This window comes from Eucyclogobius newberryi, unplaced genomic scaffold (assembly GCF_026437365.1).
Source record: "Eucyclogobius newberryi isolate DKJ021-1_F unplaced genomic scaffold, fEucNew1.0.hap1 SCAF_106, whole genome shotgun sequence".
Classification (NCBI taxonomy): domain Eukaryota; kingdom Metazoa; phylum Chordata; class Actinopteri; order Gobiiformes; family Gobiidae; genus Eucyclogobius; species Eucyclogobius newberryi.
The window spans coordinates 227,553-298,477 of record NW_027315731.1 but is presented as its reverse complement, the minus strand read 5'-3'; the positions used below and the strand labels follow the sequence as shown (position 1 = coordinate 298,477).

Below are 70,925 nucleotides of genomic sequence, written 5' to 3'. Positions count from 1 at the left end.
AATTTAAACCGACATCTCTTATCGTCTCAATTCCTTTAAACTACTTCAACGTGTTATCGGAACTTCGTAAAAGATGAAGAGAAATGCAATAATAATCTGCTAATATTATTTGTACTTCCATTACGGTAGCTTTACAACGGCAAAACACTTTAAAATGAATTCTGTTGGTCTTGAGTTTTGACATGGTCTTCTCAAAATGGCTAATGGCTAATGGCTAATCTGTATCGCAATATAGTCAGTGAATACCCGATGTTCCGGTATCGGCGCGGACGTCAGAGCTGGTATCTGTGCATCCTCAGGCCTAAAGCCAAAACGAGAAAAGAATGATCAGAGTACGCTAATAGGAGTTAGATGACTCATTGGGCCACGAACAAGTCCAGTAAATATGACTGAGATGACGGATAGTGGTGGGCGTGATGCCAACTACTGTTTATCACTGTTTTCTACGAGCTTGATTCGATCACAATTCATGTACTTTTATTATATTTATACTGTCTTCAAGAGGTAAATAAAGTGTGATCTTTCCTTCTTCAGAAAATGGACACTTTATCGTAATAGAAGAGACTTACCGTAGACAACCAGTGTAGTTGGCTCCTTCCTTCCGACGGATGTAAGGCGACTGCAGAAGCGATTATTCACCCTTTGAACTTTAGCTCAGTTGACGGCATTCAATTTTCTTTTGCGATAATAAAAACACGAAAAGGGGGGACAGAACTGCTCGCTGATGGTGCGGTGGGTTAAGGCGTAGTTAGCATCTCGACATTGTGGGTTTCGCTTCCTGCAGGGTCCGGACCGAACTGACGAGGGTGCAAACGAGGTTCAATAGGGCGCAATACGAGGAAGATTATTTACTTTTGAACAAGGTTGAAGTTTGGCCTGTCACAATATTCGCTATATCAACAATATTTTTGGGGGGCTCGGTAGTCATTGTGAGTAAAATATTTGCACAAGTCAGGAATTTAGATATTTTCTTGTTGTACGCCAAGATTTTGACTAAGTAACCCCTACTCACCACAGACACTGATAAAGTACAGAAGGGTTTCATTATATTCATTTATCGCAGCCCATGTTTTTAAATGATATTATGCATTTAGAAAAGGGTTTACTTTACCTTTTATTTTTACCTTTTCTCTCCCCGTTTCAGGCTACATATTTCCAGTCCAAACAAGGCTACTAAAACAATAATAATTGGGACTTTACCAGGACTTGAACAGGAGCAAAACAAGTCTACAATAGGACTTAACTGTATGACCGCACCCTTATTTGACAGTCTTTCAAATTTGAGCTGGCAGTCTGATATGATATCCTATTACACTTTTTTATTTATTTGGTAATTTTGAAATGACTCATCACTTCTGGATGCATGTCTATAAATCGTGTCTGTGTCCTCAAGTCTTACCCATAACCAAGTTTCCACTGGTTCACTTTGGAGCGAATCGTGACTGTCTGAAAGTGTCTCCACTGTCTTAAATGAACCATTCTGGACAGTTTAAGGGGCCCGAGACGGACCCTTGGAGCAGTAGCTTCCAAAGCAGTCTGGCTCACTTTCAAGTGAGATGATTGAGATGATACTGCTAGTACTAGAACACTGACTCCGAATAAAGCAGAAATGAACTGAAAATAATAATTTCTCACTAAACACCGACTTGATATGGTGACAAACCGCCGTGTTAACGCTGATTCTAACGACAAAGCTAGCGCATGTTAGCATCAGCTGTTTCCTTTTTATCGACACACGGTATTCGCTTTGTCAAGACCCAAAATATTAGGTTTCCAGTGCAGAATGAATGTACCTTTATCCAAAACCCAATGCATTACTTAAAGGGCGGCTAAAACCTTCTCTGTGGCGCTTTGCAGGGAAGTGAAATAAATGCAGAAAAAGCTGCAGATAAAGGGAAAGTGGTTTGTTTACTCTAGAGTCCCACAGTGACACAAACTCAGAATTACTAAAGAATAGCTGGACTGGCCTTTTTGAAGAAAAAGTATACCTCAGGTACGATTCAGGTTAGAGAACTGGTCTGGGATCAGTCACGCCCCAAATATAGGGTATGATTGACGTGGTGAAGCCGACCACGCGGTGCCCACACTGCACGGTGGGACCGCCTCTTCCTTCCACCACGCGGTGAAGAGGACACGTTTAAAGCTGAATCTTGAGGAGTGACAGAAGAGAGTATGACCTTGACCCACATGTAAAGACAGAAATAGATCTCATTATCTGGCTCCAAACTCTGCTGTTGGAACGATTTGTCAAGCTGTACATTCAGTGGCTCTTTGTTCATCACTAGGACTTTTAAATCTGATAGTAAACACCTTTAGTCGACTTATTGATGCACTGGGGATGAAGCACATTTAATTTGAATCAAAAAAATATATTTTGTAGAAAACATCCCTAAATACTGCTATTACTAAAACTACTGCTAGTACTAGAACTACTGCTAGTACTAAAACTACTGCTAGTACTAAAACTACTGCTAGTACTAAAACTACTGCTAGTACTAAAACTACTGCTAGTACTAAAACTACTGCTAGAACTAGAACTACTGCTAGTACTAGAACTACTGCTAGTACTAGAACTACTGCTAGTACTAAAACTACTGCTAGAACTAAAACTACTGCTAGAACTAGAACTACTGCCAGTACTAGAACTACTACTACTAGTACTACTTCTACTCCTCAAAAATAAAAATCTAAACAAATATTAAATATCTTCCAATATTAGTTTGGACCAAACAAAAAATAAATTAAAACAATTGGATTTGGATATTGTCTAATTACTTTGTTTAGAGGGAAATTAATTGTAAAAATGTGATCTCTATTGACTTTGTCTTGTGCCCCCTTGTGGCCAAAATTGAGATTAATTTGTGGTGTACAGCACAGCGATCATAAATTCATGGATGGTTTCCTTTTTGGAGGACTGGGTCGGTAGCGACTGTTGCCATGGTAACAGAGCAGAGACTGCTGCTATGGCAACAGTGCAAGGATGGGACATTTGCTCCAACAGTGTGTAGTAGCTTTTGTCCAGGTAATCCATGCATTCTCTGGCACTTACTACAACAGTGCCGCTCCCTCTGGCACGTTTAGCAAAGACAATAAATGCAAATATGATCACAATTGAACCAGCAGTATCTGAATGGATCTGCATTTTCGTTAGTGGTTCAGTCCTTTCTAGCATCTTTGGATTATTTTCAGATTTTTGGAGATTAAGATTCAAATTATATCAACATCAGATTCCCCAGATCTGTGACGTCATATGTATAACCAAAGAGTCAAGTTCATTACAACTGCGCGCTTACATTAGCACGTCATGGGCGCGCTTGCTTTCGTTTTTTTTCCCGTGGTACCGGTAATTCCCTCTGCTGCCAATAGATGGAATTCTAACACCAAATTCCTACGAAAGAATTCCTGACATGTAGAAAGCAGCGCGTTGTTTTTAGTGCAGACGTTATTTTAAGTTGTCAAACATGAAACGCCCAAGTTGAATTTTTTTTTTTGAAAGGACGATAACATTTCATAAGCATCCATCTTAGAAAACTGGATGCTGAAGTAGGCATATCACAAGGGGAGGGAGGGCGGGTCGAGAGAACAGAGTCGAGCGGTGGCTGGGGCGTTAGACTGGTATGAGAGGGCTTCTGGGTAACAAAGATGTGGTCAGAAGACAGGTTGAGGCGTGGCTCTGCTCACGGACCTCAGTCAACACATTAATTCCATTTAATTGATGCAGAATGTGTCCTTTTTAAAGCTCGAGTCCTGGTTGAGGGACAGTCTGGTTTTGGACTCTTTGTTAAGACCTGGTTTCATATATTCTTTGGTGTGAATCTTTGACCATAACCGCTCCTCTTATCGGCGTGCATCTCTAACCTCGTGTGCCGTCTGTTGTCAGGAGCTGCTCGACGCTTACCTCATCAAAAATGCCAGTGCTGCGGAGAGCAAGGTGTTCTACCTCAAAATGAAGGGCGACTACTACAGATACCTGTCCGAGGTGGCGTCAGGGGACAACAAGAAAGGTGGGTGTACCATCGCAGCACTTCTCGCTCGTGTCATGGTCGAACAGCGGCGGATGGACACTTTGCATCCCTGATAGGTGATGAGAGTGTGGATTAGTCTGTTCTGGTGAAATAAAGTAAATGTTTTTCCATCCGACACCAAGGGTTGTGTCTGCAGAGGCTGAAAATGAAAATCACATGATTCAAAGTGAATCCATTAGTCAAAGGTACTTTCTGGTCCCGAAGTGAAATTTATCTCGGGCAAAGTGCTGTCGAGTTCTTGCCATCTCCTCCTGTGTGTTCAATGTGCCAGAGTTCACCTTTGTCCAGCCTTTCATTACCCTCCGCCTCTAAGGTTAGGCCTTTTTTAAATTTGGCCGGCTGGTGCGTTGTGCCAAGTCTGGAATAGTTTTTTCTTCTTAGTTCACTACAGAAATGGGAGATTTGCACAAAAACAGCCGTTGAAACACAAGTAAATGAATAATTGAGATGTTTGGGTCCTGTCATTGCTGCTGTGCAAATTTGGGAGTAAAGTGTGACATTTGCATTTGCACTGGATTGAGACCGGGGGAGTTTTGTCCATGCAAATCCATCTCAACCTTTTTAAAATTGCTAACCATGTTCTCTCACTCAAGCTAATCCCATGTCGTCTTTCTCTACAGCCATCAATCTGCTCTTTGGTCTTCCTCTAGGCTCCTTCTCCTCCTATATTCATTTTCACCCGCCTGTAAGAGCCATGTTTCCACTGGTTCACTTTGGAGCGGATCGGTACGGGCCGAAAGTGACTCTAATGTCTAAAGTGAACCGTACCGGGCCGTCTAAGGGATCCCAAGTGGGCCCCGCGAGGTCTAGCTTCCAAAGTGGCCTGGCTCGCGTAGGCTTTAGCTAAGAAGGAGCTACACGCCAGAGCCAGATGATTGGACAAGAGAGAATGCAGGCGAAAACAAGACTGTAAAAAGCAGATGGAAAAATAAAAAAAATAAGAATTCCTCACCAAACGCTGGCTTGAGCTTATGATAAACCGCTGTATTTCCACTGATGCTAACTTATGTTATGTTGAGTGGGCAAAGCTAGCGTACGTTAGCATCAGCCATTTCCTGTTCATCGACGCACAGCACTCGTGTCAAGACAAAAAATGTTATATTACCAGTGTATAATGTATCTAATATTATTCAAATCCAACGCATTTCATTAAGAGGCGGAGGCGGGCAATGCTGAAAAAGCTAAAGATTAACTACCGTATTTTCCGGACTATAAGTCACACCGGAGTATAAATCGCACCAGTCAAAAAATGCATAAAAGAGAAGAAAAAACATATATAAGTTGCACTGGAGAATGAAATGCGGTTGCAAGTGTGAAAATAACAAATTATATCACATAGAAGTCGCTCCGGAGTATAAGTATAAATATAAGTATAAGTCGTACCCCGGCCAAAACTATAAAATAAAAGGTGCGACTAATAGTCCGGAAAATACGCTAAGTAGTTTTCTGTTTACACTAACTTAAGCCTCGTCTCACTACGCCACAAACTTTAAATGACTGAATGTTCCAAAGTGCTCCAAACCAGACGGGGCCAGTCGAAACGTGGCTGTATATTCACTCTCCCTCGTCCGCACTTGTCCAAACCTACTCCATCCAGACACATTTGAGTCCAAAACATCTGTATATATGTTTTACTTTCCCATTCTTCTTGTAGAATGTATAGTAAGGCTTGTGCTCATTTGTCTGTAGAAACGGTGGATAACTCTCAGAAAGCCTACCAGGAAGCGTTTGACATCAGTAAGAAGGACATGCAGCCCACACACCCCATCCGCCTCGGCCTGGCCCTCAACTTCTCCGTCTTCTACTACGAAATTCTCAACTCTCCGGAGCAGGCCTGCACTCTGGCCAAGCAGGTACACTGCGCCGCCCTCTGGTGGACACGACACACCTGCACAGGCTTCAACATGAAGGCGGAGTCCGGGAAGGACCGGTTTAATAAATATATTTTGAGACGTATTGGTTTGAAATAGTTGTAGAATAGTGCAATATAAACACTTGACTCTGGGTGAACAGGAACATGACAGATGCATTTTTTTATTTTTTTTTGTTCTGAAATGCCACTCTGTCACTTTGAGACACTTTTGAATCAACATAAGCTGGTTTATAAACTGGAAAATACACTTAAAAAGGATGTTTAACAATGTTTAATGATCTGGAAAATACACTTAAAAAAGATGTTTAACAATGTTTAATGATCTGGAAAATGCACTTAAAAAAGATGTTTAACAATGGTTAATGATCTTTTAAAAAAATAAAAAGAAAATTAGGGCTTTTTTATTTATGTATTTATTCATTTTTAATATATGTTTTGGGTTTTAGTTAACCCAAATATGTTTCTGTTATAATTGTTATTGTACCGGGATAGAAAAAAAAAAAATAGAGGGTTAGATTTCTTCCAAATAAATGTTACTTTTGGGGTAAACTTAAATACACTTGACTATTTATTACCTGCACTTCTTTTCACTGCAATCTTTCCATGTATTCCTTTTGGTGTACAGTTTTTAGTTATTCTACCATTACAAAGCAAGAATTTGTTGAATTTTTCCTGTGAACCAACATAGTCGGAACTGGTTCTAAACATACAATCATATTCAGCAGCATTTAGCTCTTTGATGACTGAAGTAAACATGATCGTCGTTGGTTGTATCTGCTCTTGTTTTCACCCGTGTCCGCTCGTCTGCCCAGGCTTTCGACGAGGCCATCGCGGAGCTCGACACCTTGAACGAGGACTCGTACAAAGACAGCACGCTGATCATGCAGCTACTAAGGGACAACCTCACTGTGAGTACTGCGCTGTCGAATCCACCGCATCAAATCCAGCACGCGCACGCTGCAAGCCCAACCGCGTTAGGGCTGAAACAAGTTAACTGAGTAATCAAAACTAACCAATTATTAAAATAATAAGTAAATTAGTCATTGAATAATCGTCATCTGGACTAAACACAGTCCAAAACATGCCATGTGCTGAGAAACACTAAATCCACACATTTCTTGTGTCGTTTAAATGCAATTCCGGTTTTGTCCACCAGGATGGCCTCAGAGGGCAGTTATATAGATTGCAAAAGGCCCAAATGTATGAGATGAATTTGATCCAGATGAAGCTCAACAACTCATCGATTCATCTAAAGAATAAAGGCTGGACTAATTGATTAGTAGAATGATCACTAGTCGCCGCCCTGTCCTTTGACCTGCCTTCTTGGACTTTATTTTGCCCTTTTATTGACTTTTAAACATGCACCGTGGCATTAGGATTTTGTGTCTTTGAACCTAAAATCTAGCTTAATGTTTGGAAAGTCACTTAACTAAAAGCCAGGTCCCATTAGATTTCCATTAGTGCTCCCTCTGCTGACAGCAATGGGTATGAACATGGGGAAAAGGGTGTGATATTCAATAAGAATGTTGGATTGCAATAAAAGAGTTAAAGTTGATTAACTTTGTTTTCAAAATTGTTTAAAGTTTGAATTTTGACTCTGAAAAAATTGACACTGAAAAAAAGTGCGACTTATAGTGCGGAAAATACAGTAGTCAAGATAATTGAGAATAATACATAATTTAGACGCTTTTGCCAAACACCACGCAGTAAACGATGCTGTGATCAACTTTCCCTTCCTAAATACCAAATTCTAAAATAGAAAATTCAAATCTCTCAAACCTGCAAATAATAGTTCTAACATCTTTTTTGCTCGTTGTGTTTGTTCTTGCAGCTGTGGACATCAGAAAACCAGGCAGACGAGACCGAGGGCGGCGACGGCGAGAACTAGACCCTCCCCCCTCCTCCACTCTTTCGACTCCTCCTTCCTTCCTTCCTCCTGCAGTTCCTACTTCCTGCCTCCTACGCCCTACTTCCTGTCTCCTCTTCGTACACTTCGCCATCAGGCCCGCCCCCTCCCCCCTGCTCCCGCCCATCGCACATCTCCCACGATTCCTTCCTTCTGTATAACCTCCGGCATCCATAGCACCATTTTTAAACCCGTCTCGATGTTAATTCACATAAAAATTCCAAACCAAAACGAGTAATTTAATCCCGACATTCCTGTTTAAATCTTTTTAACTATTTTCCCGCTCTACTCGGCTTTTTGACCCTCCTCCCTCGCCATACTTCCTCCTCCTTTTATAGCTAGTGTTGATATTAGCTCCTGTTTTTATTTTATTTTTTCCTAGCGTAACAATTTTTCTTCCACTTACAAATTATTATTAAACTATCCGGTTATTTTCAACAAAAACTGTGAATTTTATTTCCTCCTTTCTGACTGAAGAAAAGGCACAATTTTAATATTTTAATGCACATAGTATTTCAAACATGCTGAGGTTGATACAGAAGGTAATTCAAGGCACATTGTGACACCGGCAAATCAAGAAAACTATATTTAGCTTGATAAACATGAACGGTTACAGAAAATATCAAATGGGACCTAACAAAAATGAAGCAACAATCGTAATAATAAACCGTACTGTTGTGTACTGTAGCTTGGTAATGATGAAATAGCTTCATAATGATGGTACAATTTTATGTCACAGTAAATAAATTGTGTATTTATTCAACAGTTTCAAAATAATTGAATAAAAGCCATACATATATTAACGCTAATGCTAAAACAAATCATTTTAATTTAAAAAAAAAGCCCCTAAAATTTGAAATAAAAGTTTGAACTATGAAATTTGCAAATAAAAAATAGCTTTTGGTCAAAATTCCCACAAGACCTGGAAGTTTTTAAACCTTAGGAAAAACGTGTGTACTTCATGCTAACGCTAATGCTACTAGCTAACTGCGATTAGCCGTGTCACAATCGCCTTTGCCATTGACCATTTACATTCCACTTTAGTTTTAGAGAACTCATGTCTTTCTATGTTTTCTTTCTACAATTTGCTGGGGACATAATAATTCATGCACTATTCAATTTTACAATGGAAAAAAAAAAATTACAAAAAAAAAAATACAATGTTCTCCTAAAAATGTCTTCGAACAAAGCTTTTTTCCCCATGCAGTAGTGAATGTGGCACCTATATGTATATCAGCAATCATTTTGTTTTTACTGACCAGTATTCTGCTTAAAATAACTTAAAAAAAAAACAAACATAAAATGATGAAAAAAAATGCAAAAAAAAAGCTTCATGTGATGGTTTTCTTGCTTAGCGCGCACGTGGTTGTGAACATTTAGACTTTAGCTGACCGACACCCATAGAAAACGAATGAAAAGTTGTTTTAAAAAAATAAAATCCCCCCCAACGCCCTGACACTGTCCTCCTCCTGGATATTGAAGTAGGTCTGTGTGAAAGTGGCTCTAGCTCCACTCCATGTTCCAAACAGGACAAATGTAAGAGACGATTTAAGTGAAATAAAGGTTTTATCAGTTCTGAATCGCCTCTGCTTATTGCTCGATTTGTAAGTTCGTATTAAACTTCCATTTTTAAACATGCATAGTGGCGATATGGTTTTGTTTTTTTTTTCCCCCGAGGCGCCCTTGAAAAATATTGTGACGATCAATTTGAAGCTATAATATGCCACTGATCCAGTCTAAAGCAGAGGTTCCCAAACTTTTGACCCCCTCCAAAATGAGCATGGAACCGATTTAGGGACCCCCACTGTGGAATACAAGTAACGTCGACCTGGGGAAACCTGTTAAATTAGTTTTGTTTAAATAGTTTGTGTGATTGAACCCAATTTCCCCAAAATATACAGTTTAATATTTTAAAAAAAGCTTGAATAGTGTCATAATTATTAAGCCCCATCGGGTCAACAATGTCAACGCGCTACAGCTCAGATTTGATCACGACGCAGCAAAACGTAAAATCTATGCACTTGTAATGATCACTGCAGGTGTAGCTCGGAGTTTGCATGTTCTCCCCGTGTCTGGGTTTATGATACTTAAAATGAAAGCTGCTTAAAACACATGTACTTCTAAAATGTGTGTTAAGACGTTTGCATTCCAAACAGAGGCAAACTTCTTCAAAATAAAGCCAAAACTCACATTTTGTCAAAGGTATTTATTTGCGTTCAATTTAGGCATAACAGTGATACGAACGTGAGGTTTGGAAGTGGTTGAAAGAAAAATGAACAAAGATAAAATGAGGCGGACACTTCAAAACTCAAGATAGTTTGAGGGCTTATGACATGAGACCTTCAAAATAAAAGCACGAAGAATTTAGCTCAACAAATACACATTTTCCTTATGGAGGAGTTCAACACATGCACAAGAAAAAAGCTCAATTCAACCAGAGACTAAATGTTTCCTTAAACTGGGTTAACTTTCACCAAAATGCAAGATCAGTCCAAGATTTTATGTCAACTCTTTTTTTTTTATTATGAGGTTATATTTTTACATGTATATATCAACACTAGTTTAAAATGACCTTTTGCGAAACCACTAATTGCAATACTGTTTATTTAGGTTTCGGACACGTTAACATGCACGGTGTAGTATTTGACTTCTAACGAGATGGTCCCATGTTCGATTCCCAGATAGTGTGTGGAGGATTTTGTCTCCTACATCCAATGAAAGGGTAAAAAAAAAAATACACTTTCCACCATCAAAAACATCAGCCAATCCAAGACTCCTCCCTCTGCCGCTCGATAGCAACAAGAAAGGACGATTTTGCCAAAGTGGTGAAAGTTAAGCCTAAACATTCCAGCGTTTCATAAATACATAACGTATGAAAACATGTAAAACCTTTCCTGGACTGAATGTGGATAATGTTTGGGAGAGGATCACATGATCGGAAGAGCCTCTCTCTGATTGGACGGTTCCCTCGGTCACTTCTTCTGCACGTCTTGGAGCAGCTTGAGCGCCGCCCCGTTTTTGGGTTCGATTTTCAGCAGGCTGTTGAGGTCGTCGATGCAGGATTTGGGATTCTGCCGCGAGAAGAGAATGTTGGTTTTATGGTTGTAAGTACATTTTCACCGCTACAGTAATAAACAGACTTGTCAGTTGCATAATAGATTTTCTGGACTATAATCGCAGCCGAGTATAAGTTGCACCAGCCAAAAAATGCATAAGTGAGAAGAAAAAAAACATAAGTTGCACTAGAGTATGAAATGCGCTTGCAAGTGAAAATAGCAATATCACATATAAGTCACTCCGAAGTATAAGTATAAGTCGCACCCCGGCTAAAACTATGAAAAAATGTGCGACTTATAGTCCGGAAAATACGGTAATAATCAGTTTGAAATAGAGTGACCTTTACCATCCAAATCTTTTAATTGGGTAAACAAAAAGAAAAAAAAAATTGCATAATACGGCCTGGATGAATGGATACTTTATTCATTTTGAGGAAAAGTGCAGCGCACTCTGTTGCTCATATCCAGATCTATAATTGTCAATACATGCCATCACAATTTAGTAAATAAAGTACTCCATTTAGTAAATAAAGTACTACAGGTTAAAGGTGCTGAACCAAACCACTGTCAGTTATTAAGGAGATACAGAATATGTTTTTGATGCTCGGAGGGGAGAGGATTCATCAAACTAGTGTGAATGAAGCTGAATGAGGAACATGGTTCTCACGGTACTGACCTGTAGTTCTCTGTGCGCCCGGGCCCTTCTGTACAGGGCACTGGAGCGGTACTGACCTGTAGTTCTCTGTGCGCCCGGGCCCTTCTGTACAGGGCACTGGAGCGGTACTGACCTGTAGTTCTCTGTGCGCTTAAGCCCTTCTGTACGGGGCACTAGAGCGGTACTGACCTGTAGTTCTCTGTGCGCCTGGGCCCTTCTGTACGGAGCACTGGAGCGGTACTGACCTGCAGTTCTCTGTGCGCCTGGGCCCTTCTGTACAGGGCACTGGAGCGGTACTGACCTGTAGTTCTCTGTGCGCTTAAGCCCTTCTGTACGGGGCACTAGAGCGGTACTGACCTGTAGTTCTCTGTGCGCCTGGGCCCTTCTGTACGGAGCACTGGAGCGGTACTGACCTGCAGTTCTCTGTGCGCCTGGGCCCTTCTGTACGGAGCACTGGAGCGGTACTGACCTGTAGTTCTCTGTGCGCCTGGGCCCTTCTGTACGGAGCACTAGAGCGGTACTGACCTGTAGTTCTCGGTTTACCTGGGCCCTTCTGTACGGGGCACTAGAGCGGTACTGACCTGTAGTTCTCGGTTTACCTGGGCCCTTCTGTACGGAGCACTAGAGCGGTACTGACCTGTAGTTCTCGGTTTACCTGGGCCCTTCTGTACGGGGCACTAGAGCGGTACTGACCTGTAGTTCTCGGTTTACCTGGGCCCTTCTGTACGGGGCACTAGAGCGGTACTGACCTGTAGTTCTCGGTTTACCTGGGCCCTTCTGTACGGGGCACTAGAGCGGTACTGACCTGTAGTTCTCTGTGCGCCTGGGCCCTTCTGTACAGGGCCTTGATGTTTGCGGAGTCCATGTTTATGGCCTGGTCGCAGTCCTTCACTGCCTCTCGGTGCTGCTTCAGTGACAGGAAACACAGGGCCCTACGGAACAGACAAAAGTATGAACAATCACGTTTACAAATAATGCAGAATATGTGTCCGTAACGATACAGTTATTAGCCTTTTTAAACCTTGGAAAAATACACAACGTTTTACCAGTAAGGCTTCCCTCATCAGGATTAGTGTTAGTAGGGAGGGGCCATATCGATTTTTTGAGCTGATAACAATCTGCAGTATTTGGTTTGCTGCTGCAGCCGATATTTATAATAGCAATACCATAGCATGGCCCGCACAGCTTTCTTAAGTTGAATTGTAGCTCACAAATTAGCTTTTATTTTAGTAAAAGTAAAAGCTTGATTGTGTAAAACATAGACATATTTTAAGTCTAATTTATCATCTGTTTTCCATCTTTACTCATCAATGTTCCAAAAAGACAAATCTGATACACTGAGGACAAACTGTTAGTGACACATGAGACACAGACTGGGGCGCAGCCAAAGACAAAAATATCAGCGCCAAATATACGCCAATTTGTTCAATATCGGTTGGTACAGATACTGGAACCGATAAATCACCATTCCCCACGTGTTAGCGCGCCATCTACTGGCAGCAGAGGGAATTACCATGGGAAATTCACAGACGCTAGCTTACCCAGACATGCTAATAATGCAAGTTGTGATGAACGTGATTTTAGTCAGAAAAGCTCAGAACGAGACTGGTGAGGATTTATGCTCAGTCAGAAAGCTAACTAGAGTTTTCTGAGGCTTGGCGCTGACAAACTCGTAAACAGGAATAATGAAACAAGCGTGAATGAAGCCAAATACAACTCCAGGAATGTTTTGATGAAGGAAACAACGTTATGACCTGATTAAAAGTAGCACATCACTGTCAGCCAAATGAGTAGTCTGATTTCTCTAGTCTACGCCCTGATAAGATTGGGAAGCCCTGCTCTAGTATAGACTTAACATGAGAAATTAGAGAGTGTGACAACTTTGCTCTAAAGGTGACGGGGTTTTTCAGTGTTTGTGTCGTTTATAAATGGGGTGGTAATATCATAGCGCCACCTGTTGGTATATGTGGTGATTTCATTGGGGTTGAGTTGGATGCTCTGGCTGTACTTGTCGATGGCCTTCCTGTACTCTCCCTTCTTCACCAGAGCGTTCCCTTCATCCTTCAGAGTCAGCGCCTTCTTTCTGTCTTTCTCACTGGGACCGGGACCTACACACAAAACACAAACCAAGATTATTGTCTCTATGGAGAATGGTCTTGTGATGATTTTTTATTTTGCCGCCGATCTGCAAGCAATGTAGGTTAAGTTACGTATGACATCTGAAGTGCAAATAATGTAATATTAATTAGATCATCGTTTGAGGGATTTCAGTCTCGTCCCATTTCTAAGCAAAACTGTGCAAATGCCAATGAGATAAGCCGGGTTATTATATTTTGAGTGCAAATTAAAACATACTGAAGTTAAGGCGGGGCACGACGGCAGTGGACGGAAACCCTTTTGGCTTCAGGTGCCATTTTAGATGTAATTTTGGCGCTATATTTTGCTGAGATAAAAAAAACATATATTTTTCTTTCAGTCATTTAAAGAGGATAAGTATATTTTTGACATGTTAGTTTAGTTTTAATATCATCAGAGGAGTCGTCTTCTGAGCCCAGCGCTTTAGCTCCTCCTTCTCATGTCAATGTCTTTAATGCTCTGACCTTTTCAAAGCAATAACACCGGTCCAGCAGCCACAATTCGGGCAATTATTGATTTTGTGAGGCCCCGATCAAGTGTTTGGCTGCTGTAGACAGTAAATTGACGACGCGCGGCGCTATAACGCTCTTTTAAACAAAATAAAGTTATAACCACGCGGCTCACGATAAGGACATGTCAACAAACTCTGCTCTGAGCTGCACAGTCTGACGTATTGCACAAGCCTGATTTATTAACTGCCAAAAATTAGGCAAAATTTGAATCTTTACATCAAATTTCAGTGAGTACATTACAGAAAACATCCAAAATCGTCAACACACACAAAATTACGCAACAAATTTAACCCTGGCTCTGTCCCAAATATGTGCCATTTATAACATTTACCGCAATCGCACCTTTTTACAGAGTTTTGGCCGGGGTGAGACTTATACTCAAGAGCGACTTATATGTGATATTCTTCGTTATTTTCACACTGGCAACTGCATTTCACATGTTGATTATTTTCACACTGACAACCACAAGAGGGCGCTCTAGGCTCTAAGCGACGCAGATGAAGAATCTGCACTTCCTCTTCCTCAGGAGTTTGTGGAGTTGTTTAGAAGTGACACAGGAAGAATTATTCAATGGATTTAGTGATTTGGGGTAAAACTGATGCTTTGGTAAACTTGTTAGCATGTTCTTTATGCTATAGTTATCTGAATAACTGTTAATATGTTACGTTAACATACCAGACACTTACCACAGTTCTGTCTGTGCGTCATGTAGCTGAAGGTGTTACGTTAGCATACGTACACCTATTCACCATGTTCTCTAACCTGTTATCATTTCGCATTTCAAGATGAAATGTCTGTTCTTGGTCTTGGATTTTATCAAATAAATTTCCCCAAAAAATGCGGCTTATACTCCAGTGCCACTTATATATGTTTTTTTCCTTCTCTGTTGTGCATTTTTTGGCTGGTGCGAATTATACGGTATTACTATTATAAATATTATTATCACATGAATCTCTCTCTTCACCTTAACACATGAGTAAGTGAATACCCAATGTCCTTTTGTATTTTGTGGCAGATAAGTATTGCATTACAACAGTGCTCATGTGTTGACCAGTGTGTTGGCGTGGTACCAGGGGTGTTGGTCTTGTTGTTGCTCAGTTGTGGCGAGGCCGGCTGCTGGTTCAGTCGCTCCCGCACAGACATGGGCACGGTGGGGATCGGAGGCAGCTTCTCTCTCCATGAAGGACCATCTATTTCTGTCAGCGCTTTGGTCATCCTGAGGGACAGAGGGAAACGTCGTTATTTATAGTCTCGAATTAAGGTACATTTTGTTGAGGACAAACATACAACATTATTTGTATTATTATTTACCTAAACGTGCTCTGGTAACTTGACTTTGGCATCCCGTGTTTTAGAACTTAAAATCATGTGGGAAACGTGTGACTCTAAGAGAATGTCATGTGGCCTTTTAGACTTCTAGCTCCGTCTACTGGCTGCAGACGGAATTACATAGGCGAGATTTGAAAAAAACTAGCTCGCCACGACGTGCTAATGTAAGCGCCATAGACCACCGTATAAATGAGTGGATGTAGCTAGCCCGGCATCTTCCGTGCTCCAAATAGGAAGTGAACACGGCTGTGGATTGGCTCCTTCAGCTCTGGCTTCCCTTCACTTTCTATTGAAACATTTGCGACTCTTTCTCATCATCATGCCACTATTTATTTTATATCCCAGAAAAGAATATTTGTGTTATTATTTATTTATAAATAATAGTGGAAATTAGATAAAAAATTGGGCAGTTTTTCACATGTGCCAAATACATTTATATGCTAGATAAATTAATTATGTTATTATTAGCGTTATTTTTTTGTGTCTGTGAACTTGCTTACTTCAACTTAAAATGTATTTGTGGGGGTTGCTATGGATTTGAACATTTGAACATCTACAAATCAGTATCGGCAAATATCGATTATCGGTTATTACCCAGTGACGTCACAAATCTGGGTAATTCTGAATAAAGTGTTTTTCTGAGGCTCGGATGGCGAGGACTCACTAAACAGGATTCATCAAACAAGCGTGAATTAAGCTAAATACAACCCCAGGTGTGTCATTGACAACGGAACAATGTTTGAACATGATCGAAAGCTCAAGAAAAGCTGTCCCTCTCTCCCGCTCAAGGCCCGGGAGTCTAAGGCCCCATCCAAGCCCCAATTCTGCAAGTCATTTAGGTTTCACTTCACTAGCCGTTCCTGCATCCGGGTCCTGGGGTTGTGGTCCTTGCTAGTGAAATGTTTAAGTGTCCTGTGGTCTCATTCATAAAAATGTATGTGGAATTGTTACTAAAAATGTGTGTCCGGACATCTTTTACCTCATTTATGAAACCATCATTGTGCAAATTAGAATTTTTGGACCATTTGTGGCTCATTTCTAGGTCGGGTTTTCCTTTTATAGATCACAAAGTTGGCATGAAAAGTCACGTCCGCATGCTTGACCGCTGACCTGTTGGTGCCGTCGTGTGCCGCTGCGATGTTACAGTCCACCTGCAGGGCGGTCTTGTAGTCCACGTAGGCCAGTCTGTACCTCTCCAGGCCCTCGTAGGCTGAAGCGCGACGCAGCAGGGACTTCACGTTGAAAGGGTACAGCTCCAGGGACCTGCCGGGTACAAAGCAGGAGGAACATCATTTAGAAGAACGAGAAAACGTCTTAAAGCTTTTTTCTTTCTGGAACTTTATATTCAACTACAGCTTAAGTAGGTCAACATTTTCCATTTTGTTCATTGTTAAATATAATGTTGGTCTGAAATGGCTTTGTATGACAAGCAAGTTGTATGCATTTTTATTTTTGAAGAATGATTTCTACATGTGTCAACCAAGGTCTTACTCTTTTTTTTTTTTTTTTGAAATAATCACAACGAAATACAGGGGTGTGGGTGGGGATGGGGGGGGAAGGTGAAAACTGTTATTTTCTGAACACTTGAGCCTCAGTTGCAGGACAATTCAAGATTACTCAAACATGCAAGTAAGTAGCATCAGCATGTACACGTCGATTTTGCATAATATGTCCCTTAAAGGTTGAATAGAAGATTTTTCGCTGATTTGAGAACTCAGCGACTGTTAGTCCGTTTTTTTTAATGCATATGCGCACACTCACCTCCCCACCCTCCTGTTCTTTCCGAGAGGCCGCCTACCATCAAACCTAATCCATAAGCACGCTACACGTGCGTTTGTTTATTAGCGCGACCGGTTTGCATCTCTTGTCTCCGCAGATTGACGTCTCTTCTGAGCTCTAACAGTCTTTCTCTGTCGTCCCTCAGCCATTTTGGTACTTCGCGGTCTTAAGCGTGGAGCTACTCTGAAGGAACTTGCTGCTCGCTTTGCTAAACACACACCGTCATATTACTGTCGTGATTCATGTGCAATTACTGTGAAATTCATGTGCAATCCATGTGCCGTCGTGATACATATTCATGTGCAATTACTGTCATGACCACATGCAATGGTATTTATTTATTTTTATCTTTATTATTTTTCCCCTCCATTCCTTGTTGGGAAATGGGAGGTTTTCAATTTCAATCAAGATCTTCTACTGAAAGTGTTTTTCAAACTTCCTATAAGTGATCTGTTCTTCTGTATCTACCTCTGTATCTACCTGCGTTGCATCAATGAAATTTCCCCATGTGGGACAATAAAGGAATATCTTATCTTATATCGATCACGCATGCGCAGCCAGGGAAACGTGCTGATGTCCTGGGGACGAGCCAGAACGAGGCTGCAGGTGTGCAGTAGCAAGCAGGGAATGATTGACATGTGGGAGAACTAGTCTGCTGTCTACGCCACGAGGAAATAAGACTGATTGGTCGATCCACTATTCAACCTTTAAATATATCGAGAAGGTTTGAGAGTGAAAGCATGTCTTACGTGGTGCAGTCTTTAACACACTCAGAGCAGTTGCCGTCTTTCAGATAACTGGCTGCGCGGTTTGAATACAGAATCCCCAAATCTTCTGGATTTTTCTGAGCTGGAGGCAAAAGGAAAATACATAATAGACATTGATAAGATATGCAATAATGTACATAAAGAAACAAACCTAGGCTACTGTTACTTTAAAATAATACATAAGTACCAAATTGTTATTGTAATAAAAAAAATCTGACTAAGCAAATTCTCTACCATTATATGTATATGAAATATGTATATATATGCAATTGTTTATGTATTTTCTTAAAAACATGTGAAGTATGTGAGGATGTGGTAGTGTCTCACCAGCCTTCTCGAGCTCTTTGATGGCTTGGCTGTAGAAGATAGTGGCCTCTCCGTACTGCCCCGTCTTAAAGCAGTCGTTTCCAGACTGCTTCAGAGCTGACCATGACTGAGACTTACTTTTAGGAGCCATTTTTAAAACTACCTACAAAGAGAAAAGACAAAGAGGGGATCATATGCAATTAATTTTAGACAAACAAAAACACAGAGCAAAGAACATGTTTTACTTTTTGAATAATGAAAAAAATGTAAGAAAGAAGAATAAATATAACCGTTGAAAAAGTTTCTTTATGAGCTATACATTACCCTAAACAAATGTATTTATTATTCATTTTAAAATAGACAAAAGTTTCCTAGTCTAGTACTTCCTACTCTCGACTACCCTGTTTTGGAGCATTTTCTCTAGCCTTTCTTAATAGATGCCAGGTACTTTTACCTGGTATTTTCCAGATACTTTGGCCTAATGGGAAGAACCTAAGCCAAGTAGTGCTAAGGCCAAACCGCTACTAAACTAACTAACCCAAAAGTCTAGCTGCAGCCAGTGTGTGGAGAGGAGGTTTGGTGGTGCAGCGTCTGCAGTGATGCGGTTGCTGCATCGGAGTCAAATGACAACGCTCTCGATTTACCGCTCAATCTACGTTCCTGCGCTCACCTATGGTCATGAGCTTTAGGTAATGACCGAAAGGACAAGATCGTAGATACAAGTGGTCGAAATGAGTTTCCTCTGCAGGGAGGCTGGGCCCTAGAGATGGGGCGAGGAGCTCAATCCCACGGGAGGAGCTCAGAGTAGAGCTGCTGATCCTCCACGTCACAAGAAGCCAGGAGGAAGTATTGGAGGAATTGCCTGGGGTGAGGGAAGACTGGACCTCTGTGACCCAATGCCAAATAAACAGAAGATAGGTGGACTTGGAAATGGGGAAAATATGAATTTACAATTGCCACATAGTTGAGTTGGTTAGAGTTGGTTTGAGTTTGACGCTAATAATCTAGTATTAAACCTAAACAGACGTGGAGTTAATGGAGCTACACTCATCATGGCGCTGCCCATCGGCTGCAGTCAGACTCTTCTCAACTAAGCAGTAATCGGTGGGTCATTCTGCAGGTGTACTTCATGGTAACATGGGATTTTCCTCTTACATCACCAGATTCCATACTCATATGAATGTCTATGTCTAAGGCTGCTGGAAGCGGATTGTTTACTTCCTAAACAACCACAATGTTTGCAGTAAGCTATTCCACAGTTACAATTACACAACAATTGATGAGTTGATACGAATACCTGAGAGTTACATTTGGATTTAAACAATAGATTCCAAAGACCCACATAGCATCTGTTGTGTGGGGCAGGTCTCATGTTACACACAACACAAAATATGCGCCATATAATCACCCACAAGTTTAACAAATGTTTACCTTTTGTATTTGATTTAAAAGGATTTTATTGAATCTTTAGAGCCTCAACCTGGTCTTACTTTAGCTTAATATTAAATGCTATTTTTTTATCATTGACAATTTCTATTTTAAATCCCCTAATTTAGTCATGTGAATACATTTCACAATGGAAATAAAAAAGGTTGGATGTAAAGCATTAAAGTCGCACAAAGTAATGTAGCCAAGCAGTGTTTTATTGCTGTTTTGAAGATTATTTGCTAACTTACTTGTGCTAAACGGAAGTGGCGAGTCACCGGGTGTTATACCAAATTCTGCACCCCGATTGAATAGCTTCATCAACTTTCGAGACACAAACGAAACCGAGACGCATTAGCAACTAAACATCATTAATACGTTGGGACTAATGTGATGTAATGTATGTTATAACGTGACTTTACCACGTTTATTTTAACGAGGTGAACGCGAGTCAAGTACAAACTAGAAAGGGATACAAACACTAGCGAAACACCGGCTAACTCACGCTGCCGAATGCTAACGCTAAAAACCACGCTTCTTACCCGGCGTCTGGAGCAAAAACTCTGCGGGAAAACCCCGTCCTTTATTCGGCTATCAGCTCCTGGATGTACCCGTGAACCCTGGACCCGGTGTTATGTTGTAATCGCAGACATAACGTGGGTGGTTTTCCGGGTTAAATGTAAGCTCCGAGCCACGCCGAGGTGTTGTGGAGCGCTGTGCCCGGGGGAAAGGTGCTCTGATGGGGGTAGGGAGTGTGGAAGTGTCCCGCCGCCTCTGGTAACTTCTCCGCGGTCCAAAAAAGGGAGCGAGGGACGGACTTGTTTGGGGCTCTCGCTTTCGATTCAGCTGCGATGGGTTGAACGGCTGTCCATCTGGTGAAAAGCGCCCCCTTGTGGTGGAATCCGAGTAGAACAGTCACGCCTTATTACATTTTTATTACAATGCAACACAGGCAATGATCAATAATTTACTAATTATATTATTCACACGTGGTTGTTAAGAAATTATAGAAAGTCTTTTTGCCGGAATGGATTTATTGTTTTGTTTTTCTACAAACGTATAGCAGTGTTATGATTTCACTTCAGAAGAATGGAAAGTAAGGGGGATTTTTGGGCTCTAATACCTTAAAGCTCCACTCTGTAACCTTTTCTTTTTCTTCTAAGCAATACCACAGTATAGCATAAAACGTATCCCCACAAAGAATGTTATTTAATGTGGTTTAACCTTTCTTTTCCCATTGAATCAGACCTTCCACCTCCAGAAAGTTACAGTTTCAGTTTAATCCCAAAACGGATGATGATTCAATGATAAATAATAGAGGTTGGATAAAAGGCATTCAATTGTCACAAAATAATGCTAAAAAAAAATGTATTTCTCAATTTTTTTGCTAACACTTTTTTTTTTTATAGATATAGAGCTGCTAATTAGCATTAATGCTAGTATTAGTACACATTTTATGTTAATTAGAAGCCCATATATTTGGACCCTATTAATGTGGTATTCTGCATAACATTATTCTGCTGTCAATTAGACATTTATTGACTCTTTACTATGAATAAACTCCACATGACTGCTTATTAGTCTGATGTTAAGACATTTCTGTACATGAAATATGATCCTAATTGGCTTTTGTTGAAAAATAAAATGATAATTATGATGAATAAAGCTACAAGCTGCAATTATCGGCCCCAGACGTACAACTACAGTAGGTGGCTATAAATGCCCCTTTTCAGTTGGCTGCTAACCGCCATTAAAAGTAACACAACAGCAGCATTCTTGCATGACAACCAGAACCGTGATGTCACGATCCAGCGTCATAAAAGCCAAGATTCTAGAACGTCACTTTACATTAAGAACACTTGGACACTAACTGCCATAAAAACACCAACAGCCATAAAACATCAGAGAAGAGGAAGAAGAGTTCAGGTGCGTTCACCTGTCGTGACATTTCTGCTTTTATGAGCAGAGTCTCACCTAAAAACTACATTTAATGCGTCCTACATACAATTTGATTTACCTCTCTCGGGGATGCTATTGCACCCATTTTGATTTTTCCACAATGAGCAGGTCCAGGCTTGACATTTTAACAATTGATTGATTCAACTTTGGTCAAAATAAGACTTATTTTGAACAAAAGTGAGTAAGTTTTAAATTGTCTAAATTTCAAAATTCTTCATACAAATTCGTAGACCATACATTTTAAAAAAAATATTTCATTATCTCTTTAGATGCCCCACTTGGTCTGAGATGTAATGTGGGACAAGCTCGATCAAAGCTTTAAAAACAAACTATAAACACCAACAAATAAATGGTCTAACACACTTTTGTTACGATGTAGCGCAGAATGGAACCAATTCCAATCAAGATGGAGGTTGTGACTCCGCCCCGCCCCACGATGCCTCTGCTGCAGCACCCAGTTTACGGGACACAGTACAGTCAATACGGTGAGTCACAACATTTAAGCTACATAAAGCTACTTGTCCTTCAATGTTTTGCTAACTAAACATTTTTTTGAAATTGTATTTAATTTATTAGTTCACGTTTCAGTATTTTCAGTATATTTATGAATGTCCTGGTGTTGATTACAATGTGCCGTCTGAACAGAATCCTTCTTTATAAACACAAATGTCAAATATCGCAATCACAAATCGTTTTCAATATCGTACAGCCCTAGACTAAATTCATAATAATATTGCACAATTTCTACCACTTCTGTGTTGAATTATGTATAAATAAATGCTAAACTATAAACTATTAAATCACTTCAGTTCAAAAGATTATTACTCCTGTACTTCAGCCCGAGACAGAGTTTCCTCTGGGACAATGAAGTCAATTGTGATTCTGATGAATTAAAAGCCTTCTCTTGTTGTGATTTTAGCCTCTGCCTGTGACCTGTCTGTCGAACACCAGCAAAACCCATACGCTAGCTCCTCCTACCTGGGCGGGGCAGGAACCAACGCACACGGCTCCAAACAACCTGCGGACGACGCCCTGAAGAGGCAGATCTACCTCAGGAAGAACAGGTATACCAAATGTGCCAGTGCCTCTAACCATTGATCCACCACTATGTCCTTGCAATTACCTGTCCAAACTCTATGTGTCAGTGTTAAAGAGACATTGGGCCATATTTGATCCCCCGGAGCCTTTAGGGGGCGGGGCCACCTTAGCGCTGGCTTGAAGAGGCCGGACTTGGCAGCAGGAGGGGGATGTGCCAGTCCATATATGGTGATAGTGTTTGAACCAATGACTGATAACTGTGGCCTTCAAAAGCACAAGAAGAAGAAGAAGAAGAAGAAGAAGAAGAAGAAGAAGAAGAAGAAGAAGAAGAAGAAGAAGAAGAAGAAGAAGAAGAAGAAGAAGAAGAAGAAGAAGAAGAAGAAGAAGAAGAAGAAGAAGAAGAAGAAGAAGAAGAAGAAGAAGAAGAAGAAGAAGAAGAAGAAGAAGAAGAAGAAGAAGAAGAAGAAGAAGAAGAAGAATGTCATGGCCTCACATACGAGCAATGAAGAGCTCGCTCTTTTCGCTCTCACATGTCCGCGCTCCACCTGTTTGTTGCGTTTTGCGTGTCTAAATTCACTTCCTCGTTTGGCTCGTTTGTCTGTGAATATGTGACTGATTGTAATAAAACATGAAGCATTTTGGTTGAATGTGATGAATGTGTTTCACATATAGATGTTCTTCTTTGAGCTGAGCCAATACACCAGACCACGCCCTCAGTTTGCTTTACTCCGCCTCATATTTTGGCATAATCACGCCTCTTGTCTAGAATGCCACGCCCTGCAAGATGTGACGCATTGAGCTCTGTTAACGCTTCCTCCAACGGCAAAATATGACCCATGGTTTTATTATTATTGAAAATGTGACATTTAGTACAAAGTCATAAGTTAATTAAAGTAGATTTAGCATAATATGTATTTTTATTTAAGGTTAATAGGCCCCTGAAAACAAAAGAAAGTATAGAATTTTATAAGAAAACATGCAACCTTTTTATATTTCCTGGGTAGAAATATCAGTTAGTTTGCTTTTTTATTACAAAGAATGAAAAAATACAACATTCTAGCAGTAGTAGTATTTGAGCTTCAGAAAAGTATAACTTGTAGTAAAGAATGTAATAAGTCTGTAGATAAATTGAAAAAACAATTGTGAACTCTCCAGTAAAACCCCAAAATTTGGATTTTGCCCTCATTTAAAATGCTGTGTCTTATTATAATCTCCTATTAAATAAACACTTATTGTAAAATCCAATAGTAAACATGTGTAAACCCAGCTCTTTATTGTAAAACCAAAACGTTTGATCACAGTTATGTTGAAGGACGTGTCAAAACGCAGAGGAAGAGTTTGTACCTATAGATGATGCTGAAACACGGCATACAACAGTTTAACTCTGTGACAATGTGACATTGAAAGTGAATTTAGTTTTTGTGTCTAGGGAAGCTGCCAAGGAATGGAGACAGAAGAGGAAGGTGTACTTCAAATATTTGGAACATCGTGTGGTTGAGTTGGAAAGTCAAAACCAAAGTTTAAAAGAACAACTCATTGCAATAAAGCAATACTTTCGGCTCCAGTGAAGGCGGGGCTGCTTCTCTTGGTGACCCCCGGACCCCCAACGCCCTTCCAACTCGTACACAAATAAACTTACACAAAAATATATAATTTTATTTTTGTTCTTAAATGTGTCAGCGTTTTTATGCCTAAGAGACAACCCACCTGCAAAAAAGAAAAAATAAATATATATATATATATATATATATATATATATATATATAATTAATATGCATATATATATATATATATATATATATATATATATATATATATATATATATATATAATTAATATGCACATATATATATACATTAATATGCATATATATATATATATATATATATATATATATGCACATATGTATATTAATATGCACATATAAATGCACATATGCATATTTATGCACACATGCATATGTGCATAAATGCACATATGCATATATATAAATATATATATATATATAGATATAATGCATATATATATATATATATATATGCACATATATATTAATATGCATATACATATATAATATAATACACACACCGTATTTTCTGGACTAAATCAAATTTTTTGAGGAATTTATTTGATAAAATAAAAGAACAGACATTTCATCTTGAAATGCAGTTTATAATAATAACAGATTAGAGAACATGGTGAATAGGTGTACGTATGCTAACGCTAACACCTTCAGCTACATGAGGCACAGACAGAACTGTGGTAAGTGTCTGGTATGTTAACGTAACATATTAACAGTTATTCAGATAACTATAGCATAAAGAACATGCTAACAAGTTTACCAAAGCATCAGTATTACCCCAAATCACTAAGTGTCACTTCTAAACAACTCCACAAACTCCGGAGGTAGAGGAAGTGCTGAGAGCCTAGAGTGCCCTCTTGTGGTTGTCAGTGTGAAAATAACAAATAATATCACATAAGTCGCAACCCGGCCAAAACTATGAAAAATAGTATGTATATATATATATATATATATATATATATATATATATATATATATATATATATATATATATAACTTGTTGCCTTATAACCAAAGTCTATTAGTTAGTATCATAAGACATTAATTTATGTACAAAACTGTATATAAATCAGTATAATAAGAAGTAATACTATAGCAGTTTATTTATAGAATATAAATATCTCAACAGCAGAAAAAAAGTTATTCAGAATAAGACATAAATAAAAAATAATTAACATTGAATCAACCACTTACATGTATGCAAATTAGCAGGAGACAAAATTAAATATCAGAACCGTCTAACTCCACGAGAACAAGACGACATTTGGACATGATTTATAATACATAAACTGTGCATTTCTGTTCACCATTTTGTATCTATTTGACATTCTCTTCTGTAAATGCAGCGCTGCAGTTTCTCGAGGTGTAACGCAAAGTTTTATAAGAATCATGTCCCGGTTTAGTTGAGATATGGTCAGTGTCTGTAGAGCACGGTGCCCTTGACGTAGACGGTGACCCGGTCAGAGTGTGTGGTCAGTATCTGTAGAGTGTGTGGTCAGTATCTGTCAAAGCGTGTGGTCAGTATCTGTAGAGCGTGTGGTCAGTATCTGTAGAGCGTGTGGTCAGTATCTGTAGAGCGTGTGGTCAGTATCTGTCAGAGCGTGTGGTCAGTATCTGTAGAGCGTGTGGTCAGTATCTGTAGAGCGTGTGGTCAGTATCTGTCAGAGCGTGTGGTCAGTATCTGTAGAGCGTGTGGTCAGTATCTGTCAGAGCGTGTGGTCAGTATCTGTAGAGCGTGTGGTCAGTATCTGTAGAGCGTGTGGTCAGTATCTGTCAGAGCGTGTGGTCAGTATCTGTAGAGAGTGTGGTCAGTATCTGTAGAGCATGGTGTCCTTGACGTGGACGGTGACATGGTCAGAGCGTGTGGTCAGTATCTGTAGAGTGTGTGGTCAGTATCTGTCAAAGCGTGTGGTCAGTATCTGTAGAGCGTGTGGTCAGTATCTGTAGAGCGTGTGGTCAGTATCTGTCAGAGCGTGTGGTCAGTATCTGTAGAGCGTGTGGTCAGTATCTGTAGAGCGTGTGGTCAGTATCTGTAGAGAGTGTGGTCAGTATCTGTAGAGCATGGTGTCCTTGACGTGGACGGTGACATGGTCAGAGCGTGTGGTCAGTATCTGTAGAGCGTGTGGTCAGTATCTGTAGAGCGTGTGGTCAGTATCTGTCAGAGCGTGTGGTCAGTATCTGTAGAGAGTGTGGTCAGTATCTGTCAGAGCGTGTGGTCAGTATCTGTCAGAGTGTGTGGTCAGTATCTGTAGAGCGTGTGGTCAGTATCTGTCAGAGTGTGTGGTCAGTATCTGTAGAGCGTGTGGTCAGTATCTGTCAGAGTGTGTGGTCAGTATCTGTAGAGCGTGTGGTCAGTATCTGTCACAGCGTGTGGTCAGTATCTGTCAGAGTGTGTGGTCAGTATCTGTAGAGCGTGTGGTCAGTATCTGTCAGAGCGTGTGGTCAGTATCTGTAGAGCGTGTGGTCAGTATCTGTAGAGCGTGTGGTCAGTATCTGTCAGAGCGTGTGGTCAGTATCTGTCAGAGCGTGTGGTCAGTATCTGTAGAGAGTGTGGTCAGTATCTGTAGAGCATGGTGTCCTTGACGTGGACGGTGACATGGTCAGAGCGTGTGGTCAGTATCTGTAGAGTGTGTGGTCAGTATCTGTAGAGTGTGTGGTCAGTATCTGTAGAGCGTGTGGTCAGTATCTGTCAGAGTGTGTGGTCAGTATCTGTAGAGCGTGTGGTCAGTATCTGTCACAGCGTGTGGTCAGTATCTGTCAGAGTGTGTGGTCAGTATCTGTAGAGCGTGTGGTCAGTATCTGTCAGAGCGTGTGGTCAGTATCTGTAGAGCGTGTGGTCAGTATCTGTAGAGCGTGTGGTCAGTATCTGTCAGAGCGTGTGGTCAGTATCTGTCAGAGCGTGTGGTCAGTATCTGTAGAGAGTGTGGTCAGTATCTGTAGAGCATGGTGTCCTTGACGTGGACGGTGACATGGTCAGAGCGTGTGGTCAGTATCTGTAGAGTGTGTGGTCAGTATCTGTAGAGCGTGTGGTCAGTATCTGTAGAGCGTGTGGTCAGTATCTGTAGAGCGTGTGGTCAGTATCTGTCAGAGCGTGTGGTCAGTATCTGTAGAGAGTGTGGTCAGTATCTGTCAGAGCGTGTGGTCAGTATCTGTCAGAGTGTGTGGTCAGTATCTGTAGAGCGTGTGGTCAGTATCTGTCAGAGTGTGTGGTCAGTATCTGTAGAGCGTGTGGTCAGTATCTGTCACAGCGTGTGGTCAGTATCTGTCAGAGCGTGTGGTCAGTATCTGTCAGAGCGTGTGGTCAGTATCTGTAGAGCGTGTGGTCAGTATCTGTCAGAGCGTGTGGTCAGTATCTGTCAGAGCGTGTGGTCAGTATCTGTAGAGCGTGTGGTCAGTATCTGTAGAGCGTGTGGTCAGTATCTGTCAGAGTGTGTGGTCAGTATCTGTAGAGCGTGTGGTCAGTATCTGTCACAGCGTGTGGTCAGTATCTGTAGAGCGTGTGGTCAGTATCTGTCAGAGCGTGTGGTCAGTATCTGTCAGAGCGTGTGGTCAGTATCTGTCAGAGCGTGTGGTCAGTATCTGTAGAGCGTGTGGTCAGTATCTGTCAGAGCGTGTGGTCAGTATCTGTCAGAGCGTGTGGTCAGTATCTGTCAGAGCGTGTGGTCAGTATCTGTAGAGCGTGTGGTCAGTATCTGTCAGAGCGTGTGGTCAGTATCTGTAGAGCGTGTGGTCAGTATCTGTAGAGCGTGTGGTCAGTATCTGTAGAGCATGGTGTCCTTAACGTGGACGGTGATGCTGCTCTTGACGTCCCTGAACATGGAGCAGTCGAAATCCGCCACCAAAGTGTGTTGTCCGGTCTTGTACGGGTAAAACCACAGGCTGACCTTCACTCTGTTGTTGGGACCCACGTCCGGCAGACTGTGAACGCAAAGACACAGATGATAACGTCATAAATAGTCTGTTTTGGGGGGAAAAGCTGAAGCGGTCAAGAGACTTTATGTGGTACTGGACCTGATGCGCTGCTCCTCTCTCCACAGCCCACTCCCCGACAGGGTGAAGGAGCACTCCCTCAGGGTCTCCTCCACAGGGTTCGAGAAGGACACCTCCAGGACCGCAGCCCGCCACACCCGCACCTCGTTCAGCAGCTGCAACGCACAACGCACACCAGCAGGGGGCGCATCAGACACAGCAGCGCGCGGAAAATGAAGAAAATGGAAGACAATGGAACACCTTTAACACCTCATCATTCGTTGACTCGCAGTTGCACGTTTCGGTTGATCCCGTTTTGTGATGCGACTGAGGCTCCCGTGCCCCAGAGAATCCCCGTTTGCACCTACCCCTTATCTCCGCCCACGTCCCTGTACGCACATCGCCGTGCACATTGCCGCACAACGCAACGTTTTTGATTGTGCAGAAAATAAAAGAAATTAAACACACTACGGACTACGTGAGTTTTACGCGAGTCAAGAAACGGACACCCAAAGGACCCAAAGGATGGCTACTTAAGTGTTTTTCAGCTAAGATTGACTAGAAGCCAATACAACATCCTTTAATTTTTAAGGAATATTTTATGGTTATGCAGATTTTATTGTGTTTGAACAAAAAGTGGTTCAACTTGCCCCATTTTTAAACTTAAGTTAAGTAAAAAAAAAAGGGACAGATAACATCATTGCTTGTTCTGTATATTAACTAATACATTAAAAACAAATAAAACAAATACATACCTTCATACATGAAAGTAAATAAATAAGAAAAAATAAATGAAATAAAAGAACAAACCCGAACAAAGTGTACCAGAACTGTTCAGGGACTGACCTTGATGTCGACTGGCGGGTCCAGGAGCACCACGTCGCTCACTGCCAGGAACATGAGATTTGGAGTTGCAGAGTCAGACACCAGAGTGGTGATCTTCATCACGTCACTGTCCAGCATGGGCTCCCAGTACGTGGAGAAGGGCACGACCACAGGCACGCTCAGGTCTGCAGGGGACAGAGAAAAGACTGCAACACTCTAGAACGTCTGGAGTTTAGAACTGAGCTGAAAGGTTAGAATTCTCAAACTGATTTCACTGTGTAACTGTCAGATTGTAGATTTGTTTGCCTGGTTTATGGTTCATATTTCTGTCATTACTGGGACTATCCACATGAAACAAAAACAAAGCTCAACGTGTTCTCTGTCAGTATAAATAACATTAATATTAACTGGTCAGATACCAACTCGTAAATGCCTGATCTCGTCAGATCTCGGATGCTAAGCAGGGATGGGCCTGGTTAGTGGCCAGGTGCCACAGGGGGGCGGTAGTGCACACTGTCATTGTGTCCTTGGGCAAAACACTTCAGCACCTTGTCTCCAGTGTCCATGTATGCTGGTGTATGAATGACATTGTGTTTGTGACAGTGAATGTGGAACAGCCGATGCCGGAAACCTGTGTCATTAACATGCACAGTCCCCTACTACTACTACTACTACTACTACTACTACTACTACTACTACTACTACTACTTACTACTACTACTACTACTACTTACTACTTACTACTACTTACTACTACTACTACTACTACTTACTACTACTACTACTACTACTACTTACTACTTACTACTACTTACTACTACTTACTACTACTACTCTACTACGGTTCTACTACTACTACTCTACTACGGTTCTACTACTACTACTACTACTACTACTACTCTACTACGGTTCTACTACTACGGTTCTACTACTACTACTACTACTACTTACTACTACTCCTACTACGGTTCAACTACTACTACTACTACTACTCATAAAAAATGGGGGCAAAAACAAAAGTACTGTGTTTATATTTTTGTCCAGTGTCTGTATGATTTGCCATAGAAAGAGAACCATGTTTGTGCAGAAGCATCGACTTTTGACGCAAATTCAGTACTGACTCAAATTGTGGACTCCCTTGACCCCCGTGTCCTTAACTATGTTCTGTCCTTCAGGTGGTGGCATTACCTTTCCCGGGCAGCAGCGTCTCCTGCTTCAGCTCCGACTGTATCGTGGACAGTGGAGTACCGTTGTAGCTCATGGCGGTCACGCTGATGTTGATGGACAGAGGTCTGGACACTAAGGCTTCACTGTGGAGCACCAGGTTCACCTTCACATCCTTCCCATTCAACGGCTTTGACACCTGAAAGAAACACAGTAAATACAAATAAATAGTACCAATACGTGTGCAGCACGACAAAGCTCAGTCTACAGTCTGACACACATTTTTGAATAATATACTAGTGTCATTACTAATAGTACTGCTTAGGAGTGAGCGATATTGACAAAATGTCTTGGGGAGTGTCCCGATAACAATATTCAGACAATAGTCCAACAGGAATGTGTCAAACATTTTAATTCAACGTATTAGTTGAGGTTTAATTATCTGACAAATGTGTAACATGAATCACCAAGTTCAGAAATATCACATTATACCCTTTTTACTTTTCCCCCCCTATTTTATCTTTAATTAGCTCTTTTGTTCAATTATTTTTAACTTCAAACGATTTACTCGAGATTCAGATTTGGCCAGCAGCCTCTTCAAAACAACTTTGACATATTACATTTGATTTTGATTCATTTTATAAGCCAATACAAACAAAAATGTGCATGTGTGAACAAGTCTTATTTGCATACAGGTCTGTATAAATAGGTCATTGCAAGCAAATCCAAAACCAGCTTTGACCCAGTGCAACTATCCCCACAGCAATTCCTGAATCGGGTGTGACAGCTTCACGCTCCTGTTCTAGTATACACCTATGTGTCTGTAAATGTCTTGGTTCAGGTTCAATTCTAGCACTAAGGGAGTAATAGACTAGACTTTTTTGTCTCATTTAGAGGCTCATTTTTTAACACTGAATATATTCTAATATTGCATACACTATCTGCAAAACAACAATTGCGATATGATAAATGTTTTGGTATCTCTCTCTTCACCCATGGGCTCCAAAATGTCACAAACTGTTATAGTAATAGATTTGGAAGTAACAACTCAAATGCATTATATATCAGCAAGGATTATAGAAAAGGTGCGTTTCTACTCTGCTCAAAAAAAAAAAAGGCAAAAGTATTGTGTCGCCTCGTGGGGCCTGGGAAGCTAAAACTGGAGTGTGAAAAGTGTCTCGCCCAAGTTCAGGAAGGTCAAAGCGGGAGACCATTGGGATTTCTGGCAATCTCACCTCTTCAAACCTCATGGTGACCTGTGGAAGTGCGGGCAGACTGCTCCGGGTCTCCACGTCTGCCATTTTGATGATGTTAGTAGCACTTCCTGTCCCGTTCACCGCTGTCCCGTTCCCCGCTGTCCCGTTCCCCGTTGTCCCGTTCCCCGCTGTCCCGTTCACCGCTGTCCCGTTCCCCGCTGTCCCATTCCCCGCTGTCCCGTTACCAGCTGTCCCGTTCCCCGCTGTCCCGTTCCCCGCTGTTCCGTTCCCCGCTGTCCCATTCCCCGCTGTCCCGTTACCAGCTGTCCCGTTCCCCGCTGTCCCGTTCACCGCTGTCCCGTTCCCCGCTGTCCCATTCCCCGCTGTCCCGTTACCAGCTGTCCCGTTCCCCGCTGTCCCGTTCCCCGCTGTCCCGTTCCCCGCTGTCCCGTTCAGGCTCCCTCCCGCCGTTTCTCCATTGACGGTAGAGGGCGTGCTTCCTGTCACACTTGACGAGTCACCATCGCTGGCTGCAGTGCCGTTTTCTGTGACGTTGTCCTCGTTGGTGTCCTGGTCTTCACTGTTCTCCGTCTCGTGGGACCTGGTGTAATCTCGGGTGACGGCGTATTTGAAAACTGCTCTCTCCTTCTCGGTTCCTATGAAACAAACAAATTGAATTGAAAACTAGACTATGATATTTTAGTCGTTATAAGTCATTGGTGTGCGCGCAATTAGTAGTTCAGTCTCGCCTGGTCACTACATCGTTTGTCAATTAGGACAACAACAACAACAAAAGTGCAATAGAAAAAGAGATACAAATAAATCCAACTCATGCTATCACCAGCCAGTGGTTCTTGAAAGCCATGTTTCCACTGGTCTCTAAGTGAACCGTATTAGCCTGTTTAAGTGATCCCAGGTGGACTGGCTTCGAGTGGTCTGGCTCACTTTTGGCTCCAGGAACTCACTCAGCGCAAGATGATTGGGCAAGAGAGAACACAACCGAACAATGGAACTCTCCTGGACGAAGGAGCGATTATACCGACTTAATAAACAGAAAATAATCATTTAAAGTCTAAATCATCACTTAATCTTGTGATAAACTGCCGTATTTCCAGTGATGGTGACTTAATAATTGATGTAAATAGAGTGTTTATTAGGCCCGAGCGCCACAGGCTGGCGAGAGGCCTATTAATCTCGAAAGGCCGTGCGAAGCACGGCTGCGAAAGTGCGCACGCAGTGCGCACGAAATCGAGCGCGAAGCGCTCGCCCACTTCCAAACACTCACTAACGCACTCCTTCACTCATGCACGCCCCGTGCATACTAATTAGTAGTAGGAAAATGGAACATTACCGTTGTAAACGGGCGAAGCCCGTGCAAAAGTGCACACTAAACGAGCACTTTACATTGAGATCCCCATATAAAGCACTCATTTGCGCTAAGTAGCTCACGAATACGTTCCCCATCTCTTGCATGTTCCGTGCATATAAGCATGTAATGCAAAAAATGAACATTATTACTGTATAGAGGGCCAAAAACACAAAGTGGGCGGAGCCCACTCAAAATTAACGAAAGTACCCGTCAGTGACCAGGGACCACGCTTTCCGAAAATGTATAGTTTATGATATTTGGAAAATGGGAAACATTGTTTTCGTATCGGAATATTATTCTTTCTTTCTTTCTTCTTCTCGGGACCAACCCCCCTATTTTTCACCCAGTGAACATTGACGAAAAGTCACAAAAATTTGCACACCTCTAAAAATCGTGCCTCTCTACATTCTGGCTATTTCCCTTTTCTAAAATAAAAAAACTGGCGCGTCAGCGCCCCCAAATGTACCAAAAATGCATTGAGAGATGGGAAATGACCCAAAAAAAATCTGATCGTAGAATCATGAAATTTGGCGCAGAGGTAGATGGTGACAAGAGAAGTAAAAAATATTATTACGGCAACGCCGTCCGCCCAACCAAATGTCGGCCATATTGCTTCAAAAATGGCTAAACATGACTTCGGAGTTTTTCCAAACGTCGTACTTTTACGAACTCCTCCCAGGGCGTTGGCCCTAAAAAGCTGAAATTTGGTGAAAATGCTACTGAGGAGTGGGACATCAAAAGTTATCCAAATTACATTGACCCTGTCACGGTCTCTATGCGGCAAAGCCGCAAACTGTAGCAAGAATTTCAGAAATCTCCCAAATTTAACATTTCTGCCGTTTGCGCAGATAAAGTCCGAATTGCGTCAAATTAGAATCAGTTGTTAAACTCTTTGCCCTAAACCTACTTGAAGTGAAATAAATTAATTTGGAGCCACAGCGCCCCCTACAGATTTTATATGGAGGTTAAATATTTAGTTTTGCGAAATTATATAAAATTTGACACACAACTCAATTTTGGCATCCTCATCAAAAAAGTCAATGAGACCCATGTCATAATTGTTATGGCTTTGCCGTAACGATGACCGAAACCTTCCATGTTATTCCAATGGGGAAATCGCCAGAACATGTTTACACTTTAGACTTTCACAAACTCCTCTTAGGGCGTTACGCTAGCTGTTTTTATTTTATTTCATCTTTATTTTCCCCCTCCATTCCTTATTAAGAAATGAGAGGTTTTGTCTATAGGAGTTTTTCTTTATAAGAGTTTTGTTTATAAGAGTTCTTCTATTAAGAGTGTTTTTCAAACTTCCTATAAGTTATCTGTTCTTTTCCTCTGTGTCTACCTGCGTTGCAACAATAAAATTTCCTCATGTGTGGACAATAAAGGAATATCTTATCTTATCTTAATGTATGGAGCCGACAGACATAGCATAACAAAGCTAGCACATATTAGCATCAGCTGTTCCCTGTTTATCGCTGCATGGCACTCGCATCGATAGCAAAATGATTATATTTCCAGTGCTTAATTAACTATTATCTAACATTATCCAACATTATAATCAGGCCCTGAACATGGAGATGCTTCAGGGCCAGTTGTCAAGTCATCAACTGGACTATTTCTTCATTAATATGTCTCTGTATCAACGCACTGGTGGTGTAATTACATGCTGCATTACCTTCACGGTGCTTGTAGAAGCTGGTGATGTTCCAGCGTTTGTCAGAGCCCACAGACTTGGTGGAGATGTTCTGACCCACTCTCTTTGTGTCCGAGTAAATCTCTTTCTTTGAACCGTCCTTTTTTACCTAATACCAAAAATCACTCACATTCATACAAAATAGTATTGGGAGAAAACCATAAGCACATTTGCAGAACGCGTCTCGTACCAGCCAGTCGACACAGTCAGCGTTGACCTCCGCGAACACAAACGGCACATCGTACTTCAGATCCGTGGCTCCGTTCAGAATGGCTGTGACTGGAGCAGGACCGCAGCAAAACACTCCTAACGGCGGGAAAGAAATGACATTAGCAAACGTTTTGGATTAATTACCCACCCAAGAGGAACAATACATGCGTTCGCACATTTGGGAACTTGTGCAGTGGCAACCGAGTCCGCCATTTTGAAAGGGGCACTTTGACTTTATTCGGCTGGATTGAGTGTTTTCGTCGTGTCGTTGCGATGTGTCTTGGCTCTGAGTCCCCGGGCTCCGGCCCCGCCCCCTGCCCGGCGCCGTACCGCGTTTACACAAAGGAGGAACTCATGAAACTGCGGAGAACAGTCGTCTTACCCGGAGATCGTCATGTTATCCCGGCGGACATCCTAAGGAAAACGCAACGAAGCAGACGGGCTGGACGTAAACTCCGAGAGAAGAGAGGAGAAAACAGGAAGTCGGTTCCCGCCGTAGTCATGGGTAACGTGAGGTCCCTTCAAAATAAAATTATGGAAATAGCGAGCCTCATGCGGTCTCAGAGGATTTATAGGGACAGCAGCGTCTTGATTTTCACAGAGACCTGGTTAACAGCAGAAATGCCAGACTCTATTGTAGGTTTGGACAATTTTCATCTGCTGCGGGCGGACAGAACGAGAGAAAGCGGGAAGAAAGGAGGTGGAGGTCTGGCTGTGTATGTGAACACGAGCTGGTCCAAACCCGAACACTGCACAGTGAGGGAGCAGCTATGTAACAAGGATATTGAACTATTGGCTATTGGCATGAGGCCATATTATCTGCCCCGGGAGTTCTCACATGTGATTTTGATCGCAGTCTATGTGGCCCCGTCTGCCAATGCTGAAAATGCTTGTGAAGCACTGCTCTCCTGCACTTGTAGGCTGCAAACACAGCATCCACAGGCTCTCTTCCTCATCTCTGGTGACTTTAACCACGCTTCTCCCTCTTCTGTTCTACCAACATACACCCAGTATGTTACCTGCCCCACCAGAGAGAATAGAACATTGGACTTGTTTTTTGCCAACACCAAGGAGGCTTATTCCGCTTCCCCCCTCCCTCCCCTGGGCAGCTCGGACCACAACCTTGTACATCTGAGGCCTGTGTATGAACCCATCGTGCGCAGGCAGCCTGTGGTGTCCCGTGAGGTGAGGATGTGGTCTGGTGAGAGCGAGGAGGCTCTGAGGGACTGCTTCAGCACCACTGTCTGGACTGAGCTTTATGGCCATGGGGAGGACATCAACACCATCAGAGAGTGCATCACGGACTACATCAACTTCTGTTTTGAGAACATTGTTCCCTCCCGGACGGTGCGGTGTTTTCCAAACAACAAGCCATGGATTAACCGTGAACTGAAGGCTCTGCTGAAGGAGAAGAAGAGAGCCTTCAGGTCAGGGAACAAGGAGGAGCTGAGGACTGTGCAGAAGGAGCTGAGGAGGAAGATCAGGCAGGCTGAAGCCGGCTACAAGAGGAGGATGGAGGAGCAGCTGCAGCAAAAGAACATTCAGGGAGTGTGGAGGAGCCTGAAAACCATCTCAGGCTTCAAAATCCCCCCTGCCCAGACAGAGGGGGACCTACAGTGGGTGAATGATTTAAAGGCTCACTTCTTGAGGTTTGATCGGTCACCCGCCCCTTCCCCTGCACAGCTGCATGCTCCCTCTTCCACAGCTGGACAATGCCCTCCATCTGTTCCTCTTCGCTTATCTGCCCCGGACCATCAGCTCCCCACTTCGCCTGGACTCACCCATCCCCCCAGCACACGGTCCCCCTGCCAACCACTGACTGTCACAGCAGCACAGGTGAGGAGTGAGCTGAAGAGGATTAAAGTGAGGAAGGCAGCAGGACCTGACGGCATCAGCCACAGGCTCCTTAAGTCCTGCGCAGATGAACTGTGTGGAGTTGTGGAGCATGTCTTCAACATGAGCCTGAAGCTGAGGGTGGTACCACAGGTCTGGAAGACCTCCTGTCTGGTACCTGTGCCTAAGACAACGCGCCCCAAAGACCTCAACAGCTTCAGGCCAGTGGCTCTCACGTCCCACCTGATGAAGACACTGGAGCGGCTGGTCCTGGACCACCTCCGCTCCACTGTGAGCTCAGCCATGGACCCGCTGCAGTTTGCATATCGGTCTGGCATCGGAGTGGAGGACGCCGTCATCTCCCTGCTGCACCGCTCTCTCTCTCACCTGGAAAAGCCTGGCAGCTCTGTGAGGATTCTGTTCTTCGATCTTTCCAGCGCCTTCAACACCATCCAGCCGCTGCTCCTGAGGGACAAGCTGGAGACGGCTGGTGTGGAGTATGACCTGGCAGAGTGGATCCTGGACTACCTCACAGACCGACCCCAGTTTGTGAGAGCCCGGAACTGTGTGTCTGACACTCGGACCTGCAGTGTGGGGGCGCCCCAGGGCACTGTCCTCGCGCCCTTTCTCTTCACCCTTTACACTGCAGACTTCAGACATGACACGGACAGCTGTGTCCTGCAGAAGTTCTCTGATGACTCTGCCATCATCGGACTCATCACGGACGACGATGACGAGGAGTACAGAGGACTGGCGCAGGACTTTCTGGACTGGTGTCAGCGGAACCACCTTCTCATCAACGCGGGGAAGACCAAGGAGATGGTGGTGGATTTCCGCAGACGCCACCCCACTGCCCCCTCGCCAGTGAACATCCAGGGACGGGACATTGAGAGAGTGGACTCATACAAGTAGCTGGGTGTTCATCTGAACCACAAACTGGACTGGACTCATAACACAGACGCACTGTACAGGAAGAGCCAGAGTCGGCTCTACCTCCTGAGGAGACTCAGGTCTTTTGGAGTGGCAGGGCCACTCCTGAGGAGACTCAGGTCTTTTGGAGTGGCAGGGCCACTCCTGAAGACCTTCTACGACTCTGTGGTGGCATCGGCCCTCCTGTACGGTGTGGCCTGCTGGAGCAGCAGCATCACAGAGAGGGAGAGGAAGAGGCTGGACAGAGTCATCAAGAAGTCCAGCTCCGTCCTGGGCTGTGCTCTGGACTCGGTGCAGGAGGTGGGGGACAGGAGGGTCCTGGCTAGATTCACATCTATGCTGGACCATGAGTGCCACCCCCTGCAGGACACTCTCTCCGCTCTGGAGAGCAGCTTCAGTGAGAGACTGATCCACCCTCGCTGTGTGAAGGAAAGGTTCCGTAGGTCTTTCCTTCCTGCTGCTGTCAGACTTTATAACAAAAACTGTTAGTACTGAACACTCGCAATACTGACCTAACCTAATACTGATGTGCAATTCTGTCATATGTGCAATTGCTGTTGGAATTCATGTGCAATTACTGTGAAATTCATGTGCAGTCTATGTGCTGTCGTGACACATGTTCATGTGCAATTACTGTCGTGATCACATGCAATGGTATTTATGTATTTATTTGTCTATGGGAGTTTTTGTTTATTTATAGGAGATCTACTGAAAGTGTTTTTCAGACTTCCTATAAGTGATCTGTTCTTCTGGATCTACCTCTGTATCTACCTGCGTTGCACCAATGAAATTTCCCCATGTGGGACAATAAAGGAATATCTTATCTTATCTTATCTTGAAAAAGTTGTAGTAAAACAGCTTTGTCGCCACCTGCAGGACAATAACTTATTTGAAGTTTTCCAGTCAGGGTTCAGAGCCCACCACAGCACTGAAACTGCACTAGTTAAAGTCACAAATGATTTGTTATTAGCCGCTGACGATGGACTGGTCTCAGTCCTGGTCCTGTTGGACCTCAGCGCAGCGTTTGACACCATCGACCACAACATTCTACTGCAGAGGTTAGAATGTGATGTAGGTGTTGGAGGAACAGCCCTCAGCTGGTTTAAATCCTATCTATCTGATAGGTTCCAATTTGTTAATGTAAACCAGAGCTCCTCACCAAGCTCTAAAGTAATTTACGGTGTGCCACAGGGTTCGGTACTCGGTCCAATTCTGTTTACTCTTTATATGCTGCCATTAGGCAACATTATCAGGTCACATGACATTAACTTCCACTGCTATGCAGACGACACTCAGCTGTATTTATCAATGAAACCTGATCAGAGCGATCAAGTAGACAGACTTAGTACTTGTGTGAAGGAGATAAAAACCTGGATGACACTAAACTACCTGCTTCTTAACCCTGAAAAAACCGAGGTCATTGTGCTTGGCCCTAAGCATCTACGAGACTCTCTATCTGAGCAGATAGTCACACTGGACAATGTCAGTGTAGCCTCCAGTTCTACTGTAAGAAACCTTGGAGTCTTATTTGACCAGGAGCTCTCATTTAAAGCTCATATAAATCAAGCTTGTAAAACAGCCTATTTCCATTTGCGCAACATCGCCAAAATCAGAAGAATCCTGCCTAAAAGTGATGCCGAAAAACTTATCCATGCATTTGTAACGACTAGATTAGACTACTGTAACTCCCTGCTTGCAGCGTGTCCTAAAAGCTCCATAAAAAGCTTTCAACTGGTTCAAAATGCAGCAGCAAGATTACTAACAGGAACAAAAAGAAGAGAGCACATTACGCCAGTGCTGAAGTCTCTTCACTGGCTCCCCGTCGAGTCTAGAATCAAATTCAAAATTCTACTCTTGACCTACAAAGCCATAAATGACATGGCCCCATCCTACCTCAAAGATGCTATAGAACCATATCATCCAAACAGAGCTCTTCGCTCTCAGAATGCTGGCCTTCTGGTGGTGCCAAGAGTCTCTAAAAGTACTGTAGGAGGTAGAGCGTTTAGCTACCAAGCTCCTGTGTTATGGAATCAGCTCCCGACCCATGTTAAATATGCTGACACAGTCTCTTCATTTAAGTCCAGGCTTAAAACGTTCCTCTTCGAAATCGCTTATGGTCAGACTAGTTAGGAACAGAAACATAAGCCCACAGCTTCAGCTACGCTGCCCTAGGAGTAACTATGCTGGGGGAAGTATGACAGCTTGAGCACTATCCTCTTCTTCTGACTACTTATGCTATCAAACAATATTTATTTTTTGATTCCACTTGCAAACTGTTCACCGCCTTCTTTTCTTTCTCTCACTCCTGAGGACCTGTGGACCCAGATGCCCCTCCCCTGGTGAAGTGGTCCCAACCCTGTGTGGACGGTCCCTCATCTGCCTGAAGAGTGGCTCCAGCTCGCTTCCGACGGTCCCTCATCTGCCTGAAGAGTGGGTCCAGCTCGCCTCCGACGGTCCCTCATCTGCCTGAAGAGTGGGTCCAGCTCGCCTCCGACGGTCCCTCATCTGCCTGAAGAGTGGGTCCAGCTCGCCTCCGACGGTTCCTCTTCGGCCTGAGGAGTGGGTCCAGCTCGCCTCTAGACGGTCCCTCTTCTGCCTGAAGAGTGGGTCCAGCTCGACTCAGACGGTCCCTCTTCTGCCTGAAGAGTGGGTCCAGCTCGCCTCCGACGGTCCCTCATCTGCCTGAAGAGTGGGTCCAGCTCCAGTCTCCTCGTGTCCGTCTGTCCGTCTGTGAGAGTCGGATCTCTCCTTCACTGGAACTCCTCCAGGTTTCTACGCTTTTTTCCCAAAGAGGTTTTTTTGTAGTTTTTCCTGGCCGAGAAGGAGAGTCTAAGGACAGAGGACCCTGGGACATCGTCCCTCGCCACCACAGACATTGTCTGACTTCATCGCCACCACAGACATTGTTGATTCATTTCTCCCTGTGGCCCTCAGAGGCAACTGTTGTTGTGATTTTGGGCCTTACAAAAATAAATTGATTTGATTTGATTTATCTTCCCAAATTCCTAACCTACATAATCTCTCTTTTCAAATCTCATGACTCACTACATAGTTAAAATGACAAACCAATCACCGTTCATCTACTGTTGAGTTATCGGAGAACATTGGCCATAATATGAATTTACCATATTGTGAATTACCGCTTGATAATGTGGTTATTTCTCAGAGTGAACATGGTGGATAAACAAAGGTCTTGTTACAGGTGCTGCTTTTATTGATTTCCTTTTTTCTTTAGAAACGGTGAACCATACTGTTTTGATGGCCTTTTATTTTTCTTTAACTGTAACACAAATACTGAGATAATATCTGGGCAATAGGTCGTAGGGAGAGCAGTTTGAGACTCGCTATATGTTAACTAGCCACAGTTATACGGTTACAGTTAGTTATAATCTGGTACAGAACTTCTCTGTTTTCATTAGTTGTATGTAAAAGTTACATAAATAAAGACTTGAACCAAACTAAGTAGTCAAAATTGGTCAAATCAAATCTGTAATATTGGTGTTCCGCAAGGCAGTATACTTGGACCTTTATTTTTTTCAATTTTCTTCTGTTTTTTGTTTCATTTGATCAATTGTTTAATATATATAAATATTTGAATTTATAAAATACATGTGTGTTATGGTACACATGTGGAACTAATAACTATTTATGGCCCGCATTGCAGCTATTGGCGATGTTTGCGACGCTGAATGATCCTTTTAATAAGCACCTCTCCACATCTCTGCCACAACTTCTATTTCTATCAACCAAACCTCTTCTCCTCCTTTCACGTAAAAAGTAATCTAAGTGCTCTGAAGCGTTATCCCATCACAGATTATTAACGGCTGTAAAATTGGACCATTATCTGATTTGAAGAAGGAACGGCTTTGCCTAAGATAGCAAAAGCACAAAAGATATTGAACAGTGCAAGTTCTGGATTTCCGTGTAAAGTCCGGCGACGATTTATCGACTTAAAAACGGCACTAGAGACCTCTTGTACGCCACTTTAACGTCACAAAACTGGGAAATTTGGAGAAGACGAGCTCGTAAACAGGATTAAAAAAACAAGCGTGATTTGATTTTGATGAGCGAAGAATGTTAAAACAATGTTAAAAGCTCAAAAATGTGTATAATGTGTGTTCTTTAACTAGTGTAGATAAAATAAGAGCCTGATTGTGGATTTACCGTTACTTTCCTCCTGGGGCGTTGGGTCCAGGACTTGCCATCCGTCATTTCCAGGAGGTAAATCAGGCCTCGTCATCCAAGCCTCCACCCAAACATGGAAGTTCCTGTATCACACCATCATCCTGTTAATCCTTACATGTGACATATCTACCAAAGGTTCACCATCTCACCAAATCAAAGCAGCAAAGTTAACTGGATGAAGCGTGACACATTCTGACGGACTAGTTCATACTGCAGTGGCATTTAGGCAACCCATCTGCAGTTTAAGACCTGGATATTAGATCGAGGCCCGTTATAATAGCAAAGACAGACATTTGTATTTTTGTAACCGTTGTAACTATGTAGAGAGAGGTGTTTACCTACGTTTTATATGAAATACCCATCAATGTATTGTATCGCTTTGTTCTTTATTGTAAATGTTTGTGTTCATGCTCCATTTAATATATATGGCTGTGAGCAGTAAATAAAGATGACGATTGTATTTTACATGAGAGTGAATGTTAATCAGTGTGTCTATGTCAGGCATGTCCAAACTACGGCCTGGGGGCCAAATGCGGCCCTTAGAACATTTTTTGTTGGCCCTCCGGCTTCCTGCTAAGTTGGCCCAACCAACAAATAGTAGTAATTTTACTATAAAATTGGAAAAAATCAAGAATTTGATGTTATAGCAACCTAATAATAATGTTCTAAGTCTTACGAAAGGTGTGGAGGCTCACCGAAACTATGTCAAATGCAAAAATTCAAATTAATCACTTTTCAAATTTGACATTGTCGGGTTGTTTGTGGCCCTTTGCTCCATATAAGTTTCAAAATGTGTCCCTCAGTGAAAAAAGTTTGGACACCCCTGGTCTATGTCTCTGTCTGTGTCTGTTGGCCCTGCGACAAGTTAGCCGCTGTCCAGGGTGTGCCCCGCCTAAGGCCCAAAGTCACTGGGATAGGCACCAGTCACCCGCAACCCCAAACGGAAAAAAGCGGTAGAAAATGAATGAATGATTGTATTTTTTAAGTTCTTAGTATCTCTGGCTGGATAAGTACCACAGCGGATGAACATATAGATAGTGGACTATTATATTGCTCCCCTCACCACACACTTTCCTCTGTAGGTACATATTTGACCCCAAAGTCCGGGTGGTAGACGTCTATGGTCAGGTTCCTGTTGTTGTCGTGAGCAGACTGGTAGTTTGTGACCACACGACACGGAATGCCCAGGAAACGCAGCACTGAAAGAGACAAAACTGTGTTCAATCATGTTCAGTGTAAACAAACAAAACGTTTCATATAATAGACGTAATTACACATAGTCCTGGGTAAGTCTGGCTGTCACTTGTAAAAAAAACAGCTGGACTAGTCAAAAATTTAAAATGTGTGGCATTGGCAATACTATCACATTGGTCCGCAAAGATAATCCTAGTATTACATAGAAATAGTAAAAGTAAAAGAAAACTAGCACCTTTTTTTACGTTCTAAAAAGGTAAAAATCAGAACCTCATTACACGAGTACACTGCAAGTTCCTAATGATTTCAGACGGCAACTAATTAGCAGTGGGGCCCCCAGATTGGTTGTTATTTTGGGGGTTCCGGCCTGAAAGGTTTGGGAACCCCTGTTGTAGAGAATCTTTCCCCCACCTCTATAACAGCGTGTCTTACCAGAGCACATGACGCCGGCGAACACCCAGCACTGTCCGTACTTGACCGGGTGACAGCCGATGGTGAGCCAGCGCTGGAGGATGGCGTACGAGCCGCTCCAGTGAGAGGGGGACACGCCACCGCTGTAGTTACCACTCCACTTTCCATTCAGGACACCGCGGTCACCCTCACTGTTGATCTGACTCAAGGAGAAACAGTAATGAGGCTAAACCGGTGCTAAACTAGGGCCTAAAGCAGGGCTAAAGCAGGACCTATAGCAGGGCTAAAGCAGGACTAAAGCAGGGCCTAAAGCAGGCCTAAAGCAGGGCTAAAGCAGGGCCTAAAGCAGACATAAAACAGTCCTAAAGCAGGGCTAAAGCAGGCCTAAAGCAGGGCTAAAGCAGGGCCTAAAACAGACATAAAACAGTCCTAAAGCAGGGCTAAAGCAGGCCTAAAGCAGGGCTAAAGCAGGGCCTAAAGGAGACCTAAAGCAGGGCTTAAAGCAGTCCTAAAGCAGGGCCTAAAGCAGGGCTAAAGCAGGGCCTAAAGCAGGGCTAAAGCAGGGCCTAAAGCAGACCTAAAGCAGGGCCTAAAGCAGGGCTAAATCAGGGCCTAAAGCAGACCTAAAGCAGTCCTAAAGCAGGACTAAAGCAGGACTAAAGCAGACCTAAAGCAGGCCCTAAAGCAGTCCTAAAGCAGGGCCTAAAGCAGGGCTAAAGCAGGGCTTAAGCAGGGCCTAAAGCAGGACTAAAGCAGGGCCTAAAGCAGGGCCTAAAGCAGACCTAAAGCAGTCCTAAAGCAGGACTAAAGCAGGACTAAAGCAGGGCCTAAAGCAGGCCCAAAGCAGGGCTAAATTATGGCTAAACCAGGGCTAAACTAATGCCTCTAATGCAGGTTTAAACTATGGCTAAATTGGGGCTAAAATAGGGCTCGACAAGGTCTAAACCATGTTTTAACTAGAGCTAAACCATGATTAAACTTATGCTAATCAAGAGCTAAACTAGGCCCTAAAGCAGCGCTAAACAAGGGCTAAACCAGAGCTAAACCCAGATTAAACCAAGGCTAAACCAGGACTAACAAAGGGATATATAATGGCTAAATCACTGATTGCAAACCTAGGTTTTGGGATCCAAATGTGGGTAATCGCGTATCCACTGGTAACAAAGACGATAAGAGGAAAGGGGTTGAGAACCAATAGGCTAAACAAGACTGGGACTAAACATGACCAGTGTCACTGTGCCACTGCTGCCCCGGTTCTAACATCACTATTCAACAACTAAACCAGGATTAAATTAGGTCTAAACCAGAGACTAATTTTGACTGATCAACCCGGAATAAACTAAGGCCAAATAAAACAACGTTACAATTTCCAAACCAGGTTCTGATGCGCGAGCTTCATGCACTATGATAAAGAGACGAAAGAATCTTGTTACCATGGCGCTGACGATTCTGCCGACGTAAATGGGGTTACAGCGAGCGGCGACGTCGTCCGCCGGGTCTTTGAGGTGTTTGTGGCTCAGGTCCAACATCATCAGGCAAATCTGCACCATTTTTTCCTCAAACTGCAACAAATTCACACGTGGATAATGATTCAAAAACAACAAAGTAAAGTAGAATAACATCACTCATGTAGAAGCTCAAGGCCCACTGACATTTTGTGAAAAGTAGGACTGCACAAGGTCTCACCCAGGACTAAACCAGGTCTCACCCAGGACTAAACCAGGTCTCATCCAGGACTAAACCAGGTCTCATCCAGGACTAAACCAGGTCTCATCCAGGACTAAACCAGGTCTCATCCAGGACTAAACCAGGTCTCATCCAGGACTAAACCAGGTCTCACCCAGGACTAAACCAGGTCTCATCCAGGACTAAACCAGGTCTCATCCAGGACTAAACCAGGTCTCACCCAGGACTAAACCAGGTCTCATCCAGGACTAAACCAGGTCTCATCCAGGACTAAACCAGGTCTCATCCAGGACTAAACCAGGTCTCACCCAGGACTAAACCAGGTCTCACCCAGGACTAAACCAGGTCTCATCCAGGACTAAACCAGGTCTCATCCAGGACTAAACCAGGTCTCATCCAGGACTAAACCAGGTCTCATCCAGGACTAAACCAGGTCTCATCCAGGACTAAACCAGGTCTCACCCAGGACTAAACCAGGTCTCATCCAGGACTAAACCAGGTCTCATCCAGGACTAAACCAGGTCTCACCCAGGACTAAACCAGGTCTCATCCAGGACTAAACCAGGTCTCACCCAGGACTAAACCAGGTCTCACCCAGGACTAAACCAGGTCTCATCCAGGACTAAACCAGGTCTCATCCAGGACTAAACCAGGTCTCACCCAGGACTAAACCAGGTCTCATCCAGGACTAAACCAGGTCTCATCCAGGACTAAACCAGGTTTCATCCAGGACTAAACCAGGTCTCATCCAGGACTAAACCAGGTCTCATCCAGGACTAAACCAGGTCTCACCCAGGACTAAACCAGGTCTCATCCAGGACTACACAAGTCTCACCCAGGACTAAACCAGCTCTCACCCAGGAGTCATTTCCTATAGTTTGGAAGGTTTTGAAGGTCCAGTTGGGTCTCAGAAGATAGTATAAGATATTGGTAAAAAAAACAAAATTAAACTTGAAATATTGGTTCGTACCTGTGCAAAGTCCCAGGCCAGGGCGGTGATGTAGTTCCCGCTGCCTCTGTAAATAACTCCGTGTTGGTTCATCACATACTCCTGTCGATCGGCCTCCTCTGGCATGTAAACGCTGTCATCTAGAAAATGGAAATATTCAACAATCGTTCGTAAGTTTTCCCCGTGATGATGAAGGCGACAACGGGCGTAAATTCTTGAAGCTGATTGGGCAAAGTGTCGTTTGTTTGGGCCACAATACTGCCCTGTGATTGGACTGTCATCACCACGTTGACCTGGAGCACCTGAAGAAAGCCGCAGTGACTCCGCCCGGTCCTGAAATAGAACCTTGGACCTTCTGGCGGTGAGGTGGGAGTGTCTTACCAGTGCACCATGGGTTGTAGAGCACCACCAATGCCCCCAGCTCCTCCTCCTCCTCTCTTGAATGTTTGAGACGCAGTGAGTATTTCCCCACTGGAGCGTTTGCGGGTGGAGTTATGGTTACCGCGACGATGCCCATCTCTGGATAGGATACTCTCTGTTCAATGGCGGCGCTCCAGACGGCTTTGGCTTTAGCCGACCGCTTCACCGAGTCTGGGATCCCAAATATGCACCTGGTGCCTCTCTTCTCCTCTGGCTGCTCTCCTGAAGGTTCAGAAAGAGTTAAGAAAAGATCAGGACTAACCCAGGTCTTACCCAGGACTAAACCAGGTCTTACCCAGGACTAAACCAGGACTAAACCAGGTCTTACCCAGGACTAAACCAGGACTAAACCAGGCCTTACCCAGGACTAAAACAGGTCTTACCCAGGACTAAACCAGGCCTTACCCAGGACTAAAACAGGTCTTACCCAGGACTAAACCAGGACTAAACCAGGTCTTACCCAGGACTAAACCAGGACTAAACCAGGCCTTACCCAGGACTAAAACAGGTCTTACCCAGGACTAAACCAGGTCTTACCCAGGACTAAACCAGGTCTTACCCAGGACTAAACCAGGGTTTACCCAGGACTAAACCAGGTCCCACCCAGGACTAAACCAGGACTAAACCAGGTCCCACCCAGGACTAAACCAGGACTAAACCAGGTCCCACCCAGGACTAAATCAGGACTAAACCAGGCCTTACCCAGGACTAAACCAGGTCTCACCCAAGACTAAACCAGGTCTCACCCAGGAATAAACCAGGTCTCACCCAGGACTAAACCAGGCCTTACCCAGGACTAAACCAGGTCTCACCCAAGACTAAACCAGGTCTCACCCAGGAATAAACCAGGTCTCACCCAGGACTAAACCAGGTCTCACCCAGGACTAAACCAGGTCTCACCCAGGAATAAACCAGGACTAAACCAGGACTAAACCAGGAATAAACCAAGTCTCACAAAGGACTAAACCAGGCCTTACCCAGGACAAATCCAGGTCTCACCCAGGACAAATCCAGGTCTCACCCAAGACTAAACCAGGTCTCACCCAAGACTAAACCAGGTCTCACCCAGGACTAATCCAGGTCTCACCCAGGACTAAACCAGGTCTCACCCAGGACTAAACCAGGCCTTACCCAGGACTAATCCAGGTCTCACCCAGGACTAAACCAGGTCTCACCCAGGACTAATCCAGGTCTCACCCAAGACTAAACCAGGTCTCACCCAGGACTAATCCAGGTCTCACCCAGGACTAAACCAGGCCTTACCCAGGACTAATCCAGGTCTCACCCAGGACTAAACCAGGTCTCACCCAGGACTAATCCAGGTCTCACCCAAGACTAAACCAGGTCTCACCCAGGACTAATCCAGGTCTCACCCAGGACTAATCCAGGTCTTACCCAGGACTAAACCAGGTCTCACCCAGGACTAATCCAGGTCTCACCCAGGACTAAACAGTACTGAATGACTGTTTGAATAAACCATCTGAGCCAGGACTAGGAACAGATCTACTCAATGTCAGATTTTATGCAGATCTAAACTATGACTAAACTTGGTCTAAACCGTGTCAAAGCCAAAACTGTCTGGACTGAAGGTCCAACCCAAGTCTGAGCCGGTGCATTGTTTTCACTAAACCCACAGGACTAAACCTAATCCCAGGTCTAGGCCGAGGTCTAAACAGATGCTGGTCCTCACCCGTCTCCGTGGTGAAGATGAGATTGTGCTCATGACTGTTGAATGGGTGTTTGAAGATGATCTGGACGCTGAAGCTCTGTCCTCTTCTCACTATGAGCAGGTGTTTGGACAGCGCCCCTGTGTGGTGCAGAGGGTTGTTCTGCCCCGCCTTCCAATCCACCCCCAGGACTGTAACGACAACACAGCATCTTTTTTATGCATTCCTCTGGACTTTTGAAGTACACTTTTGAACACTTTAGCTTTGTTATGTTACATGGAATAGAACAAACTATCTGAGATGCTCTGGGCAAGTTATCCATTTGCTAATTTCCTGTGAACATTGTTTAATCCGCTTCTCTATATCGCCCTTCGCCCTTCGAGGCATCTGCTGTTGTGATTTTGGACGTTATTGAATTGAAATTGAACACGTGAATGAAACAAAGCTGTGGAGGCTCATTTCCAAACAGTGACATGAGGAAGTATGTATTTAACGTGTTCTGACTCATTCCTCGCTCTCACAAACCCATGGCACATCACTAGTGTCTCACATGCATCGTATTTTTGTCCACTTGCACAGCTTTGGATCAGCTTTTTCAGACGAGTGAGGTCCCTGAACGGCCAATCAGCTCTCACCCCAAAAATGTGTCATATGGTGATTCACACGACTCTTTCTCCCACGTTTGAAAAGATAAAAAGACTGCATGTGGAGGTCTGATTTTCACCACACACTTTCTGATTAGACTACCGTATTTTCCTGACTATAAGTCGCACCGGAGTATAAATTGCAGGGGGGCCGGGTCGCGGGGGTAGCTTAGACTGTTTCCCCCGCGACCCGGCCCCGGATAAGCGGAAGAAAATGGATGGATGGAAGTCGCACCGGAGTATAAGTCACATTTTCTGGGGTAACTTATTTGATAAAATCCATTACCGAGAACAGACATTTAATCTTGAAATGCAGTTTAAAATAATAACAGATTAGAGTACATGGTGAATAGGTGTACGTATGCTAACGCTAACACCTTCAGCTACATGAGGCACAGACAGAACTGTGGTAAGTGTCTGGTATGTTAACGTAACATATTAACAGTTATTCAGATAACTATAGCATAAAGAACATGCTAACAAGTTTACCAAAGCATCAGTATTACCCCAAATCACTAAATCCATTGAATTCTTCTTCCTCTGTTACTTCTGAACAACAGATTATTCTTCTGCGTCGCTTAGAGCCTAGAGCGCCATCTTGTGGATGTCATGTGAAAATAATCAACATGTGAAATGCGGTTGCCAGTGTGAAAAATATCACATGTAAGTTGCTCTGGAGTATAAGTCGCACCCTGGCCAAAACTATTTAAAAAAAAGGTGCAACTTATAGTCCGGAAAATACGGTAATTGTGAGGATGACACCTTTAATGCAGACATGCTTCATTTGGTTTATTTAAAATGTGCAAATGACAAGTTTAAAGCACCTTTAAAGACACTTTGCATACAGACCACATTGCATTTCATTATTCATTCATCAATACGACATTATTTCAAGTTTTGTGACGTAAATGTGAGAAAAACATCCGTACAGAATGCACTTTTCTTTTATATCTTATTATAATTCACTAATTTGGCCATAGTTTATCGTCATGTAGCTTTCCAATCCTTTTGTGTGCTGTTGTTTTTTTGATCACTAATCTCTGATCACTTAATGTATTTTAATGTGTTAATAAGCTAGTATTTGTGTGAGCCAAGTCTGACATGGACACACCTCAGAAAACTGGCCTAACACGATATTCTCCTTCATTTTCATTGAACTGATTCTTCACATTGACACTTTTGATTTAGTATAAAAAAATATGGAGGCTTTTAGGGTTTTTTGCACTTACTTTTTTATTTACTGTTGTTGTTGTTGTTGTTGTTGTTGTTGTGTTTGTTGTTGTATATGTGCAATAGATAAATTAAATACATTAAATAAAATAAATACTCCATAAAAAGAGATACCGTATTTTCCAGACTATAAGTCGCACCTTAGTTTTGGCCAGGGTGCGACTTCAGAATCAGAATCAGAATTAGAATAAGTTTATTGCCATTTATCAATGAACAGGATTCACAGATATAGGAACTTGTCCTGGCGGCTCGGTGCAACACAAACATAACACTGAACAATAAATACAAAGACAATGGACAATAAATAACTACCGGGTATTAAAATGGGTAAGTAGAATTAAAAATAGACATGATATGTACACAAAATAAAATATGCATTGCACCACATATACTTATATTTATACTAATATACTTATACTTATACTCCGGAGTGACTTATGTGATATTATTTGTTATTTCACACTTACAACCTTATTTCATACTCCAGTGCAACTAATATATGTTTTTTTCTATTATGCATTTTTTGGCAACTTATAGTCCGGAAAATACGGTATTCCTTATTACCAATTTTCGTTCACCCCTTCCTCACATTACATTATATCTTTTAAGGGAAGTTTAATTGTGAAGAGGAAATTGTCTTTTTAAAACAACTTTTTTTCTTATTGTTTTTAGTAAAAGTGTTTAAATGTGAAAAGGGACAAATTTGACCGACTTTGAACTAAATGGGACTTTGGGATTTTGGACTTTGCCCTAATTTTTTCTTTTTCTTTGGATGCCTTCTCTTCATTATTTTGTAGTTCTATTTTTAATTAAATAAAATAAATAAAATAAATAAAATAAATAAAATAAATAAAATAAATAAAATAAATAAAATAAATAAAATAAATAAAATAAATAAAATAAATAAAATAAATAAAATAAAATGTGTTTTTAAGTGTGAAAATGGTATATACAGTACTTTTTTAATGTTCAAATAAAGTAACTAACTAACTTATAAACTAACTGTGTCCTTGTCCTTTTGGGGGACCCGCTGAACTTCTACTCACTCATGCATCACTTGTTACAATTGTACCATGGATGCAAACTGTAAACTCAAACATTATGATCTAATCACCGGTGACAGACAAAGAGAACGTGACAGAGTGATAGCAGAAACTAACCGCTCCCGCAAATGAAATGCCATTACTTCACCTCCCTTGCTCTCGTCACCGAGGCCAACCAGGGTTTACAAATCCATCAGGCTTTCATCAGACAATACAATTCAGTTTACTTTTCTTACCCCGTCTGGTTTATTATGAGTCAGTGTCATGTCAACGCATTCTACAGGAGTTTAAAGTGCTTATGATGATTTAGACTAGCAATCCCCAACCTTTTTCCTACTTATGTTTGCTGTTTATTAGATTAACTTGCTCCATATGTTCACGGTAAAACATATGTAGAATACAGGGACATAGAGATGGACTACCGTATTTTCCGGAATATAAGTCGCACCTTTTTTCATAGTTTTGGCGGGGGTGCAATTAATACTTCCATTTAAACTTATATACTTATAAATATACTTCGGAGCGACTTATATGTGATATTATTTGTTATTTTCACACCGCATTTCATACTCCAGTGTGACTTATATATGTTTTTTCTTCTCTATTATTAATTTTTTGGCTGGTGCGACTTATACTCCGGTGCGACTTATAGTCCGGAAAATACGGTATAAAGCAAAAATTATAATACATCGTAAAACATAGGCGACATTGGCCTCTGGGAGTCGGTAGTAGATGACCCGCGGCCTGGTTTGGGGGCCCGGCCCGGTGATTGGGGACCCTCGATTCAGACTATTAATTTCACATCGCCGCATTTAAGAAGAGTTTTCTCTAGTTTTACCATTTTGACGCGACCAGTTTAAAATTGTGTGGATTTAGTCGGTAGGGCGATATGCAGACCTCTGTGGGGAAAACGAGCCATTGATTTTAATGTAGAGGAGCTCTGTCACTCTCTGTCACTCTCTGTCACTCTCTGTCACTCTCTGTCACTCTCTGTCACTCTCTGTTCATGCACAATGTAAGAAAAGTTTATGTCAAATAACAGGGAAATGTGCCGGCAAAAATAAAGCCTTCAAATTCAACAGTCACAGTGAAACATTTCCGACTGAATTTTCCCGTACATGTTTTTGCAATACTCACTGAGGTTGGATGAAGTCACATCTTCATTCCCGTTGTCTGGGAGTGTCGTCTTATTATTTTTGAAGAATTGGGCAATAATTATAGACTCTTTTGTGCATGTTTCAATATCACGCCGCGCAAACTATTTCGCATTGAGCTCACAAACGCCAAGAACACATCATGCAGAGCTGATGTATCATTTTTGCAAAGATAACACGCCCCACACTGACTCAAATATGTGCTCTCTCTCAGGAGGGGCCCCGGCACAACCCTCTTGTCTCTAATACCACACTGCGGAACATTACAGGCAAAGCAAAAGCAAAATGCACCTTTAAGAGTAGATGCTCCAAGCAAAGAGCAGAACAAAACCCAGGGGTAGAAACAGCCCCACAACCAAGTGTTTTAAGCCTCGACTATGACCCACTTTTATTCAGCGTTTGTGTTTATTTTACTTAGTTTTTGCTATTCTATGTTTCTTTGGCTCAGTTTTGCTTTGGTTTTAAGGGTTTTATTATTTTATGACTAGAAGATCTAAATGCCTTGTGTTGTTTTGTGCTGTTTTGTTTTGTGTTGTTTTATGCCGTTTTGTTGTTGTTTTATGCTGTTTTGTGTTGTTTTGTTGTTGTTTTGAGCTGTTTTGTATTGTTTTGTGTTGTTTTATGCTGTTTTGTTGTTGTTGTTTTGTGCTGTTTTGTTTTTGTCTTTGAAGATGGTATTAATAAAGTGCAGTGTAACTTTTCTTGATCGAGCGTCTTTATGGAGATCTTATTGCTGTGCCTGGAATGTTCCACAAGCGCGGCATTAAAGTTTGCTATCCAGCATTTATTCAGTTACAGGGTTTTATTGCTCAAACCTGGCCTCGCCCCTCGCCTCGCCTCAGATCTGATCTGTAACGTGTCCCGTCTCCAGGGAGCATTCTAAAGAAGCCGAGGCGGATACAATGACAAAGGCATCTCATGACCTCTTGGGCTTTGTCAAAGCGCTGGAGGTCAAAGCACTGGAAGAACAACTTTTAGGACTACGACAAAGTCTGGGGAATAAAGTCTGGCGGTAATGCAACACTCGGATGCCAACCGCCATAAAACAACAACAACAACAACAACAACAACAACAACAACAACAACAACAGATTCTCCACCACAAACTGACATAGTGCAGCTTTAATGAAGGAATGGCACGTTCATCGTTCGTTTAAAGTCTTTTATAATCATTACTGCAGTATAATATATATTTAACGCATTTAACGCATATATTTCAGAAGCAGTTTATCAGTATGTTTGTGTGGTCCAAGTATTCTGGGGTAAAATACGGGTTGACATTTGGGAATTGTAATCTTGAATAATATTTGGTGAAATACTCAACAACAACAATCTATAATTATTATCTTAACTATAAATAGACTACAACACAACCCTGCTGTGCGATGGAAAAAGAGGGTCGATTTCAAAGATAAACTATAATGTTAAATGTAAGATAAATAATGATGATAACAAAATAATAATCCTTTTATTACGCCTACCGCTGAATCTGTGACGCTGTTACATCTTCTCCCCTTTGTTTTACCATCAAAAAGCTTTTTTATTTTGAATTCTTGGCAAAATGTGCGGCTTTGCCGCACAGACACCGTGACTTTTTGAATAAAAATGTGGATAACTTTTGATGGTCCTGAAGATGAGTCTCACCAAATTTCAGGTTAATAGGGCTGACGCCCTGGGAGGAGTTTGTGAAGGTATAAAGTGTAAACATGTTCTGGCGATTTCCTCATTGGAATAACATGGGAGGTTTCGGTCATCGCTACGGCAACGCCATAACAATTGTAACATGGGTCTTTGACTTTTTTGATGGGGCTAAAATTGAGTTGTGTGTCAAATTTCATATAATTTCGCAAAACTAGTCATTTAACCTCCATATAAAATCTGTAGGGGGCGCTGTGGCGCCAAATTAATTTATTTCACTTCAAGTAGGTTTAGGGCAAAGAGTTTAACAACTGATTCTAATTTGACGCAATTCGGACTTTATCTGCGCAAACGGCAGAAATGTTAAATTTGGGAGATTTCTGAAATTCTAGCTAAAGTTAAAATAACCTTTATTTATCCAGACTGACTCACAACTCCTTTAACTACCAGGAGAGGCTTTATGAACTGCGGTCATAAGCCTCTCCTTAAGAAGAGCAGTCTTGATGCCGCAGTACTGAGTAAAAATCAACTCATTTGATGTTTTTCAGTCAGGTTTTAGACCTCATCACAGCACTGAGACTGCTCTTGTCAAGGTGACAAATGACATCCGCCTGAACACTGACACGGGCAAAGCCTCAGTCTTAATTCTGTTAGATCTGAGTGCTGCTTTTGACACTGTCGATCATGGGATCCTCTTACAGAGACTAGAGGACTCAGATCTATATTTCACTGTCGGCAGGTGAATATGGACCAGTGGATTCACTCAGTTTGTGGATGCAAAACAACTTTCTCCAGCTGAACTCAGACAAGACTGAAATCATCGTTTTTGGCCCACAGAAACAAAGAGAAAGTGTTAGCGGTCATCTCCAGAGTCTCGCTCTAAAACCTACAAATCAAGTTAGAAATCTGGGGGTAATAATGGACTCAGACTTGAACTTTAATAGCCACGTCAAATCAATAACATCAGCAGCTTTTGACCATCTAAAAAACATGGCCAAAATCAAAAGTATAGTGTCTAAACCAGACTTGGAGAGACTTATCCACGCGTTTGTCTCCAGTAGATTAGACTACTGTAATGGCCTGCTCACTGGTCTCTCCAAACCAGCTGTAAAACAGCTGCAGTACATCCAGAACGCTGCTGCTCGGGTCCTGACCAGAACCAGGAAGTATGAGCACATTAGTCCTGTTCTCAGGTCTCTGCACTGGCTCCTGTGGCTCAGAGAATATACTTTAAAGCTGCTCTGCTTGTGTACAAGTCTCTCCATGGCCTAGCACCAAAGTACATCTTGGATATGTTAGTGCCATATGAACCATCTCGGACTCTGAGGATCTCAGGGACCGGCCTCCTGCTGGTGCCCAGAGTCAGAACTAAACATGGACCGGCCTCCTGCTGGTGCCCAGAGTCAGGACTAAACATGGACCGGCCTCCTGCTGGTGCCAGAGTCAGGGCTGAACATGGACCGGCCTCCTGCTGGTGACCGGTGTCAGGACTAAACATGGACCGGCCTCCTGCTGGTGCCAGAGTCAGGACTAAACATGGACCGGCCTCCTGCTGGTGCCAGAGTCAGGACTAAACATGGACCGGCCTCCTGCTGGTGCCCAGAGTCAGGACTAAACATGGAGAATCTGCATTTCAGTTTTATGCAGCTAAAATCTGGAACTTCCTGAAGATGTGAGACATGTTCTACTCTGACAATGTTCAAGTCAAAGCTAAAAACAGTTTTGTTTAGCTGTGCATATGACTGAAAGGATTTTTCTTTGCACTCTTCTCTTTTATGACTTAAATTGTTTTGAATTAGTTAATTTTATTGTATTTCTGTTTCTGTAATCAACAATTATTGTGTTGGAAATCTAATAAAAAATGAAAAGGATTAAAAATGTGCTCAAAGATAAACCAAATGTCTAGTGTCATCTCCCCAAACAAGAGAATACAGTTTTTATACTTCATGTTTTACCCGAACCTCAACCAAGACATTTACAGAACACATTGGTAATACAACCACGCAACCAGTAAAGTAAAAGTAATAATAAAACTACTCACTGGAGGACTTGGGAGCTTGTGTGGTCATTCCGAGCATGTGTGGCAGCAGTAGTGGCTGTAGTAGTGGCTGTAGTGGTGGCAGGAGTAATACTGCATGTCCTGGGATATTCTGCAGTGATGATACAAGTTAGTACTGTGCCAAGCCCTGCCCAAAAACACATTGCACAGGTTAACTCCTTCACTGCTGCACGTCTTCAGAGTCGTTCAACACACACACACGCACACGCACACGCACACACACACACACACACACACACACACACACTTCCCACTAAAATATAAACATCAGTGGCATTATTCAAACACATAAGACATAATTGTTAGTAAAAACTACAAAAATTAACACAGGAATATGGCAAATCTCTGGACCAAAACCCTATTAAACAAAGATGAAGTTCAACATGTGTGTCCACCGTTCGCTCATCTCCATGGAGATGTTTTTGCTTGGCCAGGAATGTTCCACGGAACAGCGTTAAAACTCCAGGCCAAGACACAATAACAGACACAAAAAAGTGCTGAACAATTCTAAAGTCAGGCTTTAGTTATAGTTACAGTTATCGATAGCATTACTGGAAAAGGTTAGTGATGTCTTTGTTTCCCACATAAGAAAAACATAGAAAATACAAATACTGTATTTTCAGGACTATAAGTCGCATCTTTTTACATAGTTTTGGCCGGGGTGCGACTTAAGATAAGATAAGATAAGATATTCCTTTATTGTCCCACATGGGGAAATTTCATTGGTGCAACGCAGGTAGATACAGAGGTAGATACAGAAGAACAGATCACTTATAGGAAGTCTGAAAAACACTTTCAGTAGAAGATCTCCTATAAATAAATAAAAACTCCCATAGACAAATAAATACATAAATACCATTGCATGTGATCCCGACAGTAATTGCACATGGATATGTGTCACGACAGCACATAGATTGCTCCAGAGCGACTTATATGTGATATTATTTGTTATTTCCACACTGGCAACGGCATTTCACATGTTGATTATTTTCAAACTGACAACCACAAGAGGGCGCTCTAGGCTGTAAGCGACATAGAGGAAGAATCTGCACTTCCTCTACCTCTGGAGTTTGTGGAGTTGTTTAGAAGTGACACCAAGGATGAAATATTCAATGGATTTTGTGATAAATTTCCTCCAAAAATGTGACTTTTATGTTTTTTCTTCTCTATTATGCATTTTTTGGCTGGTGCGACTTATAGTACGGAAAATACAGTAGTTTTCAGAAGCTCCTGATTGCTCAATTTGGATGTAAGTGTTGTTTCCTGTCAATCAAAATGTCATTACAGCTTCTTCTTCTTCTACAGGAAATGACTCATAAATGTGTTTTTCTCCTCCTTCTGTAATAACTCTTCTACATAAATATTGATAACTGTCAAACTGTGCAATGTTCAGTTCACTGGTAAAACTGGCAAAAAAAGGCATTCACGAAATAAAAAATGGATGACACAAACCGCACAGACGAGTGGGCCGACACCATAACGAACAATGGGAAAAATCACACACGGACTGAACTTGAAAATGGACAAATTTAAAAAAATCTGGACTAAATGGAACTTTTATTTTTCATTTTTTTAAATTATAATTATTATTTGTCATGTTTATTTAAAAAAAACAAAAAAAACATAATCAAATTTGTTATGCCTTATTTTCAAATTGATCCATTTTGGTTCCTTTCTCTGTTTTTTTATTATTAGTTCTGTATAGTTTTGGGTCGTGAGGGGACCATATTTACGACTTTATTAAAAGTGTAATTATTATAAAGTGATACCCAATACATTTTTGATTGTATAAAGACACAATAACCCGACAACACGGATATTACGACGACTATATATTGAATTAGTCTTAATCCTTGATAGTGCAATCATTAGGGAGAAAGTGTGTGTGATGACAATTAAAATAAATCAGTAATGATGATACTAACATATAATACTCACACATATAATAATGAACTTTACTATCTTTTATTTGTTTTTCTGAGTTATAGAAAAAGGTTTAACCGCTCTGACATTTATGGATGGGTTAAATGTACAAGTGTAATGACTCTATAAAAGAAATGTCTTACTAAAGCAAATAGTTTGAATTAACACACTTAATGCAGAGTTAGCTTTGGTTTTGCATTAATTCAATTCAAATGGAGCACAAATAGAAGATACATTGTGGGCTAAAAATTGCACCGTTCCTTCAGCTATTATTTACTTTTTCTGATTTCTGTGTGTGTCCTTTGGAAATACCGGACTGTGTGCATTATGTCATGTCCATTCAATAACACAGACAGCAGCACTGTTCAATCAAAACGTCAAAAAAGTCGCACAGAAGAATCTGCACTTCCTCTACCTCCGGAGTTTGTGGAGTTGTTTAGAAGTGACACAGAGGAAGAAGAATTCAATGGATTTAGTGATTTGGGGTAAAACTGATGCTTTGGTAAACTTGTTAGCATGTTCTTTATGCTATAGTTATCTGAATAACTGTTAATATGTTACGTTAACATACCAGACACTTACCACAGTTCTGTCTGTGCCTCATGTAGCTGAAGGTGTTAGCGTTAGCATACGTACACCTATTCACCATGTTCTCTAATCTGTTATTTTAAACTGCATTTCAAGATTAAATGTCTGTTCTTGGTCTTGGATTTGATCAAATAATTTCCCCCAAAATATGCGACTTATATATGTTTTTTTCTTCTCTATTCAGCATTTTTTGGCTGGTACGACTTATAGTCTAGTATAGTAAATATTAATATAATTTTGCCATTTTGCCACTCATTCAAACAGCTTCATCAGATTTTTATTTATTTATCTAACTATTAGTTAATGTTCTATGGAAGCATATTTCAACTTTTATTTGGTTTAAAAGTCTCAATGTACAATAGAAATAATCGCTCTAATTGGCTGTTTAAAAGATGGCAATTACATGTGTACCGACTTGTTTCAGACAGTGTAAGTTAGAATTATAGGTCCTGCTTCCACTTCACAATAACAGTTTTCAGCCTTTGCAGAGCTCCAGAGTCAATGTTTAAGTCACTAAATCAGTCACAACAAAGAGGAAAAGCAACTGCGCCAATAATGGGAGAGATGATACGGCCCAAGTCTGTCCGTAAGTAACGTTTATTCAGTGGAATACATTTCTGTTACATGTGAATAGAACAAATCCTTTAGCGCGATCGATTAAAAGTCCGTATTTGTAATAATAATAATCATGTGTTGAGTCCTATGTCTCCTGTTGCATGAGGTCCTTGGCTTTCTGCAGGTTGTGGTCCACGGCGTTGTCTAAAAACTGCACCCAGGTCAGCTCGGACTCTCCGCAGACGTGACTGGACCTGAACATACAAATGAGACAAAAAAGTAGAAAAATTAAGTTTGAACGATCACTTAAACCTTACTTGTGCAAAATTGTAGAATGATCACATAAATATGTACATTTATTTTGCTCTTACTGGGGGTTTAGTTAAAAAAAAAAAGGAGAAAGATTTATAGTATTTTATTGTATTGTAATAGTGATATTTTATTTAGATTCTAATTTTCAACAAGTCTATTCTTATTTTTCAATTACTTATTTTTTCCTGTTTTTTTAATGTCTTATCACTTTTTGTCTTTTTTTAAGATTTATTTTTTTTCTGATCACATTTTTTCTCTCTTTTTTAGATTTATTTCTATCACCTTTTTAGGTTTCTTATTTTTTGATCACTTTTTTAAAATTTATTTTAAACACTTATTTTTGTCTCTTTTTAAAAATATTTCTTATTTTTTGATCACTTCTATTTTCTTCTGCTGCTGTAACAAACATCATTTCCACTTGGGGATGAATCAAAGTGCTTCTGATTCTGACGCCACTGAACAAACATTAATAACTGGAGCTTTCTAGAAAAATACAGAAAACAAAGAGGAAAAGAAGAAAACAAAACTGCAACTTCCTTTACAACACAACAGTTCCAACTCCGACAGGCAGAGGGCAGCAGTATTTCATCATTCAAACTACAAAGAAAGGCTTTTAGTGATTGAGAGAAGAACAGGGATGTCACGCACAATATCACATTTTAGTGTTAGGATTATTAATTATGAGAAGAAACACCACAACTGTGTGATTATTCAGGATTATTCAGGATTATTCAGGATTATTCAGGATTATTCAGGATTATAGACGCCATTATCAAACAAACAAATCCATTGAGAATTTCGAATCCATTATTAACCACATACGGATGAAATATGGCGACCGGAGGCTTCTGGATAAAGAATACTTAATAAACTGTCTGTAAATTCATTCTTTCTTTTTTGACATTTTTGATTTAACAATGGCACTTTTTGTATGCGTTTCAGAGTCGCACCAGCCAAAAAATGCATAATAGAGAAGAAAAAAACATGGTTGCATGCATGGTATAAGTTGCACCGGAGAATGAAATGCAGTTGACGGAAACTTAAAGGGCGTATGACAGGTTTTTATGATTTGTCTAATTTTGACTTTATTTTGTGTGTTTATACCTGTTGTATGTATAAATTATAGTTTTACACCAACCGAGCAGGTATTTGTGGAGAAAACGGTGACAGGAAAATGATAGGAAGTGACATCATAATCATTCCAGTCAAAGTTTATGCAGAATTTACACAGAATAAACTACTTTTTTCACACTCTAAACATTAATTCAACAAAATAAAGTCGCTCTCATATATATTTTTTTGTCAAATAAAAATAATGTTGAGATTAGATCAGTTTTGGCCCAGTGTTTGCTGGGTAATTTCCTCGTGTGATGTCATCAATTACAAACAGGAAGTGAAATTATAAATCTAAAAAATGTGCTATTCTCTGACAACATTTTATAGTTGTATTTTATATTCTTATAGTTGTATTGTATAGTTTTATTTATATTTATCTGTGCTGCATTTTATCTTAATAAGTCTTACGACCTGTAGGGGGCGCTTTAAGCATTTCACTGTCTGTTCATGGCGTCGGTGCTAAAACGGCGACATTCTTCTGACAATAATCGCGGCACTAAACGTTAATATAAGTCTACAATCGACTGGAGATTTCAGGAGAACACGTCACACAAAACTAAAAAGCAGACGTTACCTGATGATGTGAAGCACCTTCTTTAAAACGGAGGCCAGTTTGGAAGCCTGCGAGGAAACAAACGTCACGCCCGTTACTCTGTGCGCCCGTGATTAACGTGACGTGCGGCGGAGGGACTTACGTTGTTCTCGACCCCGTTGTAGTCCATGGGAGGGTAGAGACAGAGGGCCAGGTCGTCCACACTGTGCGTTTACAACAGAGAAGAGCACAACGCTGAGAAAACACATTTGTGGACTCAAACCAAATGAAAAAGGGGAAAAAGAGAGTTATTTCCTCATGTTGGTGGATTTGAACGGTCAATTTCATTATTTTTCTCATTCAAAATACATAAAATTGGCTTCCGATAATCATTCTGTGAACAGGAACGGGAACCTAGGCTTTTAATTTGCGCAATTCAACACAAAAATATAGTAAAATGTTGTCTTCCTCTACAGTCTGTCAGTAAAAGGTTTGAAGCAGAGAATTGTCAGCGTTAAATTGTAAATCTGAAGTGGTGTTTGGAGCCGTTTGGTGCGTTTATACCTGTCGTAAATATAAATGATAAGTTTACGTCAAACAAGTAGCGATTTGTCGAGAAAATGACAGGAAGTGACATCACACACCATCCAAAGTCTATGCATAGTTTACACAAAAGAAACAACCTTTGACCTTCTGAACATTAGATCATCCAATGTGTGACATTAGATGTGTTTTGGCCTAGTGGTTGCTAGGTAATTTTTTAGTCATTCGTTTATTCATTTTCTACAGCTTGTTCCTGTTCGGGGTCACGGGAGCCTATCCCAGTGACTATGGGCTGTAGGCGGGGCACACCCTGGACAGGGGCCAGCTTGTCGTTGCCTGAACGCGCCCCAAAACAAAACCAACCAGAATCCTGTCCTGACTCGTCCTGGCTCACATTAGGCCCTGGCAGCAGTGACGCCATCAGAAACTGCGAAAGGAAACTGAGTCACGGACGCCCATGCCCTCAGACGCCCGTGCCCTCAGACGCCCGTGCCCTCAGACGCCCGTGCCCTCAGACGCCCGTGCCCTAAGACGCCCGTGCCCTAAGACGCCCGTGCCCTAAGACGCCCGTGCCCTAAGACGCCCGTGCCCTAAGACGCCCGTGCCCTAAGACGCCCGTGCCCTCAGACGCCTGTGCCCTCAGACGCCTGTGCCCTCAGACGCCCGTGCCCTAAGACGCCCGTGCCCTAAGACGCCCGTGCCCTAAGACGCCCGTGCCCTAAGACGCCCGTGCCCTCAGACGCCCGTGCCCTCAGACGCCCGTGCCCTAAGACGCCCGTGCCCTAAGACGCCCGTGCCCTAAGACGCCCGTGCCCTAAGACGCCCGTGCCCTCAGACGCCCGTGCCCTAAGACGCCCGTGCCCTAAGACGCCCGTGCCCTAAGACGCCCGTGCCCTAAGACGCCCGTGCCCTAAGACGCCTGTGCCCTCAGACGCCCGTGCCCTCAGACGCCCGTGCCCTAAGACGCCTGTGCCCTAAGACGCCTGTGCCCTAAGACGCCCGTGCCCTAAGACGCCCGTGCCCTCAGACGCCTGTGCCCTCAGACGCCTGTGCGCCCGTGCCCTCAAGACGCCTGTGCCCTCAGACGCCTGTGCCCTAAGACGCCTGTGCCCTCAGACGCCTGTGCCCTCAGACGCCTGTGCCCTCAGACGCCTGTGCGCCCGTGCCCCAAGACGCCTGTGCTCTCAGACGCCTGTGCCCTCAGACGCCTGTGCCCTCAGACGCCTGTGCCCTCAGACGCCTGTGCCCTAAGACGCCTGTGCCCTCAGACGCCTGTGCCCTCAGACGCCTGTGCCCTCAGACGCCTGTGCCCTCAGACGCCTGTGCCCTCAGACACCTGTGCCCTAAGACACCTGTGCCCTCAGACACCTGTGCCCTCAGACGCCTGTGCCCTCAGACGCCTGTGCCCTCAGACGCCTGTGCCCTCAGACGCCTGTGCCCTCAGACGCCTGTGCCCTAAGACGCCTGTGCCCTAAGACGCCTGTGCCCTCAGACGCCTGTGCCCTCAGACGCCTGTGCCCTCAGACGCCTGTGCCCTCAGACGCCTGTGCCCTAAGACGCCTGTGCCCTAAGACACCTGTGCCCTCAGACACCTGTGCCCTCAGATGCCTGTGCGCCTGTGCCCTCAAGAGGCCCGTGCCCTCACGTCCCCTCAGAGGCCCGTCCCCTCACGTCCCCTCAGAGGCCCGTCCCCTCACGTCCCCTCAGAGGCCCGTCCCCTCATGACCACTCACGTCCCCTCAGAGACCCGTCGCTTCAGAGGCCCGTCCCCTCATGTTCCCTCAGACGCCCGTGCCCTCACGTCCCATCAGAGGCCCGTCCCCTCATGACCCCTCACGTCCCCTCAGAGGCCCGTCCCCTCATGTCCCCTCAGACGCCCAACCCCTCATGTCCTCTCACGTCCCCTCAGACGCCCGTGCCCTCACGTCCCCTCATGACCCCTCACGTCCCCTCAGAGGCCCGTCCCCTCATGTCCCCTCAGACACCCAACCCCTCATGTCCTCTCACGTCCCCAGACGCCCGTGCCCTCACGTCCCCTCAGAGGCCCGTGCCCTCAAGACGCCCATGAGCCTGTGAGCGCAGTGTGCGAGCGCCGCGTGTGAGTGTGTGCAGCGTGTGAGCGCATGCAGCGCGTGCAGCGTGTGCCGCACGCTCTTTACCCGGGGCTGATGTCTTTGGAGATGTCGGCGAGGTCGTCGAGCTGGGCCAGCCTCTGAGCGCTGCTCACGTCTGCGTGCGCCCTCACAGCCGACGTCAGCTTCCTCAGACACGCCGCCGACGCCTTCATCAAACCCTGGCACGGACCGATCACGCGCCGGTCCTGCTCTGACCAATAGGTGTCCTGGTTTCCCCGAGGTTCCGCCCCCTCGATGACATCATCCAGGACATCGCCAAAAGGGTCGTGGGCTTCGGACAGAGCCTGGGAAAGCAGCAGCAGGCTTTTGTGTGAAGCGGGAAATGATGTACATATAACTGTCAAGAAGCAAGGACGCCACCTGCTGGTGCTATGAGGAGGGAAGCAGCTTAAATCAGGCTAAAACAATAGTCTTTAGCCTTAAAGTTAAAGTGAGGGCCATTTGAGGTTCAGAACATCAAGAACAAGTCTGATGAAGATGCATGGATTAATAAAACAAAAAGTGCACATATATATAAATAAAAAGAGTCAACTGATATGACTTTTATGAGGAACCATTAAAATATTGAAATAGGGCTGATTTTTCAAACTATTGCAGGTAAAATTGCAATATATGTTTAAAAAGTAGTAATACCCTGTTCAGAGTGTATGTAAACAACTCTTGGAACAGGAGACAGAAATATAGTTGGCTCTGTGCACAGAGTATCAGTTGGCTATTTATTTTTAAATTGGCGAGTTCAGAGTTAGCTTGAGCACTTCCTGTCTAATTCCATCTCCAAGTCAGTCTAAGAAGAATAAATACTATAAGATTAGGCAGTGAACGGTGAGTTGTGGTGGATGTCTATGACATGTAAAAGACTTCACAAAACAACAAACGCTTCAACAAAAGAACACTTAAAAAACATTGAATTTTTTTGATAAACCAATCCATGAATCCCATGAATGTCAGAACATATTTGTAGAGGACATTTTAATAGCTAATATTTATTAGCCTTTGCCATCTGATAATTGCATCAACTCAAATTGTTATTTAGATTCAGTTGCAACATATTGTGCTCTACATTAAAACGTGCCGTTCTTGTGTTGTGTAGATGTCACGATGTTTTTAGAGTTTTAGAATTTCACAATTATCATGTAAGATTTAATAATGAATGTAATATTTTATTGTCAAACTGTTGTGTGTCTCTATATTTTTGGTACATTATTGTCCAGCATAACGTTATTAGCATGTCGTAATCTACAGCAGTATTTAGGGGCCATTCAGATCTAACTCTGCTCTGGTGTCACTCTCGTGTGATCGAGTGCTTTTTCATAGTTTGTGATGTTTGGACGCTAATGCAAACCCTTCCATTTCAAATGTAGTGGAGCTAATGTTTGGAACGCCATCAGCCTGTTGCTATATATGTATATAAGCGTAGAAGGTAAATAGAACCTTTAAGCAAGAGGTAGTAATGCTCTGCCTGGCTGGTACGTGCAAAACTAGTTGTACTTTAAACATTAGAACTCGGGTTTGAGGTTAAAAAAACAACAAGCTCATACCTCCTCAATTTCTTCGATAGCGTCTTTGATGATTCCTAATTCTCCAGACAGAACCCCCAACAGCGCCGCTTTGTTATCTGTGGACATGTGCAAAACAAACACGATGAGCGGTCAGACATTTCACCAACTACTTCGAATCTTTCAAAAGTCCAGACCTTTAGGCAGCGACGTAAAGCGATCGCAGGCCGACCACACGGTCCCTGTGGAGGTCAGCTGGTCCTGGCTCAGACTGAAGGAGGACAACTGGATCAACTACAGGGAATCTGGCTAATACTGCACAACTAGCTGATTGTACATAGTAATATTTGACCCGTGTCCTGTGCGTACCTCTCCAGCGGCGTCGTGATAATGACGTCCAGGAGCTGAGTGAGTCCTTCTAACACGTCCACTGTGGAATCTCGGACCTGGCGCCTCAAAGTCACACCTTCAAACAAAATATATATTTATTTAAGTGTTGCGTTATTGCTTTATATTACTGAATCTTTTCCGCTTCCAAAATCACACCAAAAAAGTATTACACAGAAAACTGAGCTACTTAAAAAAAAAAAAAAATGTTCTAGAGTGAGTTACTTGTGTCAAAAACACTTAATAAAGGTGTTGGCATAATTATAATTGCACGTTTATATCTACTTTAAACCTAAAAAAAAACACATAAGAATGCTGTAATGCTGTAGTCCAGAGTGTGACATGAAGAATCAACACATCTGTCTTTTTTTTCCTAAAAGGCGTGTCACGCTGCAGGACAGAAAAAAGACGTCACACTCTCAAAAGTACCCATTTGGATTCAACAAGCACACTTTTAAAATACATGTTACAACTGGCAGTTTATTTATTTTAGTTTGATTTGGGTATGAAAAAAAAATATGAAAAAAGTGACAGCGCTGAGATTTAACCGAGCAAAAAACAGCAGTACTGGATTATTCTTCTAAATGATTCTACACCTCAAAAACTGCAACGTGTGAATAAATATTGTTGAAAGTTTGATTTGCCCTCAGCTCTGACCTTGACTCTTTGGGAGCCAGTAATAGACGGTGGATAAAGTGAGGACGCTCTTCAAAATGGAGTCGGAAATTCTCTCTCCGTCCTGAAACATAGTCAAAAAAAGAAGGCCAATTTTTTTATTTTTATCACAATTTATTCATAAACCCTAAACTAAAAAAATATTATAAATATAAAAAAAATATTAATTAATTAAAATAAAATATTACATTAAAACTAAAATATATATAAAATAAATAAAGTGTGTTCTGTACCTGTGGTGAGGGCAGAGGAGGTTTGGAATAGGCCAGACTGAGCTTGGTGGCTTCTTGAGACACGGCTTTCACAGCTTGGTCTATAATGTGAAAATAATTCAATTAATAATGTTATTTTTTCTCATAAAGTCCATGTTACATACATGGACTTTATTAAGATGATTAAGAGTTCTTCTATTAAGAGTGTTTTTTAAACTTCCTATAAGTTCTGCCCTTTCCTCTGTATCTACCTGCGTTGCAACAACAACATTTCCCCATGTGTGGACAATAAAAGAATATCTTATCTTATTAAAGTTGCAATATGTAACACCAGAAAATTGTCAGAGGGAATCCATCGTTACAACAAAAATAAGCAACAAATCTGAATTTTCAGGGTAGATTTTTCAGTTAGCTATAGTTTTCATTACAAAAGATGGAGAAAATGAAAAGATTCTAATATATGTTAAGAGTTAATTTGCAAAAACAGATAAGTGTCATTTAAAAAAGTCATTAGAGGCTTGCAAGTTAAGCCAAAAAGTAACTCCATGCCTCCTTGATAAAATCCACTTGACGACATTATCATTGATCATATCTGTCGAGATGGTAACAAAAAGGAAAACATTATGACAAATGCTCCAAACAGAGATCTGCAATTTGACTCTTGATTTGAGCTTCATAAAAAGTACAATTTGTGGTCAAGAATGTAATACATCTGAAGATAACCTTTCAGTAAGAATTTGTCCAGTAAAGCGTTACACTCCGGATTCTGCTTGTATCAAACATGCTTCATCTACTACACAAATAAAAACATAAATATTGTAAAAATCCAATTGGAAATGTGTTTAAACCAGGCTCAGATATCAGTCACATGGTTTTCACTTGACAAACCCACCACCTACTTCAGAGTACACGTCCAAATATAATAATGAATGTACAATACTAACTCAGAGTGTCCCAGAAGTTGGAGAGGTTGAACTCGGCTTCATCCTCGTTTGACTCTCCATCTGCAAACAACAATTCAGAGCGATTATTCACAAGTTTAACGCATCTGAGAAACGTAGCAGGCTAACGTCGCATTTCATGATAACGACATTAGTGTTTAACGATTCAGACATTTTACCTCTGACTTTGTCTTTTATGCACTGGATGGAGTTGAGCAGGTTCCGTAAAGTCACGCACAAGTCGCTGTCATTGTTTTGGACACTCATTTTGATAGAGTTTGTGCAAATAATCCGAGCGGCGGCATTAGCGGCATGTGGCGTGTTGTGGAACTGTAGAGGAGCGGAAGTGCAGCAGGGGACAGGTTTAGCGGAAGGACAACATCCGGTGAAGAATTGTTTTGGCCACTCTCGCTCTCTGCTGGTTAAAAAACGGTATTTCAGGCAGAACAGAGTATGCTGTACATTAAAATTTTGACTGTTAGAATTTGTTCAGTTGTACAAAATGCACTCTTATGAGCTTTGGACCGTGTTATACATAATAGTTTTCCCTCATCGTTAAAGGAGACCTATGCTTTTCCCCCCAGGTTCTTTAGTATTGAATTTATAACATAAGTAAGATCTTCATTTTACATTTTGTTCATTGTAAATCCCAATATTGATAAAAACTGGCTTGATAATAGAATCACATGCATCGACTTCCTTCTCAAAACTGTAGAACTGATAAGCCCCGCCTCTACATAGTGACATTTAATCGTAACAAGAAGCAGATTGTCATTAACGTGTTTTATTTTTGAAAAGTGGCCACATTTATGGTGTTTTCATATATCACGCGAGTCTTTAATTTTCAAATAATCACAGCTAAGTACAGGGATATGGGCGGTAGGTGAAAACAGGAATTATCTGAGCGGTCGAGCCTTAGTTGCAGGAAAATACAGGATTAACTCGAAAACACTGTCGTAACAGGATTAAACGATAATTAAAGTTTATTTATTCTGTCCTTTAATCAGAGTTTGATTTGGACTGATTCGTACATGTTTGAGTAATAGTATTGTAACTGTATTGCCCTGAATTCAAGACTAAGGTGCTTCGGTGTGTGTCCTTTTTCATCTATTTGAATTTGAAAATGTAAGACTCTAGTTCATACATTACATACATAAAGTTCAAAAAAATGTCACAGAGCCATTATTCAACATAAAAACATGTAACAAGTAACAATTAACTGCTTTCTGTGGTGAAATATCACTATGCAGATTTTTTTAAACATTTTATTTCAATGGTAAGAACTTGGGGGGGAAATAAATAAATAAAAATCGGGGGAAATCAACACATTTAAAACTTTAAAACTAATAACAATTATGCCAACCACAGATCTTGTAATGCATGATACAAAACACAATACTAAATCTTTGGAATGGGCAAAAGTCTTCTAATATCACTTATAAACAGGAAGATTAAACCCATGAATACTTTAAGCACGAGATGCCATGAAGATACTGTAATAAGGAATGGGATATGACAAAATGTGCAATGTGCAAATTAAAAAAAGGCTAGTTTCTTACATTTCATATATTTATGGGAAGACACCACCCGCCTCACCCGCCTCACCCGCCTCACCCGTCCCACCCGCCCCATCTGCCCCTCAGTGTGCAGGTCAGCTACAAGAACTCAGAAGACTGTGACTCCGATACCTAAAAACATGTTTGTACTGTTTCCATTGGCGGTTTAGGGGAGAAAAGACAGATTTATAGTATTTTATGTTTACTGTGGTACTGATTTTAAAATGTAGTGTCTTTATATGAAAACTTTATTTCTTAAGCTTGTCGGCTCCAAATCTTTAACTAAAATAATTTCCCGTTGGAGATGAATAAACAGAATTCTGATTCGGATTATTTTACACTATAAGATTTTTTTTCCATTTTTTTTTTTTTTCATGCATGATATTTTAATAAGTTAATACAATAATTGCCCTACTTTCCAAACCAGGGATAAAAGACCAAAAATATGATTAAAACAAGAAAGCATAATAGCTATAGTTAATAATACATGCCAAAGAAACACCAGTAAATTGTATAGGAAGACAACAAATGTTGGGAAAAACTGACCTTTCAGCTTTAAGTTTTATACATCACACAGATAATTCAACAAAACGAGTGGTGAAAGTGCATAATTTTAATGTCACGTCGGGCAAAGAGAGCGACGTGTCTTTCCCTCAGTGAAAGTGCATAGTTTTTCTCTTTTCTTTTTCGTCCTCCTCACAAACGAGGACGGACTCCGCTGTCTCCTCAGACCTCGTTATGAATTGTCGGCGGGTCTGATGTGTCTGAGGCGAGAGTCTAGACAAAGCATTACATTAAAGCACACACAGGGGAAGGGTCCAAACACACGCCGACAATAAACAAAACCAGCACTTAACGTTAAATTAGACCACCACTGTGAACGCATTGGGCCGTGTGATATTAGCTCTCTAAAGAATTGTATTTATATCTATTACCTGCTGGTATTTCACTGTGTTCCGTCTACAAAATAGCATATATAGAGAGCGGGAAATATGAATCTTTTGATATTTGTTAACTATTCGATAACTTATTTTTAATGCTTTTGTTACTCTCCGTTTGGTCTGATCTTGTGCCTTGTGTTCTAAAAAAACAAAAAAAGGACATATACCGCTCGCCAGCTGCAGGGTTGTGAGTTCGAATCCGGCTCCGACAGTTTCCTGCATGTCCTTCCCTCTCTCATCCCCATTTCTGGCTGCAATGTCCTTGAAAAAGTTAAAGGTACCGGTAGAACAATTAAGAACCTGTTTATTTCAATAATTGCCAGTATAAAAAGGCCTTAAAGATTTAAAAAATAGCCTAATGATGTTGTAAAATAATGTTCTACACTCCTCCAGAGTTTCAGTGACGTGCGTTCAGGGGAGGCAGGGGAGGCAGTGCCTCACCTGTCAATCTTGGGGGGAAAAACTTTAAATAAAAATATTATAAACAATATTAATATTTTGTCATCTGGTATGTATTACAAACCCCCTTTCCGTTTGAATCCAATATTGAACAATATTTTTTCAAATAAGAATGTCAAAATGTTCAGATGTTTGTTTCAGATACAGGAAGGAGGCAGCACCTGCTCTGCCTCTGGACACACACACACTCCTCACAAACTGAGCTGGTGCAATGCAAATGATGTGTCGCTCTCTCCCTCTGTGTAACAAATAAAACACCCTGACGATGTGCTCTGAGCTTCCATATTCTAGATAATGTATGAAATGTATTTCTGAAGTGTGTTTTAGGCTCACAGATTCATTATAAAACCGCAGTAAAAGTTCACTCAGCGAGGCATCAGTACGTGTGCCTCATGGAGGAGGGAGCTCCTGAGCCCGGCCGTGTGTGGACAGGTCTCTATCTTCTTCCTTATTATTTTGTGTGTAGAATCTGGACAATATGGACGATTACATTTCCAAGTAAACGTTTCGCAAATCTGGATTTTCAATCAAAACAAGAGGTTATAACTAAAGCTAATCCTACCGGAGTTGAACGAGTTGCTTCAGACGGATTGATATCTCTAAAAACGCTAAGTGCAGTTACACTACACTTAGCCTGGCGGTCAGAGACACGGCCTTGAGTTCAAGAGATTCTGGAATTGACTCCCACTTGCCCTGAAATTTTTTTTGTGTTCAAACTTTTGAAATTTATAGAT

The 70,925-nt window shown here is 42.1% G+C and overlaps 5 protein-coding genes across 6 annotated transcripts in view; 2 read left to right on the top strand and 3 right to left on the bottom strand.

Annotated features, from left to right (window-relative positions):
- The window catches only part of ywhaba (tyrosine 3-monooxygenase/tryptophan 5-monooxygenase activation protein, beta polypeptide a), a 25,047-nt gene extending 15,663 nt beyond the window's left edge, over positions 1–9,384 (top strand). The window contains exons 4-7 of the mRNA XM_072432245.1: positions 3,881–4,004; positions 5,715–5,878; positions 6,711–6,806; positions 7,730–9,384. Coding sequence (XP_072288346.1) covers positions 3,881–4,004; positions 5,715–5,878; positions 6,711–6,806; positions 7,730–7,786 — 441 coding nt within the window. The 3' untranslated portion in view covers positions 7,787–9,384. The remainder of the gene's footprint in view (positions 1–3,880; positions 4,005–5,714; positions 5,879–6,710; positions 6,807–7,729) is intronic.
- A 1,259-nt stretch (positions 9,385–10,643) lies between these two features.
- Positions 10,644–20,619, bottom strand: tomm34 (translocase of outer mitochondrial membrane 34). Of its 2 annotated transcripts, XM_072432242.1 has the most exons (8): positions 20,312–20,619; positions 18,366–18,507; positions 18,021–18,120; positions 16,603–16,755; positions 15,234–15,379; positions 13,470–13,623; positions 12,321–12,447; positions 10,646–10,875 (listed from the first exon to the last, which is right to left on the bottom strand). In XM_072432242.1, the coding sequence occupies exons 2-8, from the start codon at positions 18,493–18,495 to the stop codon at positions 10,777–10,779; spliced, it is 909 nt and encodes a 302-aa protein (XP_072288343.1). In that variant the 5' UTR covers positions 18,496–18,507; positions 20,312–20,619; the 3' UTR covers positions 10,646–10,776. The 2 variants fall into 2 exon arrangements, with proteins under 2 accessions (XP_072288345.1, XP_072288343.1); XM_072432244.1 differs by lacking the exon at positions 20,312–20,619 and having other exon boundaries at positions 10,644–10,875.
- Positions 20,620–22,113: 1,494 nt separating this feature from the next.
- LOC140384331 (cyclic AMP response element-binding protein B-like) lies at positions 22,114–24,334 on the top strand. Its single transcript, XM_072466026.1, has 3 exons — positions 22,114–22,213; positions 22,648–22,792; positions 24,196–24,334. The coding sequence occupies exons 1-3, from the start codon at positions 22,114–22,116 to the stop codon at positions 24,332–24,334; spliced, it is 384 nt and encodes a 127-aa protein (XP_072322127.1).
- A 3,695-nt stretch (positions 24,335–28,029) lies between these two features.
- LOC140345162 (protein-glutamine gamma-glutamyltransferase E-like) lies at positions 28,030–55,873 on the bottom strand. Its single transcript, XM_072432241.1, has 15 exons — positions 55,803–55,873; positions 48,076–48,243; positions 46,347–46,607; positions 45,987–46,105; positions 44,764–44,892; positions 43,352–43,529; positions 42,789–42,924; positions 41,705–41,808; positions 34,758–34,873; positions 34,550–34,676; positions 31,542–32,158; positions 30,331–30,505; positions 29,164–29,327; positions 28,360–28,493; positions 28,030–28,266 (listed from the first exon to the last, which is right to left on the bottom strand). The coding sequence occupies exons 1-15, from the start codon at positions 55,837–55,839 to the stop codon at positions 28,101–28,103; spliced, it is 2,631 nt and encodes an 876-aa protein (XP_072288342.1). The 5' UTR covers positions 55,840–55,873; the 3' UTR covers positions 28,030–28,100.
- Positions 55,874–58,895: 3,022 nt separating this feature from the next.
- Positions 58,896–67,586, bottom strand: ccndbp1 (cyclin D-type binding-protein 1). Its single transcript, XM_072432240.1, has 11 exons — positions 67,415–67,586; positions 67,239–67,298; positions 66,316–66,395; positions 66,065–66,146; positions 65,390–65,486; positions 65,218–65,291; positions 65,063–65,139; positions 63,549–63,808; positions 61,010–61,070; positions 60,889–60,935; positions 58,896–59,140 (listed from the first exon to the last, which is right to left on the bottom strand). Exons 1-11 carry the CDS (start codon positions 67,500–67,502, stop codon positions 59,032–59,034), a joined length of 1,035 nt encoding a protein of 344 aa, XP_072288341.1. The 5' UTR covers positions 67,503–67,586; the 3' UTR covers positions 58,896–59,031.
- Between the last annotated feature and the right edge of the window lie 3,339 nt (positions 67,587–70,925).

Coding starts and splice junctions, on each gene's coding strand:
- tomm34 (XM_072432242.1), bottom strand. CDS start 18,495: ATGGCTCCTAAAAGTAAGTCTCAGTCATGGTCAGCTCTGAAGCAGTCT. Junction 18,121..18,365: donor CAAAGAGCTCGAGAAGGCTG/GTGAGACACTAC, acceptor TTTTGCCTCCAG/CTCAGAAAAATCCAGAAGAT. Junction 10,876..12,320: donor AGGCGCACAGAGAACTACAG/GTCAGTACCGCT, acceptor TTCTCGCGGCAG/AATCCCAAATCCTGCATCGA.
- LOC140384331 (XM_072466026.1), top strand. CDS start 22,114: ATGGAACCAATTCCAATCAAGATGGAGGTTGTGACTCCGCCCCGCCCC. Junction 22,214..22,647: donor GACACAGTACAGTCAATACG/GTGAGTCACAAC, acceptor TTGTGATTTTAG/CCTCTGCCTGTGACCTGTCT. Junction 22,793..24,195: donor ATCTACCTCAGGAAGAACAG/GTATACCAAATG, acceptor TTTTGTGTCTAG/GGAAGCTGCCAAGGAATGGA.
- LOC140345162 (XM_072432241.1), bottom strand. CDS start 55,839: ATGCTCGGAATGACCACACAAGCTCCCAAGTCCTCCA. Junction 46,608..48,075: donor CATCTTCACCACGGAGACGG/GTGAGGACCAGC, acceptor CTGAACCTTCAG/GAGAGCAGCCAGAGGAGAAG. Junction 32,159..34,549: donor CTTCTACAAGCACCGTGAAG/GTAATGCAGCAT, acceptor TTTGTTTCATAG/GAACCGAGAAGGAGAGAGCA.
- ccndbp1 (XM_072432240.1), bottom strand. CDS start 67,502: ATGAGTGTCCAAAACAATGACAGCGACTTGTGCGTGACTTTACGGAAC. Junction 65,140..65,217: donor CTTTACGTCGCTGCCTAAAG/GTCTGGACTTTT, acceptor ACATGTCCACAG/ATAACAAAGCGGCGCTGTTG. Junction 61,071..63,548: donor TCCAAAGACATCAGCCCCGG/GTAAAGAGCGTG, acceptor GTAAACGCACAG/TGTGGACGACCTGGCCCTCT.